This window comes from Budorcas taxicolor, chromosome 13 (genome assembly GCF_023091745.1).
Source record: "Budorcas taxicolor isolate Tak-1 chromosome 13, Takin1.1, whole genome shotgun sequence".
NCBI lineage: Eukaryota > Metazoa > Chordata > Mammalia > Artiodactyla > Bovidae > Budorcas > Budorcas taxicolor.
The window spans coordinates 54104424-54171753 of NC_068922.1; the positions used below are offsets into that span (position 1 = coordinate 54104424).

Consider the following 67330-nt stretch of genomic DNA (forward strand, 5'->3'; position numbering starts at 1 on the left):
GGTCCAGAACCTCCAGTGGCCCCAGGTGCCCAGGGTCAGGAGGTGTCAGGAAAACGAAGGTCCAGCTGGCCACCTGCTGGCTGCCCCATGTCTAACCAGGACAGGAGGGAGCAGTGCCAGTCTGTCCTTACAAAGCTGCTCTCCCAGACAGACACCCACTGGGGACCTTTTTCCCCTTCGCTGGTGAGGGTGATTGCCCAGACCACCCTGTGTGTCCAGGTGCTTTGCTGTGACATCAAAGCCCCAAGGGGGCAGGGGAGCTGGATGCTCAGGCCCTTGCTGCCAAGCCAGCCAGGAGGATAGGGCTGGCAACCACCTGGGCCCAGCGCTCCCATGGGAGCCCAGTGGTTTGGACTGGGGCCAGGCAAGCTGCCACAGGTGAGCATTAGTGTAGACAGGAATGGGAAGAGGAGGTGGAGGCAGTGCCCAAACCTCAGGCAATTTCTTGCAAAGAAAAAAGAGAGCAAAGTTAAAGTCGCTTCAAGGAAAATCAGGCCTCGAGCACGTGTGGCCGCGTGCAACACCGAGAGCGTTTATTACCGAGCTCTCTGGGGAGGGGCTGGGTGTGCTGGCCCTGCAGCAGCAGGGAGCCCTGCCTGCGACAGCACCTGGCTTGGGTCCCCTGAAAAGCGAGCACAGGGGCACAGAAGTGCCCCTACTCCCACAGGCACGTGGCTCTTGGGTCTCGGCTGAGGCTGTCTTCTTGCACGTCTGGCGATTCTCGGGTGGAATGGTAAGAGGGAGCAGGCGGAGCGGCCGCTGCACCGGCCTTGGGGCCCTACCAGTCCTGGTTGTCCCAGCCATCGTCCACCGTGGGTGGCGGCGTGGCCTTCTTGGCGACCTTGGCCCGGCCCTCCCCACCACCACCCCAGGCCTCCCCACCGTCGCTGTTGTCGCTGATCCTATTGTTGGACGCGGACGCAGAGCCCGAGCCCCACACATCCCAGCTGTCCGAGCTCCTCTTGTCGGCCGAGGCGTCCGCGCATGTCCAGCTGTCACTACTTGGGGACCGGTGGGCCCTGGCAGGGTCGGCGCTCCCGAAGGCCTCCCAGAAGCTCTGGTCGAGGGTATTCTGGGAGTTGTCCCCACCACTGTTCTGGTAGCTCGGGCCCTCCGGGGGTCTGGGACAGACAGGGCTCTCTGAGCTTCCAGAACCAGGTCACCACGGGGGCCCCAAGCCACCTGGCCTCCCCTCAGCCTCTCCCTAGCTAAGTCTGAGCTCCAACCCAGAGTCCCGGCCCACACCTCTCAGAGTCCTAGAGCCGTTGTTCTCAAGGGCAGAGGACACCCAGCCTCGGGGTGACTCCACCACGGAGTTGAGGCCGTGGAACCTGATGCAAGGACTCAGGCCACTCGCCATCAGAGCCCACCCTCCATCAGTCCCACCCACATGGAGGATGTTTCAGAGGAAAATGTAAAATACTACTTTCCTGCAACAAATAAGGGGAAGAAAACTCAAGAGACTTGACCCTTCTCTGCACTGTGGAACCAGCTCAGGACGAGGCTTCCTCACCCAACCGCAACCTCACCACTGAACACGTCCAACAGCGCCGGGAGGAAGCAGCTGGTCCACGAGGAGGCAGACCGACAGCACCCACCTTGGCAGAGTGGCTGCCACTCTGGGCCGGGCATAAGCTCATCCATCAGAGCCCCAGGGTCCCATCCGAGTCAGAGGAGGAGAAAGCTGGCCCACCTGGCTCCCAGCAGGAAGGCCTGGGCAGAGCCCTGAGCGCTGGAGACCCTGAGGAGGTGGGTCAAAGCCCAGCGGTCCTTCCTGTCCCTCAGCCTGTCCCACAAGGGCAACGCTGAGACCACCCCCACCACCTGGGCAGCAGTAGCTCCCGAGGCAGAAGGCAGGGCTTCAGAGTAAGAGGCTGAGGGACCGACATGCCTCCCTGCACCTCCAGGGCTCCAGGGGCTTTTGACTGTCACCCAAGGCCCTGGGGGAGACGCCCTGCCTCTGAGATCTGGGGGAGATCTCAGAAGGAAGCCCACTTCAGGAATGGACACAGTATACCTGTCTGATGAATCCTCTGCTCTCCCAGAAAAAAACGTAGTGACGTCCCTCCAGCCCCGGCTGCCAACTCCCTGGACCTGGAAGTGAGCAGAAGACAGTTCAGCTGGGCTCTGCTGGGAGCGCACAGTGTCCAAAGGCCAGGGTGAAGATTAGAAATGCCGTGACACCACAAAACTCAGGCCAGTTTACTGGACAGGATCGGACGGGGACGGCGGGATGCCTGCGGTGTGGGCACAAGAGGCTACGGCCGGGAGAGCCTGCAGAGAGGCTCTGGGCCGGGAAGCAGGATGAATGCGCCCCCACCCATAGCACTAGGCAGAGAGGCAGGCCACCCACAGCACACTCACCAGGAAGGTTGGCCGCAGCAAGAAAAGAATGAAAGAAAATAGCAACAGGTTAGTGGCTGGGACCAGCGCTCGTCCAGGAGTTTCCATGTTCCTCAGGCTGTCGGCACCGGAGCGTCTGCCTGACCCTCCTTGGTCCTACAGGCCCTTTGGGCCATGAAGAGATGCGCATGAAGCGCTGGCCCTCCCCGCTCACGGTTCCAGGTGCCTTGGAACATGGAGACGTGTCCAGCCGAGCCCGCATGTCAGACGGGGCTGCCCTACCTTGGACGCCAGCTCAGAGAACCCACTGGACACATCATCAAAAATCTTCCCCTCCTTCACCTGGCAGATGGGAACAGCGTCGTCACAGCCCAGCAGACGCCCACTGCCTGCACTGAAGGCTGCCGCCCACCAGCACCGGCTCCAGGGGCTCTGTCTCTGCGCTGTCCCCTCCCCAGAAGCAAAAGGGAGGGCCAGCCGACCACTCTGCAGCCCAGGTGTCTCACTGGACCCCCACCCCTGGTATTCTCTGGGTCGCCCTCTACCTCCCACACAGGCTGGCACTGCCCTGCCCTGCCCACCCCATGTTCCTCTTGCCTGTCTGGGCCTCCAGGGCAAGCAGCAGGACGCACGCCCAGCCAAGCAGGAGCAGGTGCAAGGCCAGGCCTCACTGAGCCCAGGAGAAGGGCCCACAGGCAACAGGCCCCCAGGGACACCAGGGAGTCTGAGGACCCAAACAGAGCCCCCAGGAGCAACTGCCCCTCGAACGAGGGCCCGGGGAACTGAACGCAGCTGAACACCAGGAGTTCTCTCCATGTTACCTTCTCCTGGGCGGGTTTAAGAACGCTCTCATTCAGACTGTGGCCCAACTCCGATGCCTGTTATAAGGAAAGACACAATGAAGGAAAGTTGTGTGCTTGTTGTGGCATGTTCACTTCAGGATGGCGAACTCTGCCTGTGGAGGGAAGGTAGCTGACAATGCCTAGCTGCTAGCACACAATGCTCCTGGCTGTCGTGGAGGCTAGGCACTGGCGTCCTTGGCCTTTGGGCTCCTGAAGAGCCCCTGTTGTCCCTCAGACAGACAGGTGTACCCCCAGTCCCATCTGCCCTCCAGGGGGCCCCAAGGGAGCTCAGACAGAAGGGATGGAGCTGGGGGTTGGGGGAGGCCAGGCCAGGCCAGCGGCTCAGGTTGGGGGCAGGCAGGACAATGGGGAGACGACCACAGTGCGGGGCATTGTGGGACCGGACTCTTTCAGGTTATTCAGCTGAAGATAATTAAACCACACCACGAAAAATTCCCTGCAGACCTCAGGGTACCCCGGCCCACTGGTACCTTATGGCAGCCCTGAGCTCTGGATCCCATGCCTCCTGCCTGTGACAGATACTCAAATGGGAGCCCATCAAGTTGGGGAGCAGCTCTGAGTGTGAGCACATAGAAGCACCAACATGCAGGCTGCAGTCCAGGCGTGTGCCGGATACATGGGGAGTGGGGGTCAGGGGGCATGCACAAGCACAGACGGGGCCTTACCAGCTCTGGCTGCTGCTTGGGACCCCAGAACTTTACCCAGACAGCGTGGGGAGACAGGGGTGGGGGAAGAGAGAGAGCAAGGCGGCAGGCGCCATGGTTGTGACAACCAGGATGGGGTTCCACAGGCACCGCACCATCTCTAGACCCAGCCCCTCCCACCTGACCCTCCCAGGATGACAGGAGCAGGCGGGGTGGAAGTCAAGTGAAATGGGGGCTTAGAGATGTCCCTGAGTGGGGCTGGAGGAGCTCAGCCCTCAGGGTGGGAGGGGCCCGCATGGCTCCGAGGCTCCTCTGCCGGCCCCCAAAGCCATTATCCCAAGTCCGGAACCCAGCCCAGGGCCAGACACCACGCAGGAGACCACCAGGACTGCGAGCCAAGGTTTGAAAACAAGATAAACACCGGGCCCCGACGCAACCACAGGAAGGGAGGGCACTAACAGAGACAAGGAACGCTGTATCACTGGGACAAAACTCCCATCCCCAGGGGGTGCTGGGTCTCCCACCCGCGGCTGCCCAGACCCGGCACAGGGCCTCCTTCCCCACAAGGCCAAAGGCACAGTGGCCTCCACCTCCCAAACCCACAGGCGCCTAAAGTGACATGGAGACGTGGGAGCCTGAGAGACAATCCCGTGCGGGCCTGCAGGCGCCTGACTGCTGGTGTAAAAAACTCCTCCCCTGACACAAGGCACGCGGAGGCCACCCAGCCTAGAAGTCCCCACAGTGCCAACGCAAAGGCTTCCTCTGGTACCTTCTGACTTGCTTGGGACCCGAACTTTGTCGCCTGGAAGGAAGCACAAAGAAGGTCTTCTGGTCAGCTGCCCGACACTGGCTGCCGGAGCTGCGCATCTGCAGGACCTGAGTACCCAGGCCCGTTTCCTGATGGCCACGAGGACTGGCACTTACCCCACAGTGGCTCTCAGGCCCTGCAAAGCTGCCCTCCACACCTGCTCCCCCAGGAGCTAGACCATCAGGGTCGGGTAAGGGCACCCAGGGCAAGGAAGCAGGCCCGACGCCGACCTTTAAGCTCTGGACATGGGGCCCCCAGGCAGGGTGGGGCCTTGTCCAGTGGGCTCTGCTGTTCACTGCTGAGCACAGCTAGTCAGACTTCTCACCTCTCCCCAGCACCCTGGGTGCTCTCAGAGTCTCTGGCAGAGGGGCCACTCACAAAAACCCCCATAGAGCAGACGAACTTGTGGCTGGAGCCCCGTCAGGACCCCTGGTTGCCTGGCCTGTGATGTCGCAGGACGGCCTGGTACTTACGCCCTCCTTGGCCGCTGAGGCGAACCTGCTGGCTCCGGTAGCAAAGCTGCTCCAGCCCTGCAAGGAAGCCACACACGAGCCATGTGGCAGCTCCACGCGCAGACACATGCGAAGGGCATCCTTCGCACCCATGCTCCGTGGGAAAAGACACAGCCAGGGGCCCCAAAAGCAGCTCAGGTCCAGTCCCTGGAGACAGGCCTTCCCACCAGGCTGCAGGGGTCATGAAACCTGTTCTGCTTTCTGAGTCCAAGGTCATTTCCCCTGAGCCTCCACAACAGAAGCCAGTCATTTGGATTAAATTCCCACTGAGCCTGTGCCTCCTGGGGAGATGTGGAGGGACCCTCATGAGGAGCTGACAAAAGACGCTCAGCTTCAGGGGGGTAGGATGGAAGGGACAAGGGGACACAAACTTCATACCCTGGGAGGTGCTTCTGAAAAACAGGCCAGGCTGACGGCCCCTTCTCCCCTGGAGCAGACTCAGCCCAGAACCCATGCAACAGGGCAGCCCTGCCAGGAGGGGCAGCCAGGTAGGCTCCACTCAGAGCCCGAGGTCTCCGGGGAAAACGCGCCTTGTAAACCTGGGGCATGTGTGTTATACGTTGTAGCCAAAGTAAATGAAAGACAAAACACAAGAGGGATTAAACCCTGTAAGCCCAGCTTTAAGGTGTGAAGTCAGTGAAGGAAAGGGGAATGGGCCACTGCAATCCTAGGATGGCTGGTCTTCAGGAGGCCCTGGGGCATCGGGGTTGGGGGGACTGGGACGGCATCCTCACCGAGTAGAGGGACGACATGGCGCTGTTGAGGAAATCGTCTTCCCTCTTTGGAGGCGGCACCGTGTTCCCAAACCCCACATAACGGTTCTCCTGGGCCCTGGGGGACACAGGCAACAGGGCTGCTGCTCCTGACAGCCACAGGGGGCAGAGGCACCCAGACCCAGACACCGAGTCACTGCCGGACACACCTGTCCACAGGTCAGGCAGGCTCCAGGAAGGAATCACATCCTTTCTCTCAGTGGTTTTCTCTCACTCAAGCACCCTCCTGAAGCTGCCACTCAGGACTCCACAGGGCCTGCCAATCTTGCACCCACTGCACACGTGGGCAGCAGCCCCAGCCACTCTCACAGTGGCCCCTACTCTCAGCCTCCCCTGAGCCCGCCTGAAACCCTACCCTTGATAGGAGCCAAGGTCATCATTCAACCAGTCTTCGAAAGCCTTGTCCCCAGAGGCGGTGGAGTTCTGCACCTGGCCGGAGGCTCTGCAATGGTGGGTCAAAAGTTAGAGGCCAACAGAGGGGGGGTACATGCCCGCAAGGGTCTCTGGGAGGTGCAGTCACGCCCACCTGCTCACGCCTGGCTCTTCTGAAAACTAAGCTCTGAGCAGAAGGCAGCTCAAGCTTAGGCTCAGTGGCTGAAACTGGTGAGAAGCAGGGGAGGCGCGGCTCTGGGGGGGACGGGAGCCACAGTGGCTTCATGCCGGCCTGAGCCTGTGGGGTGGGGCGGGGCACAGGGAAACCAGGGGAACCAAGGCCACAGCAAGCACTGGCCCACGGTCTGGAGCCCTTCTGACCAGAATCTCACTACTGAAGAGGGAGGAGGAAGGGGCTGGGCTGAACCCAGCACGGAGCTGGCCAGAAGGCTGGATGAATAGCTACCGGTGGGCAGAGGACAGCAGTGTCCTGGGCTGAGGTGGAGTCCAGCTCTGGGCGGGTGATGACTCCAGAGACCATTCTTTGCCTTCAGCCAGAGCGGCCACCTGCCAAGGGAACCTGGGTCAGAGAGCAGGGGCCCATCAAGGCGGCCTAAATGCCCCTGACCGCAGTGCACTCCCTGGCCCCCACACAGCCCCTCCAGCTTAACACCACGGGCTGGGGGCTCTGCTGGGTGTGGACGCCAAACGGGCAAGCTGTTGGTCTCTGAGGTCCCCTTTCTACAACCCAAATGATGGGCCTCCCCCAGCAGGCACTGAAGTTCTCAGGGAAGCTTTAGCTGTATGCACGGAGGTGTCTGGACACAGCGCTTCCTGGAGGGTGGGAGGAAAGCCCATCCTCAGCCCAGTAAACCACAGGGCCCCCAAGTCCTCCAGGAGGGAAGAGCCAAGGCCAAGCATGCTGTCTCCATGTGGATGGCACGCGGCCTCCATGCTGTGGTCAGAACCGCAGAGGAGCTCAGTGCCCGCGGCCGGAGCAGCCTCCACGTGGCGGGCAGCCTGCCTCACCCGGTCCCTGAAGAGGGCAGCAGCCCTGCTGTTGTACTTCTCCTGCAGCGACCAGCAGGGGTCGTAGTCCTCCTGAGACTCCAGGAACTCTCGGAACCGAGCGTTCCCGCCCGCCTTCATCTTCTCCAGCTCCATGTCCTTCCACTTGTCCATCGTGACGGAGCGGACGAAGCTGCACAGCAGAGGGCTGGCCTCGTCACCGATATCGCCCCCTGATTCAGAGCCCGGGGGTGAAAGGGGCCGACCTACATGGGGCCCACTCCTCCCCACCCCTGGGCACTGACCTGAGGTGAACCCCAAGCCCACGGTGCTTCCCCGAGCACTCCAGGCAGATCCAGATGCCATAGGTCACGCTCACCCACTGTGGGTTGAAGGCGCCGCACTCGAAACACACCTGCGAAGGGTGTCCAGGGGCTTGTCCAGAGGCTGAGGCAGGACCCAGGGACCCCCAAGACCCAATGGTGGCCCCAACAGCAAGAACAGGGAGGCTGGTTATGAGGCCAATGGTGACAGGGAGACCACACACTACCCCGAGAGGTTCCTGAAACCTGAACTGGGTGTCGAGGAAAAGCGGATGCTTACATTGTTTTCATCTTGCGCCCGAACTTCCTTAAGAACTTTCCTGGTTCTTGGGCTGGCCATGGTGCTGAGAAAAACAAGATTTTCACAAGAAAATCAACCGCCAGTGCAAACACACTACACGATATAACCTCAAGGAACCCCAAGAAGCTGCTCAGAAGCTGTTAGGGAACAGGACAGCTCACTGCAGGCAGCGCGGGGGCCCTTCACCGCGGGAACTTGCTCTCCAAGTGCAAGGAAAAGCCCAAAGCAGTGTGGATGCTGCCAGGCCAATAAAGTGATCATGAGGAGCAACATGCAGTTACTAGAGGGCCCTTACCACGTTGCATCAAGACTGTAATTTATGGAATGTCAGTTTCTGGTGAAGCTCCTAGCAAAGGGCTGGGCTTTATAAAATGTGCTCAGAACTGGCTGCTAAATCTCTTTTCCTGCCTTCAGGGCAACATACTGAACTCAGGCTGATGGTACCTGAAGTCAGGGAGCCCCACATTTTTGGTCCCGGCAACGCCCCACCTGCCTCAAGCCAACGCAGGGAGGCTCCAGGCCTGGGGCAGAAGCGGTGGTCCTGACTGACATGGGACAAGGCTGGCCTCCCAGGGGCCATCTGAAGGACGGAGGTGACAGAGTGCATGGCCACAGCAGGGCATGGGCAGGGCCTATGGACCTGCAGATCTGTCACAGTGCCTCATGGGGACGCTGTGGCAAATAGCAGCCACATAGCCTGGGCTGAAGAGAAAAGCCATCTCTTCACAGATCTCCTAGCCTCGGCCAAGTTCACGTTCAATGGTGGCCTGTTTAATTCATGACCAGGAAAGTTGATACAGTAAGAATCAAGCCAGGGAGGGAAAGGGTGCCCAGCACAGTGCTGGATGTAAACTAACCCTAACCTGGCCGGGGTCCTGGGACCAGAGTGTGCACACTGTCCCTCCAGCTTCCCTGGCAGGACGTGTCTTGTTGCGGACACAGGCCATTGTCAAGAGACAGAGCCACACGCCTGGGTTGCCAGCAGTGTTTGTAACCTCCGACCTTGCGCCCACTGTCTGAGAGGGACCTGTTCCCGCCAGCTTCCCTGCCAATGCAACAGCATGAAAACCCAGGAGCATCTTGGTCTGCATCTGCCTGTTACCTTCAGTTACTTCTCAAGGGGACCCGGCTTGTCCCCACAACCATGCTTTCTGAATCTAGAATGCCAAACACTCACAGGATACAGGCGAACAGCAGTCAGAACTAGGATGAGCCTGCCCTGAATTTGTAATTGTGTAAAAGAAGGCAGAGTGAGGACTGGCAGAATGACAGCGGGGAAAACATGTAAAAGTGAACTCACATGAAAGTGAATGATGTGGGCTGGATTTAAGAGCAACTTTTTCTTCGCATAAGAAGACCCTTTAATTCTGTGAAATACTAACTTCAATACATGAGAAACAAATACCTTCTTTCAAAACCATAGTTTATCTTGAAAAAGAATCCAAGAACTCCTGCTTTAATACTTGAAATCAAGATGGTAACACACAGCTCTCTGCAAGAGGACGAGGCTTCAGTAAACTGTGAACCAAGACACTTTTTCTCAGCTCATGAGAGAAGTCACTTGTCAGACTCTAGAACACTGTTCCCTGAGTGGGAACTTCATCAACACCTGAGATTAAAAGGGATGACTTAAGCCCACCGTTGGGGCTGTTACCAGCGACAGGGACAAATCATGCTGATCTTTCTCTGAAACCACCTGAGCACTCAAAGCACCTGTGTGGAAGGACAACTGTTTCTCATCCTAAAGCTCTGTTACTTGTGCACTTCTGCAGAGTGAGGAAGGGATGCCAAGGCCAACTTCAACACTAGTTATCCCCTGGGCCGTCATGACAGCCCCATTTGGCACAGAAACCCATGGGGACTGGACCCTTAAGCCTGCACCAAATGAGCACAATTATCTCTCACATCTGTGGCGGGCGAGAAGCTGTTTAACAGGGCAGATGAGAAACACAGCCCTTCTACTAGAAGTACATAAACTGAGGGAGGATTCCAAAGTCCTCTCTCGGTTTCCTCTCCCTCCCGCAACACGGTCACCCAAGGCCAAGGGGTGGCTGCCACTCCCGATGAGACCCACCTCTTCAACACCGAGAGGAGGATTCTTCCCTCTGAAAAGTGGAAGACCTTTCAGAACTCAGAAAGAGGCCTGACCGGACCCTGAGTCTGGACCACGTCTTGGATCCGAAGGAGGGGACGGGGCAGGGCCGGCTAGCCCTACGGAAGGGGTGCAAGTGAACAAGGGCCTGTGACAGTCTCAGCGGAAAGAAGGCTGGGGATCTGGGGCGCCCTGCAGGGTGGGTGGGGGTCTGGGCAGGGACGGCCGGAGGAGGGGTGCTACGTGGGTGGGTGGGGGGCTTGAAGGGGGACCGTGGACCAGCCCCGGAAAGACTTGGGGAGGGCGAGGTGGGCGCTTCCAAATCCTGTGGATGGCTGCCTCGAGGTGGCTGGGGGTCTGGCGGGGGCGGCCACCGGGAGGGGCCGTGGATCAGCCCCAGAGGGAACCAGGACCTCTAGGTCTCGGTAGCGCGCTTACCGGGCAGGGCGCTAGATCCTTTGCGCCGGGTCGGACTGGGGTCAGGGCAGGGTCTCGGCGGCGGTCGGGCCAGGGTCTGCCGTGCCGCGAACTGCACAGAGGACACGCGCCGGCCGCCCACCCGGTCGCCACCCGCTTCCGGCTACGTCGCGCTTCGCAGGGTCTCACGGGAAGCCGGGGGCGGGCCGGCGAGGCGGGACTTCCGCCCTGCCAGCTGGGCCGGAAGCGCGACCCTGCTCCGTCGCTATAGGGACGCGTCCTCCTCCTGCTGTGCCAGAGCTGTTAGTCCAGCGGGGACCGCGGTGTCCTGGAGACCGACAGTCACGCTCACCGGCGCTGCCCCGTCAGGATTCGGACGGGATAAAGATGGCCTGCTCAAATTAGGATGATTCACGGGGGTTTACTTACAAGGGGGCTGATTAGGAGGGTGTGAGCAGGTTTAGGGCACCGCAGGAATTCTGCGGGAAGCCAGTGCTGGACCGGCAGAGCTGTGACGTCAACAGGTTCCAAGGGGATGGGAGAGGTTCCGATTCTGGAAGGACAGTGTCCTCGGCGCCGCGGCTCCAAAGGCTCTGTCATCTCTGGTTGTGGGCATGGGGAGCCCAAGGTGATCCAGTAGGAAAAGATACAGGAGTGAATACCAGCTTCTCTGGTCTCTTGCCCTCTGGTCTTCCGATTTTGCCTCCCACTGGCCAAGCCTACAGGTGTAATCTGAGGTAGAGAAGGATGGGGGTGGATGTGGAGAGCAGCTAGAGATGTTGCAAGCAGGCTGCAAAGCAGTGTGAATAGTAGGGTCCCAAGTATGGGAACTATGACTGTAGGAAGAGTAACTGTCCAGACTGGTGATCTCTCTCTGGGGAGTGTAACTGCAAGTGATGTTTGGTTTTGTTTTTACTTTGTGCTTTTCTGTATATCCACACACTCTGGATTGATCTGTGTAACTTTTGGAGTGATCCAGTTGCCTGGTCGCTCAGCTGGTAAAGAATCTGCCTGCAATGCAGGAGATCCCGTTTCGATTCCTGGGTCAGGAAGATCCCCTGGAGAAGGGACAGGCTACCCACTCCAGTATTCTTGAGCTTCCCTGGTGGCTCAGATGGTAAAGAATCTTCCTGCAATGCAAGAGACCTGGGTTCCATCCCTGGGTTGGGAAGATCCCCTGGAATAGGGCATGGCAACCCACTCCAGTATTCTTGCCTGGAGAATCCCCATAGACAGAGGAGCCTGCCAGGCTACAGACTCGCAGAGTCTGATAAGACCAAGCGACTAAGCACAGTATGAACATCTTTACTGAGGTATAATTTACATTCAGTGATTTACACTCAATAGGTTTTGAGAAACGCATACCCCAGTGTAACCTACACCATAGGACATTTCCATTACAGGCAGCTACTGTTCTTATTTTTATCCCCATTTCTTAGTTTGCCTGTCCTAGGACTTTACATAAACAGAATCATTCAATAAGTACTCTTTCAAATGGTTTCTTTCACTTAATATTTCAGCTTTTCATTCCTTTTATTGCTGAATACTATTCCATTCAATGAATATATCTCACTTATCCATTCACATATTGGACAATGGAGTCATTTCTGAGTCTTGACTATTGTGGATAAAGCTGCCCTGAAATTCACACACAAGTCTTTTGGTGGGTGTATCTTAACATTTCGTTTGCACAGTTACCTAAGCATAAAGTTGTTGGGTGATGGGAGAGGTGTGTATTGAATTTCATAAGAAATTGTGAATCAGTCTTCTAAAATGGGGGCACCATCTCATGCCCCAGCAGTAGTGTGAGGGCTCCAGTGTCTGCAGGTACTCTGAATTATATCCCACTTGTAATTCCCTCCACTGCTGGTTGAAAGTTGCCCTGGAGGTTTACCTTGGCTTCCTGGCCAGTCCAGCCTGCCCTGTGCCCAGCTTAGCATGAGCACATCTTGCAGGCAGGGGAAGCCCTCAGGAAGGAGCCAGCAGGTCTCACAGGGAGAAGCCGCTGGCATGCACAGAAACAAGAGGGCCAAGGTGATGTGGACAAGGCACCCATAGAGTCTACATAGGGGCAATGTGAGGCAGTGTAGATTTCAGCACAAGACCCCGGGCTTCAGAGAGCAAGAGCCCTGTGCTGTATTCCTTACATGAGCTTCCTGGAGGAGGAGGTGTGAAGGATGTTGAAAGGTAGGAGAGGAAAAGGGAAAGTGGTCCTGGAAAGGGCACAGCTGAAGAATTGATGCTTTCAAATTGGGTGTTAGAGAAGACTCTCAAGAGTCCCTTGGGCAGCCAGGAGATCAAACCAGTCAATTGTAAGGGAATCAGCCCTGAATATTCATTGGAAGGACTGATGCTGAAGCTCCAATCCTTTGGCCACCTGACGTGAAGACCCGACTGAGTGGAAAAGATCCTGATGCTGGGAAAGATTGAGGGCAGGAGGAGAAGCGGGCAACAAAGGATGAGATGGTTGGATGGCATCACTGACTCAATGGACATGAGTTTGAGCACACTCTAAGAGGTAGTGAAGGACAGGGAAGCCTGGCATGCTGCAGTCCATGGGGTCACAAGAGCTGGACACAACTGAGCAACTGAGCAACAAGAGTCAACACCGAGCAGAGGCTAGATGTTCAGTTTTCTGACTGTAAAGCTAAAAGTCAATCCCCACTCCACCACTGGAGAGCCTGGGGCCACGGTCTTCCCCAGAGCCAAGAGCAGAGGGAGGGCCCTCCAAGGACAGGGAAGCCTGCCACCTTGCAGCAGCTGTGGCGCCCCTGCCTCTCTCTGCCGTCTCAAGGCTGGCACAATGACCAAGTGACAGAGGATAAGTCTGGGTATGACATGGTGAATGGTGCAGAACATGGAACTGAAGGTGTTTTATTGCCCCATCTAAAACACATACGTAATTAGTTTTTCTCTCGGAACCACCAGCAGTCGATTAACTTCCAGTCAGAGTAACATGATCATCTTAGTGGTTTCCTCCCCAGGGCTCCTGAAATTCTCGATGTGAATAAATTGAAGGGAACACAAGAGCAGCAAAATGAAAGCCTCAGAGTAAATGGCTCCATGAGGAAAGGGCCAGCCCAAGCCACACAGTCCATCTGCAAATTCACCGTTGGCCCCCTTGGGTGTGGGCCTGTGGATGTACTTTGCAATGCCCACGTGGTGTCGACTTTCACTGTGTGAGTGCTGGGTCAGCTCTGGTGGATTCGACCAGATTGTTCACAGAGCCGTTGTACCAAATGCCCTGATGCCGGTGCACCCGTTTCTTAGGTACAATACCTCCCGGCTGAGTGTCATCGGCAGCTCATCTTTGCCACACTGTGAACATACGTGTTGTCACTACTGCTTTGATTTCCATTTTCATAATGGTGGTGGAGCTGGACACATGCTCACTGGCCAGTGGACACCTGCCTGGTTTCTGCGCTCTCTCTGTTTCTATCCTCCATTGACTACCTTCCACAGCCAGTGCCTCCCTGAAGTGGCTCCATCCTTCATCTGAGAGACAGGCATGGAGCTGGCTCAGACTAGGACTGTCTCGCTCCTGGCCTCCGGCCTGCTGCATGGATGGACTTGGCTCCACATGAAGAAAGGCCTGGTTGACCTGTCCTATCTGACCCCTGCCACTGGCTCTGAAAGATGCACAGGGAAGAACTGTTCCCTGGGGTAAAGGAGGTGGAAGGAAGTTGGATTGTGGCCCTGTTGACTCTCGAGACCATGCATCACTACAGAGCACAGCTGTTTCTGAACCTGAGTTGTCTTCATCCTAAAATACCCAGGAACTTGCAGTTGTGCCAGAGGACACTTGGTTCCTCAGGCTAAGCAGTCATAGCCAAGAATGTGTTGAGACAGGGCCAGCTTCTCAGATTGAAGACCTGAGGGCTCAGATCCCAGGGCTATGACAGGAAGACCCACTTACCCCCTGCCTTAGCCCCTCCCATGCCTATCTTAGTCAAGAATCTGTCCAAATTCTAGTTAGATACAGAAAACCCAACCCCACATGGCTTAAACAACAAAAGGATGCTATTGGCTTATGTGGTGAAAAGCCCAGTGGTAATCTGGCTTTTGGATGAGGTTTGATCCAGCAGCTCAACAGCATCACTAAGAACTAGGTTTCTCTCTATGTTTGCTCTGCTGTTCCATTTTCATCTGAAGGTCCCCAATATGTAGCTCCTAATGCTGTAAGCTCTGTGGTTCACATCCCAGCCAAAAGCCCAAGATTCAGTCTCTTGGGTCACATGTCCACTTCTGAACCAACAACAGGCCAAAGGGATGGAATGTGCTGACCGGCGGCATCTAAGACCCAAGCTTCAGCCCTGAAGCCCCAGAGGGAGGCAGGTTCCCAGGACGGCAAGGGCTCAACAGAAGTCTGAGGGGTGGGGGAGCAAGCAGTCTACACCTGCCTCACAGCCCATCATGTTCCCTGGGGGTCAGGTGAGCTCTCCCTGTGGCCAAAGTTGAGGTGGGGATTTCGTGGCTCCCTTCTGTGTCCCCGGAGCCCAGCCTGAGCCCAGCTAGCTTGGCACGAATGCTGGAGATGCCTGGGTGGGGCTCTGTCCATCTCCTCTTCTCTTTGGGGCGGGGTAGGAGGGATGGGGGTGGGGAACTGCTGCTGGAAGGAAGGAGGAAACCAGTGTAGGGTTAAGGGCAACTTATCTGTCTGGAGAGGCAGGAACTCAGCCTGAAGGCGGGAGGGAAGAAGGTTTTCAGGTGGACTGAAGTGGCACTGCTGAGCTGCCCCCCACCCATACGGCCACTCTATTCGGGTCCTGCTCCTCCCTGGGGTCTAACCAGGGCCTCACGCCCCCTCCCGGCATGAGGCACACTTGAGCATGGCCCACACTAATAGAGAACCCAGAGGCTCCCTATGACCAGGAGAGAAGACCCAACCTAGCTGTGCCCACACCCCTGGCCCCGACCTTAACTGCCTCCCTCCCACCATCTGCCTTCCCTCTTGTTCAGTCCCACCTCCACACCTGTGACCTGGGGGTCCTCGTCTAGTCCTCCCTCCAGTTAGCACAGGAACCCGCCTTCAACCCAGGGTCTCCCTCCCCCTCCAGCCTGATCCTGGCCTAGCCTGCAGGTCCCCCACGGTGCCTGGGCAGGTGAACTCCGATAGGCTGGCCACCCGCTCCTCCCTCCTGGGCCCTCAACCCCAGGAGGGGGATCTCTGAGCACTTGACCTGGTCCAGGAAGCCTCAGCAATTGAGTTCGCCTGGGGCCCCATTAGGAAGGAGGCTGGTTGGTTGGGTCCTGCGAGGGCCTGGGGGCAAGTGCAGGAGGTGTGGGGTGGGGGCGGGATATCCTGGACACTATGGGGTGGGTTGGCAGCAGTGCCAGGTCTGCCCTGGAGCCACCACAGGGCACCTCCAACTCCAGGCCTCCTGAGAAGCAGCGCCATCGTCCCTTTAAGAAGGGGATCCCACGCCCTGTCCCTAGCTGGTGAGAAACCCCCAGAGTCCGAGTTAGAGAAGGAGAGAGACTTGGCACAGCTGTTATTCGGAGAGACGGGGCTGGGCTGGAGGACCCCGGCTGCCTGGCGGAGCTGGGCAGAGGACTGGTGGGGACTTCGGGGCGGGACCTGGCCTGCGAAGGTCTGCAGTCTGCGGGGAGGGGTCGGGGATTGGAGGGAGGGGCCAGGGGAGGGCCCATGGGCGGGGCTGAGGTGGGAAGGTGAGGAGCTGCAGGGCGTGGGCGGCGGACTGAGGGTCGGAAGTCCAGCGCGCGCCGGGTGGTCCCTGGTGCAGACTTTTAGAGGGGGCGCCCAAAGGCAGGGCCGGTACCACGGGCCGCTGCTCTGGCCGCTTCACTCTCATTTTTCTCTGTACTTTCCAGCTGGCAGTCCCAGAGCACAGGGGATCCGGACGCCGCCCCCGGCTCTCAGCTCTGCCCACTCTGTGGGCTCCTGAATTGGCACAGCTCAGACCCACGCCCTTCTGCTGTCTTAGGTCCCTGCCGCCCGGGGGCGGGGAGTGGGAAGCCGGAGCCCTGTGCGCGACCCCGAAGGCCCCTCCGTGAGACCCGGCGCGTAGTGTGTACCCTCCGGGGCCGGCTGGGGGCGCGGTGCGGGGCGGCCGTGGGGTGCCAAGAAGGGTCCCAAGCTGCCTCACAGGTGCTGGGGGAGCTTCTGAAAGTTGCTGGAGCAGAACAAAAGCCGCCAGGTCGGAGCGCCCGGCCGAGATGTCCGAGTCCTGAGCTGGGAAGTGGCGCCCCTGTGCTCCCGTCCACGGGTGTCCGAAATTGTGTGTGGCCCCAAGTGTGCGCACAAGGAGTGTATGCAAGGGTATGTGTGTATGTGAAACCAACACTAGGCAATGAGTGACCTCCGGAGTCCCTGTTCTGAGATCTGACACCCCTGGGGGCCAGGATTCAGGTGAGTTTGGGAGTGTGTATCTATCCGTGTGTTGGCCTGTCTGTGGAGGGTGTGTGTGAGCCCCTCTCTGACCAACCTTGGCACCTCCAAGCTGGAGGAGGGCACCCCTGTCCTTTATCCTGGCCTGAAGAGTCAGGGAGTGGAGAAGAGGGTTGGAGCCCCCTTGCAGGGCTGCGCTTCCCTGTCTTTTGTGTCTGGGATTAGCCAGGCCCCTTTGAATTCCAAGCTTTGTCAGAGGACTTGGGCAGTCCTCCTTCCAAGTTTCTCCTCCTTCAGTTCTGCCTTTGGAGCTTCCAGGAGCTCCTGCTGCCCAGGAGCAGGGGCCTAAAGGAAGGTGAAGTCCACTGGGCTGGGGAGGAGATGAAGGTGGGCCTCTGGATCTCTGGTCTTACAAGGGAAACGCTGCTTTGTTGAGGTCTTTGGGTGTGCTCTCTCGAGCTGGAGGGCTGCGGAGAAGGAAGGGATTTGCTTCAAAGAGGCTGTGGATAGGAAGTCCTCCCCACCTTGCAGAGATGGGAAGACCCATCACAGTTTGGAGATGGGGATCCAGTCTTTTGCCTGGGGGCATGGCTGGCAGGAGGCCGAGATACACAGGTCTGCCTGGGGGCAGGAAGGGATTCCTGGAGTTTCCTCCAGGGCAGGCTCTGTGCTGGGGCGGTTGGGGAAGAAGTAGGTGGGCAATCTGCGGAGCTTTTTCTGGGCACAGAATGCCAGGAGAGAACTCAGGCCTGCAGAAGGCGTGAGGCCCAGGGACTGTTCCGCCAGCAGCAGGGAGCCACCTCAGGCCTTGGAACAACCATGGCACAGATGGGCACCCCGCAGGCCTCTGGAGATGTGGCTGCAGCTGGGTGGGGTGTGGGGGAAGGCTATCTAGGCTTGAGGGTAACAGGGTATCCCTGGACAGGCCTTCCTGCGGATTCTTTAGCCTCAGCCAGGCAAGTCCTAGTGCCAGGACAGAGCTGCGTCCCCACCTGGCCAGTGGCCACAGCTAAGGGCAGTGGACAGCTGCAGAAGGCCTTTTGTCCTGGCCATGCCCCTGTCCCTGCTCTGCTGGGTGGAGGGGGGCAGCAGAGTAGGAAGAGGTTTGACAAGGCCCACCGCTCAGGTCTCTGTGTTGGGGGAGGAGGAGCAGAGGGGGAAGCCGTGGACTGAGTCCTTGGCTTTCTTTTCTCTCTTTTTCTTTTCTCTTTTTGACAAGCGTGGGAGTTTTCTTGTTACCCAACTTCAGGACAAAGGCCTGAGCATCTCAGAACCTTCTCCCTGGAGAATAGCATGACCTTTGCGGGCTCTGAGCCCGCGGAGCACCCTGGGGCCTTTTTCCAGGCTGTGCCCCAGGCTTTGTGGGAGGCAGGGCCCAGGGAGGGGTTTGGGACAGGTGAGCAGGCTGCTGGGGCACCGTGGAAGGCAGAGCCTTCCAGTACCTTGGCTTGGAAACAAACGACAGCCCCACCAGCCCCGCCTGTGCTGGCCACCTTGCCAGCTGTGGGGTCTCTCTTTGGTGAGCAGACCCTGGGGACCACCCCTCAGACTTAGAGAGCCCTCAGCAGGGCTGCGCAGCCAGTCCAGCCTTGGGCCTGGGTCGGGAGTGGGATGGAAAGGGGATTTGGGGCATCCTCACTTTGCCTCCCTGCTCCATGCATGGTACCTGTGGGAGCTCAAGCAGGGTGGGTGTTCTGCCCATTGGTCAGGGCTTCTGGACACCAAGGGGAGGCCTGTGCTCAGACGGGGGCTCATTCTGTGTCTAGAACAGGTGCTGTTGGCCAGCTCTGCCCTGTGTGTGCTCATGTGTGCTTGTGTGTGTGTACTCACATGTGCACGTGTGTGCTCGTGTGTGCATGTGGGTGTGTGTTTCTTTTTCCTGCCCCAAGGAACCTCCCACCAGTGTAGGCCGTCCTTGCTTGGGCTCCCTCTTCTCCCTGCTCCTTTTTCACCACCTCTGATATTTGCCCCCTCATGGCAGTCCTTCCACCCACCCCTCCCTGCCCTCATCTTTGTTGGAGAGTCCATGTGGCCATCCCCCTTGGAGGCTGCCAGCTTGGGGTTCAAGTCCACCTGGTCACAGCTGCCCAGTCAGGCTGGGTCAGGGAGGCAGGACCTCTGCCCTTAGATGCTCGTCTCTCTTTCCACCAAATCTGTGTAACTGGGGAGCTTCTATATGCGGGCCTCCTCTGGGTACTGGGGGCCATACCTGGGGCAGCTGAGCCCTGATGGTACCAATGAGGCTCATTTAGGGCCCAGCAGTGGCCTAGCTCCAGGCAGCAACTGCAGACAGATGGACAGACAGATCCTCTTGCTGCCCAGGTCAGCTCTGCGCTTTTGCTGAGAGAACTGGGTGGTGAGACATGACCACGGCTTTGAGAGTTGAGAGATGCAGGGCCTCAGGATGCAGCAGTGAAGTGAGGGTGGGGCTGGGTGGCAGGGCCGGACTGCCCCACCTACACGAGGGGCTAGGGCTTTGTCTTAAGGGCATGAGTGTTCTTGCATCAGGGTGCCCCAAAGGCCTGGGGGCTGCTGCGCCCACCTTGCAGGGAACAGGCTTCCCTGGACAGCACCCAGCAGACTGAGGAGAAGGCTTAACATCTGCTCAATCAGACCCAGAAATGTACCCTGAAACTGGCCCAGACCACTGCCAAGGTCTCCACTCTGTGCCATGGTTCATGGCCCTACTGCCTGCTTCCTCCTGCCAGGGAAGAACATTCTGGAGCCTCTCCCTGGAAGTCCTGCCCAGCCACTCTGCTGGGGGACTCCATCCCCCTGGAAATCACCTGATGTGATTCCCTGCTTGTGGCCTGCTTCCACCTCCCTGCTCCCCACCCCAGCTGTCTCCTAGGGCAGAACCCAGCCTCCTACAAGACACACTTGGAATACCCCCTCTCTGAGACCCCTTGGAAATAGCTGTCACCGCTCCGGCCAGTGCCCAGGATGCACCCATAGCAGCTGTGTCCTGGGGGCTGGCTGGGATTCCATGAGGGCTCCAGGACACAGGCTGAGAGCAGCGGAGAAGAGCGGGGGTGTTGGGGGAGGGCCGAGCATCCTGGCTGCAGTAGGGGCTTCTGTGACCAGCAGGCTTGGTGACCACAGAGCCAATCCATGCAGGCCTACCTGACTGGGCTCCATCCATTAGTGCTGGGGCCATGTGTGAGGGAGATCGCCCCTCGCCACCCTGTCTCTCTCACTCCCCTCTGTCCCAGCTCCGCTGCTCTTACCTCAACCCATCCAGGTCCAGTCCATCCCGGCTGTGAGAGGACTGACTTCTCCCTCTAACACCTGAGGCTGCCTGCTGGGAAGGGTTCCTCTCCCTCCTCCACCCTTCAGAGTCAGCCCCCGTGCCAGGGCTCCAGCCGGCAGCCCCCACCACACTCACTCTGGGTGGGGCTGGCGTACTCACCTCCGCAGCCCTCCTGGTGACAGTGAGTGCTGGGTGCACAGGGGACACATGGGGAAACTGAAGGGTGCAGTGGATTCAGTCGTACTTTCTCCTGGTAATGAACTCAGCCTATAGACTAGGTGAGTGAATGAATGAATGAGTGAGGAAATGCTTTCTGAAGTCATTTCCAGAGTTGGAGCTGGTCCGTCTCCCCTGCATATAAAAGGGCAGGTTTCTTAGGCGTCTCTGATTCCCTGGCGTTGGTCCTCCATCGCCGAGCTTGCAAGGCTGGCATCCACAGTGCTGGGGTGTGGGAACACCCTGGAAGGTGAGGGCACCCCCAAGCTGTGAAAGAACCCTGCAGACAGGGAGGGTGCTGATCTGGGGGCCCAAGGAGCACAGTGTCCCACTTGAACTTGACCTTTCTGCCCCACGTTCACTGTTTGGCCTGACAGCCTCCTGAGTTAGAGAAGCCCCTGTGTTCTCATTATGCAGCTGAGGAAACTGAGGCCTGGGACTTGCTCAAGGAAGAACACCCCAGTGGTGATGCTTCTGGGTCCATTTGACTCATCGGGAGATTTTTGTTGAAGAGCTGAGACCACAGTGGGCGCTGGATGATGGTGATCAGGCAGGAGGGGGGTCCGGGGCCGCCAGGGGTTTGCTGCCTCTCATGCAACTGCCCTGCTCCTAGGTCACTACCCTGGAGCTGCAGGTGTTCAACCTCCTGGGCTACCAGTGGGCACCCATCTTGGCCACCTTCACCCGCATTGTCGTGGTTATCCTGGGGTCTTCAGCACCATCCAGTGCCGGCCTTGCTACATTGTGGTGGTGAGTCGGCTCTGCTCCAGCCCTTCTCCTGCAGGCAGGTGGCCTGGGATGACCAGCATGGGGGACTTCAGTGACAGTATTGTCCTAGAAGCCACTAGAAAACGTGGAAAGGCCATGATTTCAGCTGCACAGACCCGCAGGCCCAAACCTTCCAGAAGCCTGGACTTCTGAGTTCTGACATGGAAATTGTGGCTTCAGGAAAGCTTCTGGGAAACTGAGCTGCAGGGCACCAGGGTGGGATTGAAACCCGGAATGTTCCAGCACCACTTTCCCTGCCCTGCCACCTTCCTGTACCCACCTCCCCCCACCCCCACCCCGTTGTGGAAGAAGCTCCAAGGATGTGCAGGAGGTTTTGCTGCAAGCAGAGCAGCATTTTCCTCCAGTGTAGATCAGCATTGTTGGTCTGGGCCAGGATGTGCAGCAAACACTGCTGTAAAGGCCCAGGTGCAGGCTTCCAGGCTTCATGACCACAGTCCTTGTGGCAGGTATTCAGCTCGGCGCCATGGCACAGACCAGCCTGAGCAGTACAGCAGAGAGGGCCAGGGCTGGGTCTCAGTAAAACTGGGTGCCAACTGGCAGCCCTCCCCCTGTAGGCAGCTCTTCGTGGTGATCTTTGGGGTGGTTTTTGGAGGTGCTCTAGAATTCAGACCCACATGCTCTTGCTGATTATTGGTCTATGTGGGATGGGCCACGGGCACCCCTGGGCCAGGACACTGATCTCAGAAACTGTGCTCCATGTTGGCTCCCCCAACCAGCTATTCCCATCTCCTGGGTGCACTCCCTACCCCCAGGGGAGCAGGAGCTCTGTCACCCCATCAGGACAGTGTGGGACCTGCCCCTGGCGGGCCGGAGGAGGCCTCCCTCCAAATGGAGCACCCTGGTCTTCAGACTCGGGGAGCAGAGCCCCCCAGCCTGCAGAGGCTTTGTTCTCCAAGGGCATGGTGCAAAATCAAGCTCCCGCCCCGAAGAGCTGGGCTCACCCCACCCCTGTCCTCCCCTGTCTCAGTAGTAGGTAGTGTGGGCAGCCACCTGGATGGCCTGGAATGTCTTGATTATCTGCATCTACTTGGATGTGGGGACCTCTCAAAGGTGAGTGAAGTTGTAGGAAACTCGTGTGAATGGAGGGGTCTTGGCTGGCCCCAGGGACACTGGGCATGTTTGCTTGTTTATCGCCCATTTCCCCCATAGAGGTAGCGGCAGGGTCTGTTTATGGTTGTGTCCCCTGCACCCTGAGCAGTCCTGGCTCACACCAGCGACTCAGTAAAGGTTTGGAGAAAGACCAGTGATCTGATGGATGGATGAGGGGATGTGGGTATTGGTGGGCAGATGGTCTCCAGCTGGGAGGAGGTGCGCCAGGGAAGGCTTTCTGGAGGAGGGGGCCTGGGAGCCTGGGCAGCACCTGGAAGGAGAGTCTAGGCTGGGGAGCAGGAGGAGAGAGACTAGCCTTTGCAGAGGGATGCAGGTGGGAACACCACCCGGGTAGTCAGACAGACAGGATGCTGTCCTCCTGCCCACCCTCTGGACTGCTCCTTCAAGTGCTTATAAAGCCCCTGATCCCTCTACGGGTTGGGGGACAACTCATCTAAGCTGCGTTCTGCTGGGAGTATCCATGTGAGCGAATCCTGCCTATGCAGCTCATTGGAGCACGTCACATGAAGTGCTGTGTTTCATCCTTGCCCGAAGCTCAGAGGGGAGTCCAAGAGCCAGGAATGGGGCGGGCAGCATGGTAGGCAGTGGGGTAGATGGCCCCTGCTTTGTGGGACCACACCTAGACAGCAGTGGGGGGACAGATGTTAGTTCCAACATACCTGAAATGGCAGCATTAGCCAGAGATGCGAAGGAGGGGCCCAGGGCACAGAAAGAGTGTGTCCTGGGCAGTGAGGTCTTCCTGCAGGAGAGGATATGAGCTGGAGTCCATGGCAAGCACAGTAAGGCCTTCCCTGCAGGGAAAGGCTGGGAGGGCCTTGGTGCCCCTGTCCCCAACAGCACACCCCTTGCTCTGCTCAGGGAGCCCAACTGGACTGCTGTGGGGGGAGCAGGTTGGTAGTGTCCCTGGCACTCACCCGGTCGGTCCCACCTCCTTTTCTCAGGAGGTCAGTGAATTCCTGACCTCAACCTCTCCCAGCAGCGTTCCTGGTGGTATGAGCATGGCCTGGGCTGTGTGCCCGAGGAACCGGCAGCTGGCTTGGGTTCTCTGGACAGACAGCCATCCTGGAGTATGGCCACATGGAGGCTCTGCACAGCGCCCTGCAGACCATGCTGATGGTGAGCATGGGGGAGGGAAGGCGGGGGGAGGGGTGCACTGTGGCCTCTGCCAGGGCAGGAAGCCCCTCCTCACCCCATCCCTGCTGAGAGGCTAAGGAACCACACCACCACCCCCTCCTCTGTGGCCTGGGGTACCTGCTCTGTGACGTGGTCTCAGAACCAACTCTGACCCCAGAGTCGGCGTGAGGATGAGCCAAGGAGACAGAACCTGAAGTTTCTGAGGATGCTGTGGGGCCGGGCAGGCATGCGGGACCCTCCATGAGGGGCATTGAGACAAAGGCTCCTGCAGCCCTCTCCCTGCCCCATAGGCAGCATGGCAGGCGAGGAGCCTGAGAGCGTCCCAGTGGCCTCCTCCAAGTCAGAGACTCTGTTTCCGCATCTGATGGTTGGTCCTGGAGCCAGGGGTAGCAGGGGAGCCCTAGCCTGGCCTGCATGCTGGCTGCTTTCTCCTCCTGCAGTGTTGAGAGCAGAAGTGTAGATTCTCCAATGAAAAATACATAATGCCCAGTTAAAGTTGAATTTTAGATAAACAGCAAGTTTTAGTGTAAGTGTGTTCCATGCTATGTTTGGGATATACTTATACTAAAAACAGTTTTACTGTGTATCTGAAGATCAAAGGTAATTGAGCATGGGGTATTTTGTCTGCAGCCCCAGGGAAGCGATTTGATGGGAAGGGCTGAGAGCAGGCTGGGCCAATGATAGGCAACTTGGGCTGACTCCAGGGCTCGAGGCAGGACAGGTGTGGCCACCAGAGGTCACTAGTCAGACCTGGTGGCTCCTGACTCCCTGGTGCACACAGTGGGTCAACAGCAGAGGGTCTGGGTGGACACTGGGTTTACAACATGGATGCTCTGCAACAGCAGCTGACATTGGAAACTGAATTCCAAGTCTAAGACCTTCCCTGACAAAGAAAACAGGACAGTTTGGGTGCCTCATGAGCATCCGGGGCTTCCTCTCCTCCTGCTCTCACAGGACCTGCAGGGAATCAACCTTTGGCACACCTGGGTGCTGCCCCAAGGACACGGAGTTGCCCCTCCGTCAGGGGCTGGGACCCTCTCTCCCCACCACCATCCCTCACTGAGGCAAAAAGAAAGCCCTGGTGACCCAAAATCTGTGGGAACCCGGGCGCACCCCTTGAAAAGGGAGAGAACCCCTTGACAAGGATACACTTGGATAAAGTTATAGTTTTCAGAGCTTCTGAAGTCACATACATAAACTGTGAACAGGAAGCAGGAGGGAAGCTGGAAGAGAAGGAGGGAAGATTCTCCCAGGCGTTTCTGATTGCACAAGAGAGCAGAGACGGAGCCTCCTCACTTTTATCCTTCATCCCTAGGGATGGGGTTTCCTTCTTAATATTCTTTTTTAAATGATTTTATTTGTTTTGTTTGTGGCTGTGCTGGGCCTCTGGTGCTGTGCACGGGCTCCTCTGTAGCTGCAGTGCGCAAGGTTCTCATTGCTGTGGCTTCTTTGTTGCAGAGCACAGGCTCTAGGGTGCACGGGCTTCGGTAGTTGTGCTTCCCTGGCTCTAGAGCACAGACTCAATAGTTGTGGTGAACAGGTTTACTTGCTCCGTGGCATGTGGGATCTTCCCAGACCAGGAATCAAGCTCATGTCTCCTGCATTGGCAGGCGAATTCTTTACCACTGAGTCACCAGGGAAGCCTCCTTTTTAAAATTTAATTTTATATTGAAGTATAGCCTGGAGAATCCCATGGACAGAGGAGCCTGGTGGGTTACAGTCCATAGTGTCGCAAAGGGTCAGACATGGCTGAAATGAGTTAGCATCACACACATAGCTGATGTACAATGTTGCATTGGTTTACGGTGTACAGCAAAATGGTTCAGTTATACACATGGGTATGTCCTTTCTTTTTCAGATTCTTTTCCTGAGTAGGTTGTTACACAATGTTGAGTAGAGTTCCCTGTGCTGTAGTAGGTCTTTAGTGAAAAATACCTCTAAATGCCACTTAGTGCTCTGCTGTTTGCTTTTGAGGACCCAGGAGACACAGACCCTTGACTGCACAGTCAGCCGGGGCTGGGGGGCGAGGATGGCAGGTCCAAGAGCCCCACGGAGGAGCTGGACAGGATTTTGAAGTGGGACAGGAGGGGCATTGGGAGGGCAGAGGTGTGACAGACAGGGTGGCCTCCCCCAGCGCCCCGCCTGCCCCCCAGGAGGAGCAGGGCTGCATTGATGAGCACCTTGGCCAGCTCTTGGGCGAGGCTGTTGGGAATGGCAGCTAGGTTTGGCTTTCCATGGCAAGCAGATAGACACAGCAGAAGCCTCTGGCCTGCTGTCTGGGAGGATGGGCTTCTGAGCCCTTTGAGCTCCAGCTCCTCCTTCAAGGCACATCGGGCATCGAGGAAAGCTGTTGGGCTATACTGCACGAAGAGATAAGACACAAAGGTTAAGCAACCCGCTGAGGTCTCACCACTGATGATGAAAGGCACCCTCTCCTTCCTGTGGCCTTTGCTCCTGAAACCATACTGCCGGCTGCTTTCATGTCCCCCCCCACCTCCTGCTGTGGTTGCCCCACAAAGAGACCCCACTACCCTCTCTGAAACCTTTCTGCTTGTTCCCCTGATCAGTCAAGGTCCCAGCAAGACAGAGATGATACACTCAGCTGAGATTAATTTCTGGGGGCTGGTGAAGGGGCTGTTCCAAGGGCAGGTGCCATGTCAGGGACCCCATGGGATAGCCTCCTCCCCTGGGACTCGTGGCTGACCTGCCGCAGCCCTGGCCTGAAGGGATGGAGAGGAGTTGTGCAGACGGAGAAGGGGCTGGGGGATACAAGCCATGCTTCTCCCCTCCCCCTCCCTCCAGTTTCCTGCTGGACCCCCCCCAGGGGCCACCCCAAGCTAGAGGGCGGGGGGTGGACTTTGTCCATAGCATGCAGGATGGGGAACATAGAGGGAGCCTCTGTGGGAAGATTGGGGCACCTGATTGAGGTTCTGACCTCACTCTGTGCTGTGTCTTCTGGGTCGAGACCACTGCTTGCTGTGGGGGTGACCAAAGATGACGGTGATGCCCCGGAAATGTAGGGCTGACCTCCAGGGCAGGTAGCAGCCTGGGCCACCTCTCAGATTCCTAGCTTCTGTAGAAGAAGCTTCTCCTGGTATCCTGCGAGCGCATGGGGCTGTGGAGCTTCCACAGGACCCTGTAGCCTCAAGATGCATTTTGTTGCCTGCTGCTCAGGTGGCGCTAGTGGTAAAGAAGAACCTTCCTGCCAATGTGGGAGACATAAGATACGGGGGTTCGATCCCTGAGTTGGGAAGATCCCCTGGAAGAGGGCATGACAACCCACTCCAGTGTTCTTGCCTGGAGAATCCCATGGACAGAGGACCCTGGAGGGCTACAGTCTACGGGGTCGCAAAGAGCTGGACACGACAAGTGGCTTAGCATGCATACACGCCAGGTTGCCCTGTGTGTCACCTGTCAGCCCTGGCTGAGGGTCAGAGCTGGGCCCCCTCATTCTCACTAGAAAGGATGCAGTAAGCGCCAGGCGTGGGGGAACACCTCCCCTCCCTACCCCATGCCTACCATTGCCCAGGCTCGGGTGGCACTGGCCTTGTCCCATCTTAGCTGGAGCCCTGTCTCCTGCGGTGGCCCTGGTGCCCGGGGGTCTGTGGGGGTTGAACACCGGTCTGCCCTCTTTTCCCTGAAGTCTGAGCATCCTTTGAGGAGCCCAGCTGATGAACTTGTGTTCTGCCAAGCCCTCACCACCTGCAGGGCAGCAGCCTGCCCCACCCACTCTGCCCAGAATTGCCTGCTGCACCAAGTCCTCAGTCTGTCTCCCGTGTGCTGTTGTGCAGACTTTGAACTTGGGTGACTTGAAGCTTCTCTACTGTGGCTTCCCAGGGGGAAGAAATCCAGTGGTTGTCTGCTTACAGTGAGAGGCCCCAGGGAGGATTGCCTGGCTGTAACAGGCAGTCAGCCCAGGGGACATCCTGGCTGTGGCCATGTGCCTCCCAGGTCATCTCTCTGCATCTTACTCCTCGTTCAAGCAGGGGGTTGATCACCTTCCTGCCTCACCCATCTACTGACTGCCCTCGCCCCTTTCAGCCCTCACCCACAGGGATGCATGTGCTGGCTCCCCTGGGGAATGAACACCATCTGGAACTCCAGAGTTGAGGAGGCCGGCAGATCACCCTGCTTGTTCTGAGTTACAGACGAGGAGGCCAGTGGGCAGTGGCCACGTGGTTAGGACGCACTGAGGTCCATGTCCCACGAAGATGTGAATGCATCTCCAGGGCTTCAGTCTGAGGGACCTCCCCATGTCTTTCAGCTCTTGGGCTTCATCTGTGCCTGCCACATGGTCAGTGTGATCACCAAGGAGGAGGACAGCTATAAGTGTGTGACCACTAGCCTCCTGCAGAATCCCATTACTAACCTGCCAGCCCTGCTAGGAAGTGAAGGAGGAGAAGAGAGGCTGCAGGCTGGCCACAGAGGCCTGAGAGCTGGCCTCTTAAAGGAATCCCTGAGCCCTGAAGGTTCTGGCCTACGCAGAGATGGGAAGGTCCGGAGATGAGGGCACCAGGGGTCAGCACACCCCAAGCCCTCCTGGTCTGAGGGTTTCTGTGCTGCAGGGCTGGCCCTGCAATCCCTACAGCTGTTGCAGGCAGAAGTCTGAGTCCTGACCAACAGAGGAAAAGCCCTCTTGCTCCCCCTTGCAGTGGGCAGCAGGCCCCACTTCAGGCCCTAGTGCTGGGGGGACACATTTGAGGAGCACAGGCACATCCCCCATCTGAGAATGCTCTCAACTTTCCTCTGATTTGCAACATGAACACTCAGGTGTTCTTGCCGACCTGACCACCCAGGCTCTGACGGGTTCTCACAAGGATGAGAAGGGCTGGGTGCACCCAGGGGGGCCCAGGGCTCCTATGGGCAGAAACTTCTCTGGATCTGAGGCACAATTCAGAGCCTCTGTCCCTAGAGGTCAGAAGGGAGTGGCTGTAAAGTTGGCAGTCTGAGTGTCCTCAGAAACCAGATTTGCTCAGGGACCAGCCTCCAGGTACCCTGCCCCTTGGTGTTGGGTGGCCCAAAACCATCGCTCAGCCTACAGCCAACTGGGAGGAAACAGAAGGAGCTTCCTGTATTGGTTACATTAAAATATTTTAGGTCGGGCGACAGCCCTGGGGTTCAGCTTGGCCCAGCGGGCCCTGGCCGTCCACACGCAGTGCAGTCCCAGCTTTGAGGCACCAGGACTAGGGGAGCAGCAGGGCAAGGGCCAGCCCCCTGCTGAGAGGCCAGTGTCCTGTGAAACCCTTTACCAAGTGGGAACCCCACCCTCCAGTCTGGGCCTCTCCTGCTGCTGTGTCATCACCTGAGTGTTTGCACTTGGAAACTTCTCTGCTCTGCCATCCTGTCCATCATTTGGGTTGTTTTATTTGGGTCTTGGTTTCTTTCAGTTGATTTCATTGGTGGATTTGACCCATTTCCTCCCTACCATGTCAATGAAAAGCCTTCCAACCTCTAGTGCGAGCAGGCATCCTGTAAGGACAGCTGCGGAGACTGCCCACTGGCCTGGCCACCCCAGAGCTCACAGCCACCAGGCTCCTCTCCTGGGGGAGACCTCACCAGCCAGCTGTCTGTCTGTCCATTCATCATCTGTCTGTTTGTCCATCCCCCACTTTCCTGAGATCTGCTCCAGGCTGACTCTGGGCAGAGTGTAGGGTACAGAGGCTGAGGGGACACTGAGAGGCCTCCGCCCAGGAGAATGACCTGCTGACTTTCCTGGGTTTCTCTGTGGCAGGAAATTTATGCATTTGGCAGCGTGGGGTCTGAGTTGCAGCACGAGGGGTCTTCATTTCCTCATGCAGGATCATCCGTGCACGGGCTCAGCAGTTGTGGTGCACAGCTTAATTGCTCCACGGCACGTGGCATATTAGTTCTCCCACCAGGGATTGAACCCGTGTCCCCTGTGTTGCAAGGTGGATTCTTAACCTCTGGACCACCGGGGAAGTCTCCTGTGGCAGGAAATATGTAGTGTTGGCTCCTTTCAGAGGATCAGACTTCTTCCCTCTTGTAAAGCAATGTCCACAGCCCTGCAGCCCCCAGGCCTCTAGTGGGGGTGCCTGTACTGTTGGCCTCCCTCCTCTGAAATGCCCTTTGCCACAGGCCTTGTCCCACATGGAATCCTGAAAGTAGGGTCAGAAGAGGTGGTTGATAGTCCTCCTAGTAAAGCTGCACTTCCTCCATCCCCACCAGGCCCATGGAGACAAGCTTCCCCTTCAGGGCCATATGTGCAACCGTCCCCTGGGGACCCTGACCCTCTTGGCAGCCCCCAGCCCTTCTACCCTGTAAGTAAGGCCCCATGTCAGCCAAGGGCCATCAGAGGTAGCAGACGTTCAGCTCCCATCATGGGGTAGAGACCCAGTTCAGGCCCTCAGGCCAGCGCAGGGTGTGTGGGAGTCGATGACCCAGGGCACACAGCCTAGAAGAGCTGGCCGGGATGGACAAGCTTCTGGTGGAGCTGGGGTGGCCAGGAGAACCCAGGGTGAGCCTCTCACCTCACTCCCAGTCCCCTGGCTCAAACCTGAATGAGGTGTCTGCAGCCAAAGTCAGCTCTGCAGGGACAAGGCCCTCCGCTGCCTGCATGGGGAGCCCCGTCCAGTCCAGGGCGGGCCTGGCTAAAGTCCAGTCCCTCCCCCACCCCACCCAAGGCCAGGACACCCTCCCCTTCTTGGGTTTTGTCCACATGGCAGCACTTTTCTTCCTCATCTCTGACCTTGCCCACCCTTCACCTCACCCCCACAGGCCCACATAAATAAAGAGCAGCCATCCCGCCCCTGTGATCTCCAGCCTGTGACCTGTCATGGATGACAGGAGGCTCCCGGCAGCGGACCCTCCCACCCCCACGGCCCTGCAGGTGCCCCAGGGTCTAGTAACTGTACATGACCAGGGCGGCAAGGCCAGTGCCAGGCCGAGGATGGCTGCAACCTCTGAAGAGTTGCTTCCTTTTTCTAAAGAAGAAAAAAAAAAATGGCACAAGAGAAAACCTCATTGCTGGCCTCAGTAGCAGAGTTGCAATCCATCCATGGCACGCCTGGGGTGGCTGTTCAAGAAGCCCCCTCCCTCAGGTGCCCTCCCCAGGGTAGCCAGACCCCCAAAGGCTGCACACACCCATGCTGGGGGGAGGGGCTGGCCAAGGGGACCGCAAGATGGAGCAAGTGTGACCCCAGCACGAGGGTCAGTGTGAGCACACGGTGACCCCACCGAGCTCTGTGGGAGTTAGGGTTAGGGCTACAGGTGCTGCGGCCAGTGGGACCCCCGAGGTGGGGGCTGGGCTTGCCCAGGAGCCCACAGGGCAGGGGCTGCCTGGTGACAAGTGGAAGACACTGTCCAAGCCCCCAGGGTGCAATCGTCCTAGCACGTCACAAGGTGCCCACCAGTGGAGGAGAGAGGAACCTGCCTCCAGATCACCTGCCCTGCCGGACTTGGCGGACAACTGCAATTTCAATTTCAGAAGCAGCCCAGGCCAGTCCATTCTAAAAGTCCTAAAACATTGAAAAGATAGCAAGAGAAACGGGGAGGGGAAAGAGGGGGAGGGGATGGCCTGGAATGGACCTGACTGGCTGTGCTCCCCTGCTGGTGAGGCGAGGTGAGGGGGCAGGGTGGAGGGGAGGGGGCTGGGTGGAGGGGAGGGGGCTGGGTGGAGGGGAAGGCGCTGGCGGTTCTGGAACAGAGGCTGCTGGGCACTGTCCAGGGAAAACCGATGCTTTATTTTGACTTTCTGAAGCATCCATGCTTGGGTTAAACAACCCCCACCTCCCCACGCCAAGCCGCCTGCAGCTCCATCTTCCACACAGGACTGGTCAGTGGTGGACGCCAGCTCAGGGCGCCTCAGCTCACAGCTCCTGGCAGGGAGAAGGGCCGAGTCCACAGCTCCAGGTGCTTCTCCATGCAGCTGGGGTCTCTCAGCCCCCAGGGAGTTCCCTTCCCTGCCACTTCTCCCCCATCGGAAGATTCTTGGAAAGATTCTTGGGGCTCAGTGGCCTTTGGGAACCCTGGAGGGGTTCTGACCCCCATGAACATCGGAGGGTCATAGACCCCTCGCCCACCCACTGTGCATTTCCATCAGGCCTTGGCTCCCAGCTTGAGATCCCCATCGGGGTCTCATGCTCAGGAAGACCCCAGCCCTTCCTCCTGACAAGGGCATCCTGCTTTTCTCCACGTGCCTCCAACGCGGTCCTCCCCTTGGCTTGGCTGCCACCCTGTATGCCCAGCTGGACAGGAGGCTTTATCCCCTTGACCACTAGGAAAACCAAGGCAGAGAGGGGCCCAAGCAGAGTGGTCGTGGCTCCCAGGGTGGTGTGTTGAGAAGGACTCAAAGCAAGTCTCTGAGCATAAGGAGAAGGCATGAGGTTGACCTGCGATATCTGCCGGGGTCAGGGAGGGGCTAAGGAGGGGGGAAAGAGGTGCTGCCTCCTGCTGCCCCCATCCCCGCAGGCGACCCCAAGTCAGGACCACAGGAGCTGCACGCTCACCTGGCCTAGGACAGGAAGGTGCGCACGCAGCTGCAGACGGGGGCCCTGCAGATGGGGCACTGCTGCAGGTTGGGTGCGCACTCGGCACAGGCCAGGTGGCCGCAGGGCACGAAGACGACGCCCACTGTGCGGTCCAGGCACACCCTGCATGTCCGCTCCTCTCGAAGGCGCCGCAGCTGCTCCTCTGCATCCTGCACGCCTCCTGGTTCTCCGCCCGGGGGACCTGTGACACCGTGCCCACACCTTGACCTCTGCCCTCTGTACTGGCTGAGGGGCAAGGCAGGCCAAACAGGGAGTGCCCATCCCCACTGTGGAATGCAGGAGGGCCAGCCCCGCCCAACCCCAGATGGCTCTCACCCTCACCTGACTCCAGGGCACTCTCCACCTGAGCCTCTATTCTGGGTGTGAGCAGCTCAGGCCCTGGCGGGGCAGGAGCTGTGGGCAGTTAGAACAGACGTGAGGTTCCCAGGGGACCTGAGGCCCAGCCCTCAGCCAACAGGCCACAGGCAGTGTCTAGCCCCAGCTCCCCTGCCCGCAGCACACCAGTGTCCCAGAGTCCACTTTCCACCAGAACTCTGCCTGTTCATCCCATTGTGCAGTGGTGATGGATGCTCTGTGCCCGGCACCATGGGGGCAGCGGGGGCATCTGTGCCCAGAGGGAATAAGGAAGGAGAGGTGGGCTGTGCCCAGAGACAGGAACATACCTCTGGCCGCCACCACCTGGCCCCCGTCCTCTTCCTGGAGCAGGTCGGCTACCAGTTGCGACGTGGACATGCCGGTCAGCGCCATCTGGTGGTACTTGCGCTGCAGCAGCCCTTGCACTTGGCCTGGCCTGAAGCCCATGCGAAGCACGGCCTGGACTGCTGGGCACTGGCTCCATGCTGGCCACCCCTGGCCGCCCCCCACATCTGCAAGGCAGAACGAGGGGTGCTGGGCCAAGGGCAGGCAGGGGCTATGGCCTCAGGGTCCCAGCAGAGGCAGCGGCCGGCCACTGTGGCCCATCAGCAGGGCCACATCGTCATTACAAGGGGCCCTGGCGCCATCACGGCCACTGCCTCTGTGTCCAGAGTTGTGTTCCCAGGGCCTTTATCAGAGGTGCCACGCACAGGAAAGACGTAAACCTGATCACAGAAGCTGACTAAGAGCCGGGTACTGCTCCCAGGGTGGCACACAGACTCTTGTTTGATCCCAGGTGAGGTTGGCACCAGGCCCACTTCACAGCTCAGGGCACTGAAGCTCAGGTAGCACAGTATGGACCCAAGCCTGGAGCCCCTCAGACCCTGGGCACCGACAGAGGGCAGAGGGCCGGACTCTGTGTGATGGGGACAGTGACCGGTCAGCTCTCAGGCATGGTTGGCTGATGGCAGCCTTTCCCGCTATGCCCCTCTGCCCTTCCCAGGGCTGGCCATGCCCACGGCAGCCAGTTCAGGGGTAGCAGGGGCCTCTCCAGAGCCCGGGACACATGCGCAGTGCCTGTGTGAAGCCCCCCAGGGAAGCAAGCCCAAGCAGCACACCCGCAGGCCCGGCCAAGCAACCTTCACTCTCCTGCTGTCCTGCAGGCAGCACACCCAGTGGAGCCAGCCGTGGTGCGAGCCAAGGTGCCTAAGGGAGCCAGCATAGGCCGTGCATCCCGGCTCACCTGAGGGGGTGGCAGGACCCACATCTTCTGGTTCCTCCGACCGGTCCTGGAAGGAGTCAGAGAACCCCTGTGCCCCGAGCAGGTGGAGGAACAGGGCTGGGGCAGGCCCCTCACCACCACCACCTGAAGCCCTAAGGGCAGGAAGGACTCACCCAGGAGCCCGGTGGGCAGCAACAGGACTCCTGAACCCTGCAGACAAAGTCCCTTCCTTTTGTCCGGAGCAGGAACTCACACCTGAGGAAAGCGGATTCAGACATGACAGCCTAAAGGCTTGGGCTGTTGGAGGACCCCGCACTGTCCAGGTTGAGCCAGGGGACCCCTGCTTCCCCCCGCGTGGTGGGCTTTCTGGGAAGCTGTTTTGGAGATAGAGTCTTGAACATCAAGGGAGAAATAGAAGTGCTGTCCCCAGAGAGTCCCCCCATCCTGGTTCCCCGAGACACCCTGGGACTGGGGAGGGGAGGTGGTACCTGGGGAACCACCTGGCATGCTCGGTCCAGGGGTCGTCGCCTCGCTCCCAGCTCTGCAGACCCCCGTAGCAGAAGAAGCACCTCACCTTGTCCTGCTGGCCTGGGGTGGAGCCGAGACACTGGTCTTGACCACACTGGGTCCGTTGTATGGCTAGGGGCTTCCCCCCTGGGCTGGGGTCAGGGCTCCCAGGTGGCCTTTCCTTCTAGGGCAGGGCTCTCTGGGGTTATTTGTGAGCCTTGGGGGCTCCCACTGGCCTTTGCCATCACTTTGCCTGGCATTCTCCTTGGAATTCACATGCACTCCATTTCTCAAAGGTGGGATGGGGGGTACCATGCTTGGGGCACTTGCCAGGATTCAGGTGCGTGTTAGGGAAGGGGAGGTGGGGGAAGCCCTGGTGTCCCCACCCTGCACTTCTGCCCCAGGTGCCCCCTCTTAGGATGGATTCCCAGTGATGGAAAGAAGGGGGGCTGTGTGCTTCCAGGCTTGGTTTTAGAAGCTCACAACTCCCTAAACGGGAACGGGGACCTCATCTCTCTACCCCTGTGGCTGTCACCCCTGCCTCACCCCCTACAATCAACAGATCTGGAGCAGAGACCTCAGATCAGGGGCTGCTACAGCCATCCCACACCACCAGCCCTCTGAGAGCTCTCCCTGGACCCTGGGGCCAGTGGATACCCCACACCTCCCGTTCCTCCTCCTGGCACCTCCGACACCAACACTGTCCCCCCAGCACAGGTCTAACTGCTCCATGCTGTTCTGGCGTCTCCCCAGGTCTGAAGCACAAGAGAGACTGTAGGGCAGGGAGCAGGTGTAGAAGGGCCGTGGGGACCCCCGGGACTCACCAGTGTGGAAGAAGCCCGCAGCGGCCAGCAACTCCGGCGGTACCACGGCACTCAGCGGCCAGTCGTAGAAGGAGGCCAGCCGCAGCTCCTCTGAGCCCATCCCGGGGAAGGCAGGCCTCGGGGCCAGAGCAGCACCATCTTCCTCCTCCTCCTCTGCCAGGGGGCGCAGCTGGCCCAGGATCTGCCCATCCATGTGGTCCTGGCCTCCCCAGGACAAGGCGCTGTCAGTGCCCTGGCCCCGGGGGTTGCAGAGAGAGTGGGGTCCATGTTGCCCCCGAGGGGGACGGCCGCCAGCTGCCCAGTGGCTTGGCTCTGGGCCATAGCACCAGCACTTGTTCCTGTCCTCAAGCCCCATAACGAAGACAGCAGCCCCGACGAGTTGTGACAAGTGATGGCCCTGGGCGGTCAGTTCTGGAATGTGCCCAGCCAGCCAGCCCCAGCCTCCTGACCCCTGTGTCTTGCTGGGGGACAGCAGTGACCTTTACTCCAATAGTAGGGCAGTAACAGTCCTGCCCCCTCAGATGCCCTGGGTGGGGGAGCAGCCAGGGGCCGCTGGGGCCCACCACTTTCTGGAAGGGGCCAGTGTGGCAGCCCGTGTCACATGCTCACTGCAGCGGGACTGTGTCATGGGGCCCCTGGCGGGGGCCTCAGCAACAAGGCCACCACAGTGGGGGCAGTGGTTCTCACTATCTTCTGCAGGACAGGGTGGGGTCTCTTGGCACAAAGGGAGGGACTAGAGCAGAAGGAACCCTCCCAAGGCAGCAGAGGGCTGGTTCTGGCTCTAGGACCTTAGTGGGGGAGGGGCAGAGGTGGGTTATGCTCCCTGTTATGCTTGGGTTATGCTCCTGGTTCCTGGGCTGGGAGCCAGGGGGGCCTCTGAAAGCAGAAGGTTCCAGATGACAGTCAGTGCTGCCTGGGGAGGGGAGGGCAGCACCCACTACAGGGACATGGGGCAGCCACGGACCCAGGGGCGCCTAGTGAAGGGCTGGACCTGGGTTCTGGAGTGGATTACCTGGATGTTCTCAGAACCCTGGAGCCCAAATGGGCCCAGACCATCCCTGTGCCTGGTCCAGCTGGGCAGGAGGCCCTCAGCAGGCCATGCAGCGGCTCCTGCCCTTGGGCCTTGAAGGTTCTGTCTCCTCCCTCAGCCTTAGCCTCCAAGAGATCCGGAGGGGAAGCCACACACAGTAGGGTCAGTCTTCCCATTTGAACTGCATCCCCGAGGCACTGTGGCCCAGTCACCAGAGTCCACAAGTAGTCATCAGGGATGACCAAATCACCCTTCTCTGAGCTTGGCATCCTGTCTTCCTCCTCCCTGCTAGGTGTGTGCCCAGCTAGCCCAGGGAGCCCCAGTGCCTGGTCTGGGGGCCCCCGGGTGGCTCCAGGCTCAAGTAAAAGCCATTGGCCACATGGGGGTCCTCCTTCTCTGGATGGGCTGCCCTCAAACCTGGTCAGAGCCCAGGCTCAAGGGCCCCAGTGTCCCCAAACCCACCAGTGAGGGAAGATGGGGAGGACTGTAACCCTGGTGGGCAGAGCAGGGTCCCAAGGACAGAAAGGCTCCAAGGTGGAAGGGACAAAAAGGAAGACCAGATAGGGTGCGGGCCCTGCCCCGCACAGCCCCCTCCCTGGAGCACAAACCTCCTCCTTGCTCCCTAGAGCAGGGCAAAGGGGAACAGGTTCTGTGGGACCCTGATAAGGGCTGGGGAGGAGGGGCTCACCGGCCTCCATGCCGGACTGGCAGGGTGGGCCAGGCACAGTGAGGGTCACAAAGAGGGTGGATGGAGGGGTGTTCTCACCCAGGCCTGCAGCCCTGCCATGTCCCCCGAGCAACCCTCAAACCATCACCACCCCACTGGGCATGGAGCCGCATGAACCCAGCACAGACGAAGGAGCCCAGGCCTGCATCCTATTCCTGGGTGGGGGGGGGGGGTGCTGCAGTCTCACCCTCAAGGGGATCCCATAGGCATCCTGGCTGCACCAGCCGCTCAGCCCCATGTGGCCAGGGTCCCATGGAGTCCTGGGAATCCTCTCCTAGCAGCAGCCTGAGCCAGCTGGCTCCCTGCAGCTGCCCAGTGACTTGGCCCTGGGCTCCGGGTTTACCTGCAGGAAACCCTAATGAAGTATGTGGCTGGGTGCCTGTACCCCTCCCAGGCTCCTGAGCCTGGGCTGCCCATCCTGGTTGGTGGACCATGGGATGAAGGGTGAGCAGGCAACTGGAAAATGTGGGCTGAGTCTCCCAGGACACATGGGCCCCAGCCTCGGGATCCTGGTCCTCGCCCTCTCTACTCCAGTTCCCCAGGCTGTGTGGAAACATTGCCACCTCTAGTCACTCCAGCAAAACTCAGGAGTGCCACATTGGGACAGCCCTCTGCCCTGCCCACCCCAACCCTTTGGTGGATGGGAAGGAGCACCAGAGTTCCCAGGTGCTGCCTCTCCAACCACTCCTATCTCAGCAGGGAAATCACAGCCCCCAGGTTTGCTCTGAACCCTCTGGAGGTGGGGACTGGCCAGTCCGAGAACCCTCTGAGATGGACTAGCAGCAGGGGCAGCGACCCCCAGAGGCATGTCTACAGTCTGTTCCCTCAGATCCTGAAGTTTGGGGGCTGGGAGAGGAGAAACAAGCTCCCATACTTCTGAAAATTCCAAACATGCATTCTCCAGGCGCCACCCACCCCATGGTGGGCTCTCCCCAAGAAGGGGGGGCCAAAGTACCTGAGCTGAGGGAACCCCCCGATACTGTACACACACCAGAAAGCAGGTATTTCTGCAAGCACATCCAAGTGTGGGGCTGCACAGATGAGGGGCTGAGAGGGTCACCAGCAGAGCCGTGGGCATCTCAGAAGAGGACCAGCCTTGGCCTCTTTGCCTGTTTGCATCTATGGTTGAAATTCTCAATACAAGGAGTTATTCAAGTCTTATTTATTCAATTAAATAGAAAGAAATCAGGAGCTAAAAATAACAATCATACCCTTGTTCTGGAAATTTCGAAAATACTGAAAGCATGAAGAAAATAGAAGTCACCATCTGAACCAGCTCTGGCACCACCAGGGCTGGTTTCCAGAACCGACCTTATCTGACAGCTGCTTGGGCCGGAGTTCCCTGGAGCCCCTCATGTTTCTCTGCAACTCTCTGGGAATTTAAAATTATTTCAAAGGAAGCAATAGAAAAAGCTGTCAGCCTCCCCTCCACTGGGAGGGTTCTGCTGTTACTGTTTTGCTGTTTTCTTTCAGACATGCTCTGTGTGTTTGCCCCTTTTCCTGAAGTAATGCTGTATGCTAGCTTTTTTTTTTTTAATGGGCACATACTGAGGTGTTTTTTTTTTTTTTATGGGGGCAGCTTCCCTGGTGGATCAGGTGATAAAGAATCTGCCTGCAATGCAGAAGACCTAGGTTCAATCCCCGGGTTGGGAAAAATCCCTGGAGAAGGGAATGGCTACCTATTCCAGTAGTCTTGCCTGGGGAATCCCATGGACAGAGGAGCCTGGTAGGCTACAGTCCATGGGGTCACAAAGAGTTGGACATGATTGAGCGGCTAACACTTTCACTTTCACTGGGGTGTTTTTGGTTTTAGCTTCTTTTTTTCTTTTTGTAAGTCAGTTTTTAAACATGAACGAGTATTGGCCAATGCCTCAGATGGCTCCCCTGACAGTCTTGGGGGGGGGGGCGGCATTTCACTTCTTTACAGTGAAATCTCCCCAAGCAGGATGATACCAGAAAGGAGAGGCCGGGTAGGTCATCCCAACATGTTTAGAGACAGGAGCTCAGAGATGATCCAATACCCCATACAATTTGCTCCCAGAGTCAGACCACACCCCTACTCTCCTCAAAAGATTCAGAACCAGCTGGGGTTGGAGAGGAATATCCCCAGTTTAGGGGTCCCCCCAGCTTGATGGGGCCTGGCTTGGGAAGGCCAGGCAAGAATGGTGGCAACCAGACCAGCATCATCACAGCACTTGTCTCCCTGAGAGCCACACGCCCACCTGAGAAAACTTACATGGAAAAGTCCATGCAGCTATTCGAACGTGCTCTGGCTTTCCTTCGAGACGGTGGAGACCACGTGGGTGGTGGGTAGACCTACTGGACTTATTCCCTTGGAATGAGGCTTCCGAGACCCGGATCTGAGTCAGCACCAAGCAAGGGAGGGTGCTCATCAAGCTCGGTCAGGTCCAGGCCTCGGGCCTCCTTCCAGGCTCCTGAGTTTCCAGGAGACAGTGCTGGGACGCGGGGCCTGCTGACCCAGCTAGGGGCACCACAGACTCCTCTGGGAAAGGGAAGTGGGGGCCCATCTCTGTACCCCCACCCCACCTCTCTCCTGGCTGAGAAAAGACTCCATGAGTTCCTGACTCGAAGGTCTGGGAACCCGGCTGGCCCAGGCACCACCTGACCTGTGGCCACAGAGCCAGAACTCCAGGTGACCACAGGGTACCAGGCAAGCACGGCAGAGCAGGCATGGGCTGGGGGCCTGGGGCTGGGACCCCTACCTTCCCCACCTACACTCAGCCTCAGAGTCTCTGTAGACAGACCCCACATGGCGGGGCATGCCCCACCTGGGACCCCACTCCTTGTGGAGGACAGGGTGGGGGAAGAGGGGAGAGCGGAGGGAGGGGGAGGGAGAGGGTGGAGGACGGCTTTTTAAACTCACCTTTAGGAAAGGGTGCTATGCACTAACCCACCTAACACCTGAGGCTGGGGTGGATCCCCCCAGAGCAGACCCTGAACCAAGACTGCGGTGGAAAAGCTTTATTTGGGGGTCAATGCAGAAAGCAGCCAGAGGGGGTGGGCAAGGCACAGATGTTGGGCGTGCTTCTGCGGGGTCCTGGCCCGGGCACCCCTGCTCTGGGGCCTTGGAGCTTGTGCAACCTCAGCAGCAGCCCAGCCAGGCGCGGTGACTCCAGGCCTGCGGCGAGAGTCGCGGGCAGAGCCGCAAGCCACCAGCAGGGGGCGCTCGGAGAAAGCGAGCGCCAGGGCCGCCAGCCTAGACCCGCGCACCTCCCTCTGGCTGAGGTGGGCCCCGCCCACGAGCGGCTGTCTGGACCACAGCTTCAAGGCTGCCTAGGCGCCCCAGTCCGCATCGCCTGGGCTTGTGGAAACAGACGGTTTCCTGGGCGCGCGCGGCCCCAGGCCTGGGCAGGATGGCCGGCTTGTCTCTGAAGAGGACCCAGCACAGCTGAGCCTGACTCGTTCCTGCCCCTTCCGCAAGCCCAGGTGACCCTGAACCTGAGCTGGGAGGCCCGGCGCGGGGTAGGGGCGGGGAGGGCGTGGACTGAGGCGCCGCCCAGGGGAGGGAAAGGCGGGAAGGCGGAGTCCGGAACGTTCAGTGAGTGACCGCCGACAGCTCCTGCGCTCACAGCTCAGCCGCCAGAGAGGCATCTCATGTCAGGGGGCCCAGCCGCTATACTGGGCTGGCGATGGGACCAGGTGAGGTGCCCACCCTCAAACACAAGGAGGGAGGTGGGGCACTCCCCAGAATTTTAGCAGGATGTGCCGCTAGACAGAAGAGGGTGATAAGACGTCTGGAGAGCTGTGCAGAGGGCCTTCTCTGTCCCAGGACAATTGCTGCAGGCTGCGGGCCTCCTTTCTCACACAAGAGGGCTGTCTGTCCAGCGCGATTCTGCTCCCCTGCCCCTAGGACCCCTCCTGGTGCCAGTCCCTTCCCCCGAGCTGGCCCCTCACTCCTGTCCCAGCTGCCTGCCCTCCCCAGGCGCCGAGCCCACCCGCAGCCCTTGATGTGTCTCGCAAGGTCTTGTCACACCGGCCCTCGGCTTCTCCTGGCGCTGCCCTGCCCCTCGTTTTGTGGCCACACGACTCCCACGGTCCCCGATCTCCGTGGACCTCTAGTAGAGTCCCTGTGGTGTCTTGGGGCCTCAAGCATTTGGCCCACACTGAGATGAGCTGGCACTTGGGGGTTAAAGCTCTGTGGTCACCATCTTGACAGTCTTAATACTTCTGTCTTTTAATGTATGCTTTGTAAAGTGCCATCTGATTGATGCTTTTGAACTGTGGTGCTGGAGAAAACTCTTGAGAGTCCCGTGGAAGGCAAGGAAATCAAACTAGTCAAATGAAATCAACCCTGAATACTCTTTGGAAGGACTGATGCTGAAGCTGAAGCTCCAATCCTTTGGACACCTGATGCAAAGAGCTGGTTCACTGGAGAAACCGTAATGCTGGGAAAGATTAAAGGCAGAAAGAGAAGAGGGCAACAGAGGATGAGATGGTTGGATGGCATCACCGATTCATTGGACATCAACTTGGGCAAACTCTAGAAGATGGTGAAGGATGGGGAAGCCTGGCGTGCTGCAGTCCATGGGGTCCTGAAGAGTCAGACACAGCTTAGCAACTGAACAACAACAAAGTGCCATCCACTGGGACTCAGGGCCACATTGGGGTCTCCCAACAGCCCTTCCTCTAGGACCAGTTCTTGGCTGCCCACTCCCCTGTCTCCCCACCAGTGACCATCACTTCCCCTTGCCTCTGGGGGGGGGGGCGTCTAATGGGGTGAACACAGAGGGACACTGATTAACAGGGATGGGCCCCAGGTGTCTACCAGGGTCTGTGTCCCCTCTGTGAGCCCCCAACATTAAACAGCAGATAATTAATAATAAACACTACTGTGGGTCACAGAGAGATGGCAGAGGGAAGGGAAGGCTCTTCTGGCTTTTGAAACAAGGGCCCAGGTTTCGCCCAGCACTATGGCAGCCCCGCAGGACTGGAAGCTTGCCTGCATCACCTCACTGCCAAGGTTGATGCCTCCTGAGTTGGAATGATGCTGCAGAGCAACATATTCCCTGCTGTTCTATCAACCACCCCATAGGGTAAGTCCTGCTCTCACACCTGAGAGACTTCTGGGCCCCACACCACCTGGTACTGTCTCTGGGGACAGATGATGGTTTGCTGCTAAGGCCCTTGACCATGTGGAGCTCATCCACCACCCAGGGGAAGAGCCCAGGGCTGCCTCCAGCCAGCCACAGATTAGCTGCATGGCCTAGGCAAGCTTTAGCTTCTGGGAGGCTTAGCGGCTCCAGGAAGCCAGAACCGCCTCTATCTCACTCATTTGCTCTCTACCTGTTAGATTGTGCATCTCTCCTACGCCAAGCTGTCTTCCCAGCACTCAGCAGTGGACAGGGGCATGACCCAGACTGTGGGAGCTCGTCTTCCAGTGGGTGGGCAGCCAGTTCTGTGCCCTGGCTCCCAGTCCTGGCGGGTGAGTGTCTGGCTGTCCTGAGTCCATTCAGGGACCAACCCCAGGCAGTCACCCCTCCTGGCTCCATCTCAGCTCTGGTCCAAGGTACTCTGTTCACCCCCATCTCTCTCTCCTCTGGGTCACGGGGCAGCATCTCTGCTCTCGAGCCTTCCCCTCAATGAATAGTCAACCAATCAGCACTTTGCAGGCTGTAAGGCATCCCCCACGAGGGGGTGGGGTGGCAAGGAGGAAAGACTGCTTCTATCCCCAGAGCCGCACAGATGCAGAGCACGTAGTCATGCTCAGTTAACACTCAGGGGATTAGTGACCCAATGAGACATTTGAAGAGAGGCGGTTTCAAAGATGTTCTGTAGATCACAGGAGGCCCGTTAAGTTTCCTCTGGAGCCAGGAGCAGGAAGAGCAGGTTTAGGAGGTATGCAGCAGCCCCAGAGAAAGTACCAAGGAGGAGGTTTCTGGAAGGAGGCAATGAGCCCCAAGTTTAGGTGAGAAGGGGACCGGGGAGTGGCCGATGCCAGCACAGGCACCTCCATCACCCTCTGGTGAACGGGTATCTTTGTTTGCAGGCCCCAGGAGGCCAGCTGTTGGGTGAGTTCTGTCCAACCCCAGTGGGGCTGTTTGCTGCAGCAAACAGGGCCTATACCCTTAAGGCCCCACCCCCAGTTGGGGGAAGGTCTACCTGCCAGTGAATCCACAGGCCTCTTCTGGGAGTGACCTGCCAGTTCTAACACCATGCAGGTGGCCAATATGCGTGCCCTTTGACCCAGTGATCCTGCCTGCAGGAGCCTCCTTCTAGGTGTCCCTGCACAGGTGTGCATGTGTGTCAGGGTCAGCGAGGCTAGAAAGGCCTGCCTCCCACCTTGTTCCTCTGAGTACACAGATAAGGTGTGTTTGTTTTTGGCAGTGTCATGCATCTTGTGGGATCTTAGTTCCCCCCATCAGGGATAGAAACCGGGGCTACAGCAGTGAAAGAACTGAGTCCTAACTGCTGGACCGCTGAGGAAGTTCTAGGTGAGGTTTTTAACCATGGGCTTATGTGCCTTTGAAATAAATAGAAAATCAATCCTTTTTAAATCATTTGTAGAAACATTTAGACAATCCCATCCAAGCTGGATATGGCAGGGAGGGGGTACCTGGGGGTGCCCAGTATACGGTGGGTTCTCTCTGCTGGACCTCTTGGCAGGAAACCCCTGAGTCACGTGCCTGCGTGGACGTGGCTCCTCCCCAAAGCTGAAGGGTGACCAGGGGTCAGGTGGGGGAGGGCAGGAGCAGAGTGTTCTGGGCAGTGGGGAGAGCTGGCTGGTCCCAGCACAGATCCTGGGGTCAGGCCATCCTCTCCCCAGAGGTCCCGGTCTGCTCTAAAGTCTGAGCTGGTCACCACCACTTGAGGCTCCCACATCCCCTCCCTGTGCCAGGAGCTGGGACAGTTTCTCCTACTCCGTTCACGGCCTGACCAGGAACAGGAAGCCCAGCTCCAGACTCTGTGACTCCATCCTTCCTGTGTCCCCTGGTTTGCCAGAGGAAAAGGCTTCCCCTCAGGGCTGGTCTAGGGGGCCTCAGGCCCTATGCTGGGCCCACAGAATCTCTACATTGGGCCTCTGAGGACCCTCTGCTCCCTGCTCTGGGCGATCCTCGCGCTACCCCACCCCCCAACATCAGTGAGGACCACTGCCGGATTTCCCAGCTGGCTGGGTGGCAGTCTGGGGTAGGTCCAATGGTGGCTCTCAGATCCTGCCTGCCTCTTCCCTGGCCAGCAGCCTGATGTGGCTGCACCACCTGAGGCCTTTATTTCAGAGGCCAGTCCTTCCACGGCTCAGCCCCTGTTGAGCACCTCAAATGTTTCAGTTGACATCATTTGTGATCCCTGTCCTGGCTGAACAGTGAACCCCCAGACTCCTGTCCATTGGGTACCTGTGAGTATGGCCTTATTTGAAAATAGGGTCTGTGTAAATACGATGAAGCTTAGATGAGGTCACACTGGATTAGGGTGGCCCTAAATCCAATGACAGTGTCCTCATTGGAAGAGGAAGTTTCAGAGACACAACACAGGGAGAAGCTCCTGTGAGACACAGGCAGAGAGCCAGGGACACTTGGGGCCACCAGAAGGTGGGAGAGCCAGCATTCCAGGCCTTTCACCTTCAGCAGATCTAGGCCTTGGGAAGATGTTACCAATGCCAGAGCTGGAAAAGAAGAGACCCATCTGGAAGCCATGTTGGAGGAGGGCCACAGGAGTTGGGAGGCCCGCTAGGTGTCTAGGCTGGGGGCCTGGTGTGGGATAGGGTGGGAGTGAGTGATGAGTGGGGAAGTGATGTCCCTTCAGGAAGGAGGGCAAGAACGGTCTCTCCATTCCCCGAAGAGACTCTAATGTCCTGAGCAGGTCCTGGACTAAGGCAAAGTGCAGCGCTGAACTGTTTTCTTCCCTGTGGTGAAATTTGAGGTCAAGAATCTAAATGCAAAATGGTTATAAGCTGGGGAGCCCCAAGGAGACCCAAGAGAGCACTCGCTAGGCGGCAGTCTCAGGATGCCCGAGCCTAGGGCGCAATGGGAACAGAGCTTGCAGAAGTCCAGGAGCAGCCACCGGAGGACCGCTAACCTCAGAGCCTGGGCTCCCCTCCGAGGGTTGGCGGGGCGTTTGGGGCGAGGTGTGGGGTAGAGCGGACTGCAGCCCGCTGAAAGTGGCTTTCAGCGGATGTTCGCACTCGCGGGTTGCTCTTCTTCACACCTGAGGGACAAGCGCGGAGGGTGCCACCGGGCTCACAATCTGCGCCAACCTGTGCCGGCACGCGCCGTGCAGCCGCAGCATCATTGCCACCGCTGTGGCTGCGGTAGCGAGGCCAGACAGGTGCACACCTGCGGGGCTGGACCCGCGGCACTTTAGGACATGCCCACGTTATTGCCGGGGCTAGCCCCATCCCGCCGCGCAAGACTGGGACCAGGGCGCGAGATCCGTCCCGCCGGGGGGCAGCGCGCAGGCGCGGCGCGTGGCTACCGTCGACCTCCCGGCCTGCCCCGCGCTCGCTGACGTCGCGCCGCCTGGTCCCCGCCGCTGCCGCTGCCGCTGCCGCTGCCGTCGCCGTCGCCGCCGCTGCCCCTGCCGCCGCCGCCATTGGAGTCGGCGCCGAGTCAGTGCGTCCCGTCCCGCTAGCCGCCTCGCGCCTGCCCACAAGCGGCCCGCGCGCCCGGCCGCCGCCGCCGCCGCCGCCGCCCGGCCGGCCGGCGCCCGGGGAGGAGGCGGCGGGCTCGGGGCCGCGAGAGCTCGGGTGACAGGCCCGGCCTCGCGGGGAGGCCCGAGCCGGCGGGCGCCCTGGCCCCGCGCCGCGCCGGCTGTTAATGAAGCATGTCGGCCACCAGCGTGGACCCCCAGGTAGTGGCGGGACCGCGGTCGCGGGGCCGGGCGGCGGGGTCGCCGGGGGCCGCTCGCGGGGCCGGGGTCTGGGTTGCGGGTTAGGGCTGGGGTCACGGGACCAGAGCGCCGTCGTCTGGGGCCACGGACCGGTTCGGGCCGGAGCGCGCCGCCCGCCGGGAGGGGTTCTCGTGGATAAGTTGTGTTTCTTCTCCCCGGGTGCTGTCCGTTCGCATGTCCGGCCTGCGGCGAATCAGAGAACAAAAGGACAAGATAATAAAGGTGAGCGAAGTCGGGACGACAGCCAGGGACCGGGGCGGAGGGGCCTGGGAGCGGAGGGGGCGGCGCTCGCCGAGACCCCGGTGCACGTGTATGGGGGAGAGCGAGGTCTCCGAAGCGGCGGCCAGGACCGCGGAGTTTTCCTTTCTCAGCTTCAGGGAGAGAAAACTTCTGCTTTTGATATTGGGGGAGATATTGGGGGAGACGAAACAGGTCAAAAACAGGGACTTTTCAAGAAGTAAGTAAATCGACCGGGAGAGTAATTCCGTAGTTCCCTCTTTCCGCAGGGTAGTGGGGGGGAAGAGAAGGAGGCCAGGGGCTGAGCGACCCTCCTGTCCGTGACCCCAGGCATGGGGCTGGCCCCTTGGCCCTGTACTCTGGTGCCTTACCCCAGTAGTTCAAGCCTCTGTCTTTTAAGTGTCTTATAATCTCTTGGAATAGTCTGGCTTGGGGTCCACCCCCAGAACTCACTCCTGGGAAAACTGGTGACGCTTCATGTTTACTCCATAGACTATTTTGAAACGGGGTGTGTGTGCCTCGGGTGTAACCAAATAGGGTTATCACGTTTGGAGATTGGAGAAGGTCCAGCACTTCTTTACCTTCCCCTCCTTTCCTGGCTGAGTGTGGTGACAGTGGAAAGTAAGAGTGCAGCCAGATAATAGTTCAGAGACGTCCAGTTACAGCTTCCCAGCCTCACTCCTCACTGGGCATACAAAGACCTTTGAATGCATCACCTTTACCAAAACCGGGTTATGAGTTCCTGGCATTATCTCATCTGCACCTCTATTTTGTTAGTGTCTACCAAATTCCAAATAATTTTCGTAAAAATCGTAACCTAAGTTATTGAAAGTTTTGTATCACTTTTCTGATTAGCTGTGTATCAATTCTGAATCTCTGTCCATTTTTAAAGTAAAAGCAATTTCTAGAAGTTGATGGACATAAACTTGACTTTTTCCTATTTCCATGATTAAAAGCAAGGTTTTAAGAATTCGAAGGTAATATGTTGCAAATTCTCTTGCAGTACAAAATGGTTCTTTGCATCAGAAGGATACCGTTCATGACAATGACTTTGAGCCCTACCTTTCTGGACAGTCAAACCAGGTGAGTTTATCTTTTTATAACATGTTTGCATTTATTTCAACTGAGCTTTGAAAAAAGTAAATACACCTTTACTACTGTATTTCTTACTTTATCATCCTAAACAACAGAGATGCAGACCATAAAGTACTAAAGGTAAAGTAAGAAGCTGACAAAGGCTTGTTTTGAAGAGCAGCATCACATGGAAGGTGGGGCATGAGCGCAGTGAAGCTGGTCTTCTCTCTGGAGGAGATGACATCCCACTGGGGCTGGCAGGCATGCAGCATTCTAGTTGGTTGGTCTCAGCATCGCCGGGTCAACGATGGCATTGCGTTTGACAAAGTGGAGCTGCACTTATTTCTCTGAAGCTTTCCAGAGACTTTGTTTTTTTGTTTTTTTTTTAGCTCTGAGCAATTGGAATTTTGGTCTAGGAGCAGCTAGAGCAGGACTCTAGAGTGAGGCTCCATCTTTGGGTTCTTCAGGCCACTGCTGACTGTGACACGTTCTTGATGGCTTGCCCTCCCTGTGCTCGGTTACTTTTCTCTAGAAGTTGAAGAGGTGACTCCTGAAAGAGTTGTGGGCAGGGTGAGACTACAGGGTGCCCTTAGAGCCCAAGGCAGTACCTAATGGGTTGTAGTCATCCATTCTCTTAAGTGTTGTTTTCTTAGCCATGGCAGTAAGGGGATTGTGAATTGAAGTGCTTTCTGTTTGGGGGGCCATCTTGCACACTAGAATGTTTAGGAGCCTCCTGGGCCTGCATCCATGAAATGTTATCCATGCCATCCCGTGTGACAACCAGAAATGTCACAGGTATCTCCTGGGGGGCTGTGTTGTCCTGTCTAAAACCACAAGGTCAGTTTGAGTTCAAGTTTAAACACAAAGTCTGTTACTTTTAAAGTGCATGGTGTATGTTTGCTTTAGAATCAAATGAGGCTCTGCCTCTTTCCTGTGGAATGAAGCTGGGCTGCCTGTTTCCTTGCTTGTCTGCTCTTCTCTGGAGTGTCTTAGGGCTTTTCTCCATTCTCCTTTTTCCTCCTCCACTTGGCAGGACAGAGGCTGAGAGCCACACACACCCCACCCCACCCCACCCCACCCCACCCCACCCCACTCCACTCCACCCCACTCCACTCCATCCCCGAGAACCCACACCTCCTCTCGGCAGCACAAGAGACTGCTCAGTGATGGCCTTTCAGCCAGAGGCGTGGCAGGCAGTTGAGCAGACTTAAACTTATTTCTCTTGCGTGATTTGCTCCAGCAGCGTTATGTATTAAATTTTAACCAAAAATATCGGGAGAGGAGGTTGCTTCACTTAAAACAAATTTTCATAAGGTAGGATGTTTTAAAAAGGAGTAGATGGCTTTTTTTTAAGTTTATTTTTGACTGCTCTGGGTCATCTTCATTGCTCCCTGTGGGCTTTTCTCCAGTTGCAGCAAGCGGGGGCTACTCTTTGTTGTGGTGTGTGGGCTTCTCATTGTGGTGGTTTCTCTTATTACGGAGCACGGGCTCTAGGGTGTGCGGACTTCAGTAGTTGTTGCACATGGGGTCAGTAGTTGTGGCCCACGGGCTCTAGAGCACAGGCTCAGTAGTTGTGGTGCACGGGCTTTGTTGCTCTGTGGCATGTGGGATCTTCCCAGGGCAGGGATTGAACACATCCCTGCATTGGCAGGCGGATTCCTAATCACTGGACCACCAGGGATGTTTGAGTAGGTGACTGTCCGATGTCAGTGGAGTACTCTCAGCTGTCTTACTCTGGGGAGGCCATTTGGAAAGACTGGGTTAGGTTGGTGCTGTCAGTGGACACTTAAAAAATAGCCCCTTCATTCTGCATGTTAAGATGTGCGGTTCTCAGCAAGATGACTAGACAGCACATCACTTAAGAGGGACTCTGTTGAAAAAACTCTTGATTGAAAGTAGACTGTCCAGAAATGCCCAATTGTGTAGGAAGCGTGCCACTCAGGAGGGCTCTTAGATCCTAGTCTTCCTGGCCTTTTCATATTAGGAACACAGACTGTGAGAGCCAGAGAGGTTCTGCTGTGCCCAGTGGCAGAGCCAGGCTGTGGACTGAGGGGCGGGACTTCTGTCACAGCGTGCAGCAGGGTCCATGGGTCCTGTGTGTCCCACTCCTTTCTTCACCAGGGCTGTGATGCCATCAAGAGTCCCTCCTCTAGATGTGGGCTCTGCTGCTATATCCCTCCAGGCTGCTAGTGAGGAGGCCTGAGTGGTGATCGGTGTGGCCAGGAGCAGTGAGGGCCCACTTCCCATCTGTGCGCTCAGTCTTTACTGAGGTGGTGTTGACACAAGATGAGCTGTATGTGTTTAAAGCTGTATGTGTACGCATGTGTACCTGTGGAGCTGTTGCTAAGATGGAGGTTGTGGGCATATCCATCAGCCCTGTGATGCTTTCTTACCTTTTTTTAACCCAGACGTGGTGTGCAGTAGCCAGTTGGAGACACTGTTTTTCTGGTTTGTGAAGCCTTAAGGCTTCAAATGATTCGGAAAACGTTTAAAAGCACACCTGTCAGTTGAGTTGGGTGACTTGTACCCGTGCTCTGGTAGGTCTGCCTTCCTCAGAAAGGCCGGGGTCCCTGCTTCTGGTATGTTTTTCTTCCTAGTGGCCTCAAGGAGCATCCTTATGTAGCAGCTCTGGATCTGCTTCTGTGACTTGAAATACTCATCAGTCAGTATTTTGGAAATGATGAGGGTAGAGAAAGCATGGGGGAGGACAGCGGGGCTGGGGTAGGGGGCCCAGGGGCGAGGGTGAGAGGCTTTGGGTGAGGCCCTGGGGATTCCGTGGTACCTCAGCTGGTAAAGAGTCTGCCTGTAATGCAGGAGACCCTGGTTCAGTTCCTGGGTCAGGAAGATTCGCTGGAGAAGGGATGGGCTATCCACTCCAGTATACTTTGGCTTCCCTGGTGGCTAAGCTGGTAAAGAATCTGCCTGCAATGCAGGAGACCTGGGTTCAGTCCCTGGGTTAGGCAGATCCCCTGGAGAAAGGAACAGCTACCCACTCCAGTATTCTGACCTGGAGAAGGCCATGGACCGTATTGTCCATGGGGTCACAAAGAGTTGGACACGACTGAGCAACTTTCACTTTCACTCTCTGGGGCTACCAGATTGTCCTGACTTTGCTCTCCTGAGGGCCTTCCTGCTTTCCGGTTCTCTGTGTTTACCTCTGAAAGGTAAGGAAAGACTGAAAGGACCCAGAAAATTCCTGCTCAGAGTTTTGGAGACAGTGCCTCCGAGTTTGGTGTGAGTGTTACTGGCTGACAGAGGGCCGAGTATGTGGACGAAGGGGGCCCCGGGGCTCAGCATCTTCCCTCAAGCATCTGGTTGTTGGCAGACTCCGCAGCATCCCTGCTTGTGTTGATGCTGACAGAAAGGGGGAAAGTCACCTTTTTCACTTTTCCTCTTGAATAATTCAGTTGTTCTGGGTGTAATGAGAAACATTCACCTCCTAAGAAAAGAATGTTGCGTAAATTTACTCGTTTCAAGTTCTAGTGCTGATTCATTGGTAGTCAGTTTAAACCCATTTGGGAACCTTTTCGAAAGCTTTGCTGTTGGTCGTGTCCTCTGATGAGATGTGGGCAGAGCCCCTCAAGTGCTGGGGGGTGTTCCTCCACCTGTGGAATCAGCATGGCATCACCTCGAGACCTCATGTCTGCTGTTTCTCACATGCCATCCTGCGAGGTCCAGCTGGCTTGTCCCTGTGTGAATGCTCCTCAACGTGCTCCACAGGTGTTGTGTGTGTCTTGGGCTTCTGGAGGCTCTTTTCTGTTTCCCCTCCAGTCCCGTCTTTTGGTCACTGTAATGGTTGAGTCATTGTATCGTTTGTGAAACTTAAAGCATTTGAGTAATTTCAGAATTTCTTTCTTCTCAGCAAAATGAATATAGGGATCAAACATTTCAACTTTTATAAAGGTGATTCTGGTCATTGAGAATGAGAGACTCTTTTTCCTAACGTGGTTAAGTTTTAAGTATAAAATAACTTAATTGTAGAATTAATTTATGGGTTTATTGTGTTTTACTGTTTGGGTTTTGAAGAAAGGTCGCCTGGGCTGACCGTCAGCAACTATGAGTTTTTACTGTTTGGAGTGTCCGTTTTGTTTATCACTTTAGATTTGGTCACGAGGGGGTGCCCCAAGAGTCCAACACTTGGGGATGGTTTTTCTCCCATCACTGGACTAATTATACCTTGAGGCCCTGAATTATACAGAGGCTATAATTAGACGTCTCATGTGTGAAAGCAGTCGTCAGGGTGGTTTTACCTGAGTCTTCCTTAAGAGTTTGTTCTGTACTGCTCCTTTGACTAAACCCGTGATATAGCTGTTGTATCACAGAGGTGTTGGTGTGCTCAGAGGAAGTGGGCAGTTTGTTGTATCCCTTTGGTCTCTGTACCCATGTCCCTGGCGGGTAAGCTTGAGCCTCCTGACCTGGGTTACATGGCTGACTAAGCAGACAGCGTGTTTGCTGTCTCAGGAGCCCAGCTGGGGAGCATGTCTGTAGAGCCTGAGGCCGCAGTCAGGCGGGCTTCTGAGGGGCTGAGGTGATCACGAGCAGCCTGAACCCTGGTCGGCCCCACAGCCTGGCTAACAAAGTGAGCACAGCTCAGTTGCCCTGTGACCTGGAGCCTGGACATTTGGCCTAAGCACCATGTACGGAAGGTCTCGAGCCCCGTCTTTGTGGGGAGGGGATGCAGACCACCGCGAGGAGGGCACCGCAGGTTCCCTGCTGGTCCCAGCAGCTTCACCTGTTACTCTGCTGCTTCGCTCTCAGAGTTTGGAGGGAGATCTGGCTGATGTGGGATTGGGCAGCCAGTAAGATGGGAATCCAAATATATGCGGTTCCCAGTGCTGGAGGTCACTGTACGCAGCCTGCTTGTGCCCCGTGGTCCTATGGGGACAGACAGTGTCAGGAGGGGTCAGGCAGGGCTGGTTCGGAGCCCAGCTCTCCCAGTAAAGGGGACCCTGGTATGTGGAGACGCTATGGAGACTTGCCCATCCCCCATAGCTGGGTCCCCTCTGAGAGCCTGCCCAGGAAACAGTGGAGACTGAGGGGGCCAGACCTCTTTGGGCTCGGGGTTGGGGGTCCAGGAAAATGTCAAGAAAAGCCTGTGGAGGGGTCTCTGGAGCGGCCCTTGACAGGGGCAGGAGTCCTGAGGGTTGAGAGTGAGAAAGGTATCCACCCAGGCGCGTCATTAGCGAGCATCCTGGCTGCTGTTAGAAGCGCCTGCTGCCTCTCAAGCGCTTTGTCACTCTGCCTATGCTGCCCATGTCCTGCTCAGCGTTACTGCTGTAGGACAGAGACCTGCTCCTTAGGCTGCTTCCTGTGAGTGGTCTTAAAAATAGAGTGGCGGGGTGGGGGCTGTCTTGAGTCACAATCGTGACAAGTGGTCCTGAGTGTTTGGGTGGCCCCGTGGGTCGTCTGGGGGTTTGCCCTCTGTGTACTGCTCGGGCTCCCGTTGCGCAGAGTCAGTGCTGCTCACACCTGCGCTGAAGTGCACATGCTCGGCGCAGCAGCGTCTCTGCCATGTCACGGCCTAACTCTTCCCGTGCTTGTTTCCGCAGAGTAACAGTTACCCCTCCATGGCCGACCCCTACCTGTCCAGCTATTACCCGCCATCCATCGGATTCCCCTATTCCCTCAACGAGGCACCGTGGTCTACTGGAGGGGACCCTCCAATCCCCTACCTCACCACCTACGGACAGCTCAGTAACGGAGACCACCACTTCGTGCACGATGCCGTTTTCGGGCAGCCTGGGGGGTTGGGGAGCAACATCTACCAGCACAGGTTTAATTTCTTTCCTGAAAACCCTGCCTTCTCGGCCTGGGGGACGAGTGGGTCTCAGGGTCAGCAGGCTCAGAGCTCAGCCTACGGGAACAGCTACACCTACCCGCCAAGCTCCTTGGGTGGCACGATTGTGGACGGACAGACAGGCTTTCATGGTGATACTCTCAACAAGGCACCAGGAATGAACAGCCTGGAGCAGGGCATGGTGGGCCTGAAGATTGGGGACGTCACCACCTCTGCGGTCAAGACGGTAGGGTCGGTCGTCAGCAGTGTGGCCATGACGGGCATCCTTTCTGGCAACGGTGGGACGAATGTGCCCCTGCCAGTGTCAAAGCCGACCTCGTGGGCTGCCATTGCCAGCAAACCTGCTAAACCACAGCCGAAAATGAAGGCCAAGAGCGGGCCTGCCATCGGGGGGGCGCTGCCCCCACCACCTATTAAACATAACATGGACATTGGTACTTGGGACAACAAGGGGCCTGTGCCCAAAGCCCCGGCCCCCCAGCAGGTGCCAGCCTCCTCGGCGGCCCCCCAGCCGGCCATGCAGCCTCTGCCCGCCCAACCTCCCCTTCTGGCCCCAGCACAGCACACGGGCCCCCAGCAGCTGCCCCAGACCCGCTGGGTTGCCCCTCGCAGCAGAAATGCGGCGTTCGGGCAGACCGGGGCCCCTGGCAGCGACAGTAACTCCCCCGGGAGCGCCCAACCCAGCACAACCCCGAGCACAGAGTCCCACCCCATCCTAGAAAAACTGAAAGCCGCCCACAGCTACAACCCCAAGGAGTTTGACTGGAACCTGAAGAGCGGGCGCGTGTTCATCATCAAGAGCTACTCGGAGGATGACGTGCACCGCTCTATCAAGTACTCGCTCTGGTGTAGCACAGAGCATGGCAACCGGCGCCTGGACAGTGCCTTCCGCGCCCTGGGCAGCAAGGGACCTGTCTACCTGCTCTTCAGTGTCAATGGCAGTGGCCATTTTTGCGGGGTGGCCGAGATGAAGTCACCTGTGGACTATGGCACCAGCGCCGGGGTCTGGTCCCAGGACAAGTGGAAGGGCAAGTTTGACGTGAAGTGGATCTTCGTCAAGGATGTGCCCAACAGCCAGCTGCGGCACATCCGGCTGGAAAACAACGACAACAAGCCGGTCACCAACTCGCGCGACACCCAGGAGGTTCCCCTGGAGAAGGCACGGCAGGTGCTGCGGATCATCGCCTCCTACAGGCACAGCACCTCCATCTTCGATGACTTCTCACACTATGAGAGGCGCCAGGAGGAGGAGGAGGTGGTGCGCAAGGTGAGCCTGGCCGGGCGGGGTCCCTGGCCCAATATGGACATTGAGCAGCTGTTGGCACAGCACCTGTGTCCTTGCCAATTGTTCAGAAACACTGGGTTGCAGACTTTGTTGTAGCGGACTTGGGTGACTCGTTAGAACAGGGCTTCCCAGTCTTGGTCCAGCCCGGAACACTTAGAAATAGAGTTCTGTGGCCCCGGGGTGGACAGGCAAGGCTGCTGGGCCAGATGCTCCCACCAAGGCCCAACTGGGCATGGCCCTCAGCAGTGGGGACACTCCAGTCTAGAAGTGGCTGCTTATTTATTCTGTCTTAAAAACCCAGTATAGTGAATCTGCTCCATCTAATAAGCAGTGGGCAGGGGAGATTGGGATGCAGACAGTTCATAACTGGAGTGCGTATGTCTGGAAGCACAACAGAAGACCCTTGAACTGGTCTCTGAGCAGGTCCCCACCTCCTGTGACAGCGCACGGGGAGGAGACCGGCCCAGAAATGGGGAGGAAAGGGACACTGAGACACACTGGTAGAGCCATTTTGTTAAGAGTTGAGCCTGAGATTCTTCCTGCTGCTTTGGTATTAAAATGTCTTTTCTTTCATGAAATATCAGTTGATAACAGGTGGGTTTTCAATCCTTTACAGTCATCCATGTTTTTGTTTTTGTTTTTTTTTTTAAAGAAAAATGCTTTGCCCCTCTGGGAATTCAGTGTCCTGAGTGTTTTCTGACAGAAAGGCTTGTAAATGGGACATAAAGAGAGCACAGTGCTGGTAGTAGTTTGGAAGTTACACAGACTGACCACCCACAAAGCTTTGGAAACAGGTTGATCTGGAAAAGAGATGTCTTATTTACTTTCAGTTAGTGTGAAATGGGTATGAAATGAAATGTGGAGATGCTGAATTTGCCTGGATAGGACGTAGGTCTTGCTCACGAGACTTGAGGCATCTGGTGACCAGATGCTGGCTCTTCGTGTGTCTCACGCACTGTGGCCCTTGGTTCTGATGGTTGTAATGAGCTGAGGGGTAGACTTCTGCCCTGCTCTGGTGGGTGTGTGAAGTACCTCTTCCTGGAACTTGCCTCATGGTGATGCGCTTGCACGTTGGGAACAGGTAGATGGAGGAGCCACCCAAGCCCAGACCCTTGGGGCTCGTGGCTTCCAGCTGTTCCTCTGGGAGCCTCCTTAGCAGGACTGTCCTCTGGCTTTGCTGGGAGGCTTCCCTGGGCTGTCCCTCCCCCTGGGGCAGGGGTACTGCAGAAGCAGGCACCATGAGCCAGCCACGTTTGTCCACAGGGGTCAGTGCTAGGTTAATTCACGTCTTGGAACCCCAACTTGTTGCTGTCCTAGAGAGATCTCGGGCCTCTCTCAGGCTCGGTGGCCTGTGGAAGAGTGTGGATGGGTCTTGTCTCGGCCCCACAAACGTCTACCAGGACACTTGTCCCTGTGGCTCCTCCTGGAGTTGGCAGCTGGCACTGATTTCCTGGCAGGAATTGGGTGTGTCCTTAAAAAAGACGTGACCGAGATGAGGCTGGAAGCAGCTCCCTCATAACCTCTGAGCTTGCTGGTGGGGCCACCACCACCAGGAAGCCCACCCTGGAGATTCTTGGGTAGTCTTTTTATCAGCTGGTGTTTGAAATGACTGTGATGCTTAGAGACCTGCTGTGTTGAAAGGTAAGATGCACTTGCCTTTTGGCAGGCGTGCCGCTGTCCTTCACCTCAGCTATCCATCTGAAAGCGGGCTGGCTTTGTTGGGAAGCACCTGGTCTCGTGGCAGCTGGATCAGACCCAGGCGTGCAAGCCTCTGGGCTTTAAATCTAGAGATGGCTACTCCCTAGGGTGCTTAAAATAGTGCAGGTTTTAAGTGATAGAATCAAGCTGGAGAGTTCCTCATACGACCAAACTGGCTGTGGCCCACGCTCAGCTCTGCAGACATAGCAACTCCATGGAAAACTGGGCAGAGATGGAGGGTCAGGATTGAGCCTCTGCTGAGGAGGCAGCGATCGGCCTCTGTTGGGCTTGGTCTGAGAAGGGTCTGTTTCAGTCTCAAGGTGTGATGGTCATTGTCATGGTTAGAGGGAGTCAGGGCTGTGGGAGGAGCCCGCCCTTGTCAGCATCACTTCAGCCGCAGCCACTTTGAACTCGGAAGAGAGTCCGGCCTTGCTGTCCAGGAGGGGCAGGAACTGGTCTCTTTCTAGGAGGGTGCAGGACACACAACTCCTAGCGTCTCCAGGTCAGAGTTCAGGGTGGGGAGGCAGCTAATTCCTGGAGTCGTAGCTGTCCACCAGTCTGCCTGCTCACGCACATACTTGGGGGCTTTTTCAGGACAAGGGGACAGTATGAAAAGTATGACAGGTGCTCCTGCGGTTGACCCGCCCTGGGTGACGACATGGGGGACCAGGGAATTGGGGTCTTGTTAACCTGAAGGTATGTGAGGTCGGTTTTAGCAAAAGAGAGTGTTTTTACTGCATTACACTGTACATGTGTGGTGACTCTTGATTGTTTGAGTGTTGTGTCATCGACCAGCCTCTGCCCAGCAGGGTCCTTTCCCAGCTTCATCCTATCGAGATGGGCAGTGGCGGGGAGGGGAACGTTGCCACATTTGCAGTCGAGTCAAGTGGCATATCGTAAGGAGAGGCTGGGATGGCTTTCAGCAGGTGGGCGGACGTGGGGACGTGGAGGGCTGGAACTGTGTTCACAGGCTGCTCACACACCCGCCCTGGGAAAGGTAGTCTTGTGGGCAGTAGGAAGCAAAGTGGCCAGAGGAGCCTTCCCTGCCCAGGTTTCACTGCATGTTGGCAGTTATCAGGTGCCCAGCCCACGTGGCCAGGACCCCAAAGCTTGGAGCTGCTGTGGGTGGTGGCCAAGCGGGGAGCAGAGTCCAGATGTGGCCACAGCACCTGGACTTGGAGGCAGGTTGTCTGTGTGCGCGGTGGCCCGTGTATCACACTCTCCCCTTTCCTTCCAGGAACGGCAGAGTCGAAGCAAGCAGTGAGGGTTCAGCAAGCAGGCTCTCGTGCCGTCTGACGTGGGGCTGCGCGGCTGGAGGGCGTGTGCCTGGTGCTGTCTCCCGGCGGCGGCTCTGCTGGCCTCTTGCAGTGCTCGCCTGCTCACATCTTTATGTCCTTTGTAGTTTATGTTCGCCCAGATGAATCTGCATTCATTTGTATTTTTTCTATGTATCATATAGTATTGTAGAACTCACTAATAAAGGACTATGTTTTTGTCAGCTTATCAATCACACTGACCTAACGTGAAATGTAAGTACCCTTAAAAACAAAAACTTAATTCATCCCAAAGATTTATTATTTTGGGGGAACATTATATTCTTATATTCACAGTCATTTAACATCTTTATGTGGGACCTTTTGTCTCTCACCCTTTTTGCTTTAATACTGAACATAAGACACCATGAGTTGTCTGCCATTTTGCGTGCTGTGTTTTAAATTTGCTTCCCTTCAGGATGCTGAAGTCCCCAGGCTGATGACCGACTTGTTCAGCTGCTTTGCCATTTCTTCTGTTATCTGTCTGAGATGCTCATCTGCCCATTTGACATCTACTAGGCAGAAGGATAAATTTCAGTTTTTCAAAAAGTTTGGTGAACCTGCTCTCTCCTTGGAGCACCTGCCTCCTGCCTCCATGTGCGTCTGGGGTCTGCTGCGTTCCTGGTCGGAAGTGACCACAGGCCGGGCGCGGAGGGGTTCCTTCTGTGTGCAGACCGTCTTACTTCCCCCTTTTCTTCACTGGAGAGTCCTCGAGCTGTTCCACGTTTTTGTACCAATAATACTGAGCTTTAAACGTGAGATCTGGTAGTCCAGAGGGGTGTGATGGATGATGCTGCTGGTTGCAAAGTTCAGTGTGTGGGGTCTATAGTTTCTTTTATCCTGTTGAATGGGTAAAACAAAAAATCTTTTAGAAACTCAATTTGCTGTCATGTTTTGTGGAATGAGGGTCACTGAAGAACTCGCTATGGGAGTTAGAGCAGGAATGTGGTGTGCACGCCTGCCTCACGCTCATTGCACATGATTCGAGCAAAGGGCCTCCCATGCAGAGTGCAGGTGCTTCTGAAAACTGTGCTCGACAGGCCCTCCGAGTCACAGTGCAAACTGTTTTATTTAGACTTGTATTTAGAACGTGTCACTTTCTTTGAACCGTTACCGCCTGTGCGGAGCCTCAGACGACGTCGGATAACTTTCTCTAGAAGAATACAAGCATTATTAAACAGTGCCCGTTTAGCAAGTCTTCTGTCACTTCAGTCTTCACCCCACCTCTACCAATTAATGCTTCAACTGCAGAGCCGGCTAACTCGGCTTTCCAGAGGCCCGTGTGTCCCCCACGTCTGCTGCCATGCCTCACGTGTGCTCCGTCGTCAGGCAGTCTCGGAGAGCATGTGGTTCCTGGCTCAGCACACGGTCGGTGAGCAGCGTGCCGACGGCTGCACTGTGCCAGGGTGTCCGCCTGCTCCTGCACTCGGTGGCAGAGGCCAGGGCAGGGTTGGCTGCTGACTGGCTCTGAGGGTGTCCCCCTGACCCTGCTGGCTTTGCGGACACTTGGGACTGAATGTGCCAAGGAGGGCAACACATGCAGGTGTGGGAGGGGTTGCGGGGATGTGCATAATCGCCATGTCCCATCCTGCTTTCAGAGGGTTGCTGCTTGTCAGCTCTCCCCTCACACCCAGCTCGCCAGCCTGCCTTGTCCCCCCTCTGTCCACCCAGAAGCCTACCATGCGGGAGTTCCATGATGGGTTTCATCTGCCCGGTGTGCTCCACGCAGTCCCTCTGGCTCCAGAGGTTTCCTTGGAGGGTCTGACTGCTGACCCCGTCTTCACGGGCTGGTCTGCAGAGAGCTCAGCCTGCCGGTGGCTTCTCCCTTGGCGGGGTCCTGCCCCTCTGGCCCCTTGCTGTCCAAGATCTTCAGGATTGGGGGCAAGAGCTGAGCTGAAGCAAGAGCTCAACTGAGATGAGAGCCGGAGCCCAGGCCCATGCGTGGGTCCTCATGTCATGCCAGCAGCCAGCAGAGCCCCTTGGGCTCCTGGGCCCTGTGTGCAAATTGCCCTTCCACACATACACCTGCTGGTTCCTCCCCCTACACACACACAGCATGCCGGTTCCTCCCCCTACACACGCACATACACATACATGCTGGTTCCTCCCATATCCTAGAGTCACTTGAGATTTGCATGATCAACTTTTTTCCTGAAACCAGCGTGTTGTAAAGGAATTGGAGCAGCTGCCCCACCTGTCTTCACTCCAGCAACTGGATGGATCCTGTGGGGAACGTTTTTCAGCTGAGCCATCACTGGTGGACGGTGTTCTTATTTCTGGAAAGGCCCCTAGAGGAAGGTGTGGGGAAGGTGGAGGGGATCCCTCTTCGTCGGGCAGCAGGTGCAGGGTTAGTGCTGCCTGGACACAGTGTCAGCCTCAGACCCACCGCTGGTGGGGGTCTTCCTGAGGGCAACTCGGAGCAACCAGGTGCTTGACAAGCTGTCCCTGTGGTGACATGGGGTGAGGGTCCTGGCGGGTGTGGAGCTGGGAGGGTGCAGGAGCAGGATGGCTGGGCCTCCAGCATGGACCACTCTGTGCTTTTGCAGGCTGCCAGTCTGGTGACGGTTTCTCATGTGACCAGGCGGTGTACCCTTGGGGGTCTGGGAGGGGAAGGGAGATGAGGGGCTGGTGGGTGGCCCCTGCTGTGAGCATAGGGCCATGTCATCTCAGCCCTGCTTAACTGGCTCAGAAATCAGGGACTTCTGTAGGTGGAGGGGACAAGGGAGACCCTCCCTGGCAGGAGCCTGACAGGCTAGGGACCCAAGGTACAGTGCTGTGGCCCAGAGGTGGAGTCCAGCCCAGGCAGTGCCCCTCTCTGCCACATGTCGGCTCTGCTGCCAGCTCCACCAGGGAGGAGGACACCCTCAGCTGGCCCTCTGTCTTGGGACGGTTTGCCTGGATTGGGATAATGGTGGCCTCGGCTATCGCCAGGGCAGATGTGGCCAGCCCACCCCTGGCTTGGTGGGAGAGACTGAGGGGGAGCAAGTACTATTTCTCAGTTTAGGCAGAACGGTCAGGAGGGTGGGCTTGATGAGCCCCCAGACATCTGGGTCCCTGGGCAGAGCTGCTCCATGGGGCAGGGGAGGGCCTTACTCCCCTTTGCTATTGAGGGGGACTTGCCAGCCCTCAGGACGGGGCTCAGGCACCTGGAGATGGGGAGGTACCAGGTGCTGTGAGAGGAGCCCTGGTTTCCGGTTGAGAAGGCTGCTCAGAAAGGCACATTCCTGGGGGCTGGGACCTGTGTGGGGCTGGCGAGGAAGCCACATTCTTAGCTCTCAAACTTTTAATTTGGAAATAATCTCCAACTTTTAATTTGGAAATAATGTCAAGTTTACAGAGAATCTGTGAGAAGAGAACAGAGGACACCTTTTACCCAGATTTGCTTGTTGGTAGTGTTTTGCCCCACTTCCTTGGTCATTTGCTTGCTGTGTTTGCACGGATGTGTCATACACATGTGTTTTGTAGACAGGTGTGCCCGTCTTGTGTGTGTTGTGTATGTGCATGTGTGTGTGGAAGGTTGTGTGTATGTACATAGGTATGTATATGTGTGTGTGTAGGCATGTGTGTGTGGAAGGTTGTGTGTATGTACATAGGTATGTATGTGTGTGTGTGTAGGTATGTGTTGTGTGTATATGTCATATGTATATGTAGGGTTGGGCTCAGGCGTAAAGAACTTAACCTGCAATGCAGGAGATGGGGGATCGATCCCTGGGGAAGATCCCCTGGAGGAGGGCATGGCAATCCACTCCAATATTCTTGCCTGGAGAATCTCCATGGACAGAGGAGCCTGGAGGGCTACAGTCCATGGGGTTGCAAAGAGTTGGACATGACTGAAGTGACTCAGCACATATACACACACGTAGGGCTGAGTGTGTGTTTATGGTGTATATGTGTGTTTGTAGGTATGTGCTGGCTGTGTGTGTGTGTACAGGTAGACTGTGTTGTATGTGTGTGTAGGTGTGTGATGCATGTATCTGTGTGTAGATATGTGCATTAGATGCATGCATGTGTATGTACAGGTAGGTATTGCTGTATATGTGTGTTGCATGTGTGCACAGGTTGTGTGTGTGTTCTCACCCCGTGGGAGGTCTGTGAGGAGCTCTCAGCAGATGCCCTCGTGCGTTGGACTGCAGCACATTGGGCGTCAGTGAGTGGATACAGCTGGGCCCAGTTTGGTTGTCAACACAACAATGTCCTTGGCAGCATCTTGGGGGAGGAGGGGGTACTTCCTGGCCGGGGCTCCCCTCCCCCCTCATTGCTGTGGATAATGACCTCCCACCCCACCCCCAACTCTTACCCCTCTGGCTCATCTCACAGACTTCGCCAGGTGGCCGGCCCCACGGTGGCCGGCCCCACAGTGGCCTCCGCTGGCAATTGCTGTCCCAGGGCCATGCAAAGGGAGGGCCCCCTGCTGGCAGAGGGAGGGACAAGGGTCCAGGGTGGGCCAGCAGGCACTCAGCAGGGCCCATCCCACTGGAGGATGAACTGTGGTGTCCCCTTGCTCATGTGAGACTGCTGCCAGCTCTGTGGGAGGCCCATCATCCAAGGGGTCCTGAGTGATGACTGCCCTCGGTGCCCCACCATGGTAGCAGGCTGGGCAGCCTCTCACCGCCCGCCCCCACTGTGAAGACAGCTGCAACGAAGGTTCCGATGTGGCCCTGGTATATGAGGCCCCATGCTTCATTACTGAGCCCTGGGTCAGTCCCACCAAAAGTACAGTTTCCAGGGAGGGGCCAGGGCCTGTGGCTCACCCGTTTTTGCTGAATGGCACCCTTTGCCCTGGTCACCTCCCCCAGTGACATCTGGGCTCCTTCCTACCCAAGTGTACACCTGGTGCAGACACCTGAATGATGTCACCCTGTGGAGTGGACATGTCCCTTCATGCAGGTCCCCAGGGCCTCCCATTGTCCCCAAGCCCTGCAGTCACTGGAACCTGGAATTCAGCCAGCCTCTGGAGCTCTGGTCACTAGCCTCCTTCAAAGCTTGTTGACACAGTCCCTACCCCTGGGGCCCCCAGGGGTCACAGAGCACATCTGGATGGTGAGCAGATGGCGGAATGCTGGTGGGGTTGACAGGGAGAGCCAGGGGTGGGGCCCAGCCACAGGGGGACTTCCTAGTGCTCCAGGTCCCAGCTGCACAAGAGGTGGGAGTGCTGGCGATGGAGTTGGGGGCACTGGTGGTGGTGGGGGGTGGGGTGTAAATGCAGGTGCTGCCAGAAAACACACGGCTCCATCTGGCCTTCCTGGGACAGTCCCCGCCAGTGCCTTACTCCTGGGCAGTTGAGGGCAGCAAAGCTCAAGGCTGGGCCCATCCAACCCCCTCCCCCTGCCCAAGGCTGGGGGTCCCAGGAGGGGATGGCCTGGAGCTGGCTTCACTCTCGCCTCCAGCCACAGCTTTTCTGCCACAAACTGTGGAAGGCTGTGGCCTGGTGGCACCAGGATGGGGTTGGGGTGGGGCTGCGGGGGAGGCCCTGCCAGGCCTGGAGGGCAGAGCCTGGCTGGAGAGGAAGGTAGACAAACCCCAGCAGCCCTGGACAGGTTCTGATCTGACCTCTCTGGCTGCCAATGAGGGATCCTAGGGTTGGCCAGTTTAGCTTCAGGAGATGGAGGGAATAAGGAAATGACTGCAAACAGCACCTGGACCCTGGGATACCTGCCCCTGGCGCGGTCGGGTCAGAGATGAGGCCTGAGGGCCATTTAGTGGGTGGGGAGGGTGGAAGGGCTTTCCATTTGGAGCACCCGGGAGTCCACAAGGCCCTGCTTCTTTCCGACCCTCAAGCTGCCCTCTGTGCTCTGTACACACACACACTTGCGTGCACACATGTGCACACCACCAGACATACAGACATGGATATGTGCATGAGCAAGTACCTGTGCTCGATTGTGGGCACACATGTAACCCATTACAAACACACACATACAGAGACATGAACACATACAAATCCGCACCCCTGCACAAGCACAGGGGCCCCAGCCGCACCGATGGCTAGTTGTAAAGGTGGCGGTGGTTCAAGATGGGCAGGGCGCCTTGTCAAGGATCCTGCCTGGCCCCCCAGCTGGGCAGGCGCTCTGCGCGAGGGGAAGCGGGGCTTACCTGGGAACGGGCCCTCCGTGGGCTCTGCGACATCATCTGTGACCTTTGGACAGGCAAGCTCTGAGAGGGATAGCCCCTGTGTGTTCTAAACCAGGAGGCAGGCTGGATGCCTGCAGTGGGGTCTGTACTTCTCTGGGAGTGACGGGGTTGGGAAGACGCGATCTGGGTGCCAGGACAGGGGTCTTTCCTGACATTTTGAAGGATGGTGGGGAAAGGACACTGGAGACTGTCCAAGGGCCAGCTGAGCCTGGGGCTGCCTGGGCAGTGAAGGTGGCAGCCTCCGTGGCCTGGTGAGAGCTGTCCTGTGTAAGTGTCACACCCAGCGGCCTGTCTCTGAGAGCCCCACATGGCACCACTCAACTCTCAGCTTTTCGACTCACCGTGTCACCGCCTCCGCTGTGTCCTCAGCATGTGGCCACTCTCCTAGGAGCACGTGGGTCTTTCGGGTGCTATGAATGGCCATGGGTGACCTCTGGGCAGCCACAGTTCCCATGGGTCTGCATCTTCATTACACTCATCCACCCCCACCACTTCAAAGGATGGAAAACAGGATAAGCCAGAGGGTGTCTGAATGACCCCATCCTGTGAGGCCCTGATGGTGATGGTGCTGCCATTGCTGATATTAACGGTGATGATGGTGGAGATGACGGTGGTGGTGATTGTTGAGGTGATGGTGATGATTTACTGAGTGAACGTGTCTGAGCTCACCCTCCAGCCACAGAGGAGGAAATCAAGGCGCAGAGAGGTGAAAGAATTCGGTGAGGCCTGAGACTGGTCCTGGCCGACGACTGAGGGGACGACTTCCTGCCTGCTGTTATCAGGAGGCTCCTGCTCTGTCTGTTCCAGACTCAGCTCCTGTCGGGTTCCCTCTCTATCCATCAGGGTCCCATCCCAGGTCTTGGCGGCACTTGTGGCCTGGTTCCCCACAACGGACTTGGAAATGTTTGTTGAACGAAGAAAGGAAAGCATCTAGGTGTGCCCCTTCGCGGTCACACGCTGCGGCAGAATCCTGCAGCGTCCCAGAGGCGCCCTCATGTGGTAAGTCCCAGCATCTGCAAGGGCCTAGGCGCAGACGGTGTGTATGTGTTTTGTGGAGCAGCCTGTCCTGACCTGCAGAGACAATACTCACTGAGGAGAGCTGGCCCTCTGTGCTTTCTGAGCTGTGACAGGGCACAGCCTGGGGCTGAGAGTGTCCCAAGCCTGGTCTTGTTGGTCATCATTCCTGTGGGGTGCACATTGCTCACAGAGCTGGTCTTCCCCGGGGCAGGTCACAGGTCTTGGTCCCAGCTTGCGGCACTCAGCAGGAGGGTCCAGGGTGGTCCAACCCCAGGATAGCCCAAGTGCCCTCCCTGAGTACCTGGGGCTTCTGGTGAGGCTGGGCTCCAAGGCCAGAGTCGTGTCCCACACCGGGTGGTGACCCTGGGGTGGGGAGTCAGGCGGCCCATGGGCAATTGGGGGCAGCCTGAAAGGACCTGCTGGACAAGGCTGAGGACCTGAGGCGGGGCCTGGAACCGTGTTATTGTTCAGGGAGGCTGTGTGTGTTTCCATCTTCCCCTGGCCCTGGGCTCAGCTGTCATCACCCCCACCAGAGTGTCTTCAGAGTGGCTTCTCAGGGGGCCTTGCCCCGATCACTTCTGGCCCCCATCCTCCAGCACAGCGGGCCTCACCCCGGTCACTTCTGGCTCAAGCTCCCTGGTGGTGAGTGTTGAGGCACCAGCCCACCAGCTGGGGCAGGGAGTGGACCTGGGGAGAGCAGATATGTGCCAGTCTCTGTGTCCATTCTCATCTAGGCTGCTGATGTCCACCAGGGAGCCAGGCGAGTCCCTATGTGGAGGTGGGGACAGCTGCAGGAATGTCAGTGGGACGGGGGTGTAAGGCCATGCCCCCCAAAATAACATGCCCCCAGCTCAGCCAAGGGGTCAGCCGAGCCTTGGTTTCCCCAGAGCCCCCTCTGTCGTCCACCCCAGGAGATGCACTGGTCTTGTTCTCTTTGTGCCAAGAACAGGGATGTGAAGCTGAGGAGGGACATGCTGAGTGCAGGGCCTGCCTGAGTGTGGGGGCCCTGATTCTGTGATCTCTGCTTTGCAGCCCCATAGGGGTTTGGAGGGGACGTGGTGGGGTGTAAGTGTATGAGAAGACCCCACCACCTCTCAGTCCCTCTGGAATGGGGGCCCCACACAGCAGCAGACCCCACCCCCTCCCCTCTCCCTGCTGGCAAGCCAGGGGGAACAGCCTTGCACCACTCCTGCTTCTCAACTGTCACTCATTGCTCTGCACCCCATCTGGCTGCCGGAAGCCCAGGGGTGAAGACTGGACTGTCGACGAGCTGTGCTCTCAGGGTCCCTGCCAGGCCAAGAGGTGACCAGGTAGACAGGTCGGAGAGCTGGGTTCCTGATCTCTGCCTTGCCAGAGGATTGCTGGGTACCTGGACCTGAGGGCACCCTGCCCTGGAGGCAGGGTCAGAACAGGGCAGAGCATGTAGGGAGCATGTAGGAGGTGACTGTCTGGCCTGGGCTGACTGCTGCTTGGCCTCGCATCAGAGTGGGCTATGCTGGAGTGCCTGGGGGCTGGGGGTGCCCCAGGGGTGTCTGGAGGCTGCTGTGGATAGGTGGCATCAGACTTGGTGTTTATTAGGTTTCATTCAAAGCAGAAAAGTCCTTTCCACAGGGCTGGATCCTTGGGCAGACCCATTGTGGGGTTGTTGGGGGGGGGGGGGTCCCTGGCCATCTGCTAGAGTGTCCTGGCCTGGACCCAGGCTGGTACCAGCCCCAGTGCAGGTGTGTTTTGAGCACTCACACAAGCTTGTGGTCCTCAGGGTGACTCCTTGGACCTCCACAGGGAGTGTCCTGTGGGCCAGGCACTGGCCAGGAGCTTGGGGGCCCAGTTCTTCTCCAAGAGTGGGGTCAGGGGTCCATGTGCGGGTGTGTGAGCAGGGAGGCTGAACACAGACCCACAGGGCTCTGTGGGGTGCAGGGCGCAGGCCTGGCTCTGTCCTGCAGCATGTGGCCCTCCCCGCACTGCAGCTGTCACGCAGCGGTAGCCCAGCCCGGCACCGCCAGCCCAGCGGAGGTCCTGAGAACCCCTAGCACCATGGACCTGCTGGGGGATTGGAGCTTAGGCAGACTGTGACCTCAGACCTCCTTTAGGGGAGGGTTCTAGGGGGGCAGAGCCCCACGCTTCTTCCTGAGGCCTCCCACTGGATCCTGGCCAGCCTGGGGAATATGCTGAGGTGTCTCCCACACCTGGTGAACAACTTGGAAGGTCCATTCTGGTCAGGAGCCATGGCCCAAGGAAGGGAGGTAAACAAGCAGAGAGCCCAGCCGATACCTGCTCCAGGCAGCCAGGGACACGGGGCCACTCCTTCAGGAAGAAGGTGCAAGCTGTCCCCTGATACAGCCACAAGAGAAAGCTCAGACAGGACAAGGCCCCTGCCTCCTTCCACATCTAGCGGGGACACCCAGACCTAGGGCTGCCCAGAGTAACCCTGAGGCCCCTGCTGGGCTCCTCCTTTCCCCTCAACCAGAGGCCCTTGGGGATGCTGTCTGCACCCCTCACAGAGGAAGGAAGAAAGGACCAGCCGTGCTGTGCCACTTTTGGGCTGCGGCTCTCTTGGCCTTTCTTGTCCTCCAGGGGGCAGATCAGAGGACCCTGTCCTATAGCTCTGTAGTGACCCTGATGTGGTGCTGTGGGGCAGATGGAGGCCCCTGGCTCCTGCTCCCATGTCTCAGGGCTGGGCTGGAGGGCTGAGCTGCAGGGGAGGGGAGGTGTGTACCCTTGTTTTGCAGCTGCAGGGGGGCGGGGGCGTGGTTCGGCATGGAGGGCCCACAGCTGGAAACCCAAGTTGTTCCTTGTGTGCTGATTTTCTGCTCCCAGCCTAGAGTCTGGGGGCTGGGAGAAGTGAGGGAGACCAGGGCTCCTGACCAAGCTTGGAGCCTGGCTGGAGGGGAGCATCCTCACCCGGTTAAGAGGAAGCAAGCAGCTGCAGAGCCGGGCCTGGCTGCTTGCCGGAGGGCAAACGGGGCACACCGGCCTGGCCGGAGAGGACCGTCTGCCCCAGGGGAGACCCAAGATGCTGTCAGGATGGGGGCGCCTGGCGTTGAGAGGGGCACAGAAGGAGCCCAAGGCGCGCAGGCCAGGGTGCCAGCAGGTGGCGCTGGCTCCGAAGACAGAAAAAAAATGCCTGCAGCAAACCTGAGTGGGTGTCACTGCGGCTGCAGATGGTGGGGGAGGGGTCTGCTTCTCCCCGGGGCTGCGGAGCCTCACGTGCCTCAGTCCCGCACAGTCCAGAGGTTTGGGGCGCCATGCGGTCAGGCACATCCACCTGCCTCCTTTCGACCCTGGCTGGCGCTGGGTGTAAACTGCCGTCCCTCCTCATTTTGACCCGTGTCCTTGAGGTGTGGAGGCCGTTCCAGGAGCTCAGAGAGGGCCACCCCCACACCGTGGCCCAGTGGGCTGAGGAAGGACAGACTTTGCAGTGACCTCAGGCCCTATCTCACCCCTTCCGTCGTAGCCAT

The 67330-nt window shown here is 57.7% G+C and overlaps 4 protein-coding genes across 9 annotated transcripts; 2 read left to right on the forward strand and 2 right to left on the reverse strand.

The window, feature by feature from the left end:
• Positions 1–475: 475 nt before the first annotated feature.
• ARFGAP1 (ADP ribosylation factor GTPase activating protein 1) lies at positions 476–10622 on the reverse strand. 5 transcript variants are annotated; one of them, XM_052650902.1, is made up of 15 exons: positions 10478–10621; positions 10022–10158; positions 7927–7990; positions 7629–7738; positions 7345–7516; positions 6782–6882; positions 6299–6385; positions 5905–6001; positions 5132–5188; positions 4620–4652; positions 3872–3901; positions 3165–3221; positions 2626–2685; positions 2018–2094; positions 476–1121 (listed from the first exon to the last, which is right to left on the reverse strand). In XM_052650902.1, the coding sequence occupies exons 3-15, from the start codon at positions 7984–7986 to the stop codon at positions 779–781; spliced, it is 1284 nt and encodes a 427-aa protein (XP_052506862.1). In that variant the 5' UTR covers positions 7987–7990; positions 10022–10158; positions 10478–10621; the 3' UTR covers positions 476–778. The 5 variants fall into 5 exon arrangements, with proteins under 5 accessions (XP_052506862.1, XP_052506861.1, XP_052506863.1 ...); XM_052650901.1 differs by lacking the exon at positions 10022–10158 and having other exon boundaries at positions 10478–10622; XM_052650903.1 differs by lacking the exons at positions 3872–3901; positions 10022–10158 and having other exon boundaries at positions 10478–10622.
• Positions 10623–18098: 7476 nt separating this feature from the next.
• Positions 18099–29424, forward strand: NKAIN4 (sodium/potassium transporting ATPase interacting 4). Its single transcript, XM_052650439.1, is given in 8 exon segments — positions 18099–18201; positions 20142–20236; positions 20885–21021; positions 23125–23228; positions 23231–23286; positions 27569–27635; positions 28692–28768; positions 29401–29424. Coding segments are annotated over 8 exon segments (663 nt in total).
• Positions 29425–31774: 2350 nt separating this feature from the next.
• BIRC7 (baculoviral IAP repeat containing 7) lies at positions 31775–35073 on the reverse strand. Its single transcript, XM_052651250.1, has 6 exons — positions 34719–35073; positions 33876–33975; positions 33561–33642; positions 33409–33454; positions 32133–32204; positions 31775–31968 (listed from the first exon to the last, which is right to left on the reverse strand). Exons 1-6 carry the CDS (start codon positions 35071–35073, stop codon positions 31775–31777), a joined length of 849 nt encoding a protein of 282 aa, XP_052507210.1.
• A 10097-nt stretch (positions 35074–45170) lies between these two features.
• Positions 45171–56917, forward strand: YTHDF1 (YTH N6-methyladenosine RNA binding protein F1). Of its 2 annotated transcripts, XM_052650507.1 has the most exons (5): positions 45171–45280; positions 45517–45541; positions 46560–46639; positions 52180–53694; positions 56648–56917. In XM_052650507.1, exons 1-5 carry the CDS (start codon positions 45254–45256, stop codon positions 56672–56674), a joined length of 1674 nt encoding a protein of 557 aa, XP_052506467.1. In that variant the 5' UTR covers positions 45171–45253; the 3' UTR covers positions 56675–56917. The 2 variants fall into 2 exon arrangements, with proteins under 2 accessions (XP_052506467.1, XP_052506468.1); XM_052650508.1 differs by lacking the exon at positions 45517–45541 and having other exon boundaries at positions 45184–45280.
• The last annotated feature ends 10413 nt before the right edge of the window (positions 56918–67330 follow it).

What these genes read in the sequence shown, in the direction of transcription:
- BIRC7 (XM_052651250.1), bottom strand. Translation starts at nt 35,073, where the DNA reads ATGGGGCTTGAGGACAGGAACAAGTGCTGGTGCTATGGCCCAGAGCCA. An exon ending in TGCGGGCTTCTTCCACACTG is followed by an intron (nt 33,976 to 34,718) that starts GTGAGTCCCGGG and finishes GCTCCACCCCAG; the next exon opens with GCCAGCAGGACAAGGTGAGG. An exon ending in GGAGAGTGCCCTGGAGTCAG is followed by an intron (nt 31,969 to 32,132) that starts GTGAGGGTGAGA and finishes GAGAACCAGGAG; the next exon opens with GCGTGCAGGATGCAGAGGAG.
- YTHDF1 (XM_052650507.1), top strand. Translation starts at nt 45,254, where the DNA reads ATGTCGGCCACCAGCGTGGACCCCCAG. An exon ending in CCACCAGCGTGGACCCCCAG is followed by an intron (nt 45,281 to 45,516) that starts GTAGTGGCGGGA and finishes GCGGCGAATCAG; the next exon opens with AGAACAAAAGGACAAGATAA. An exon ending in AAAAGGACAAGATAATAAAG is followed by an intron (nt 45,542 to 46,559) that starts GTGAGCGAAGTC and finishes ATTCTCTTGCAG; the next exon opens with TACAAAATGGTTCTTTGCAT.
- ARFGAP1 (XM_052650901.1), bottom strand. Translation starts at nt 7,986, where the DNA reads ATGGCCAGCCCAAGAACCAGGAAAGTTCTTAAGGAAGTTCGGGCGCAA. An exon ending in GGGCTTGGGGTTCACCTCAG is followed by an intron (nt 7,517 to 7,628) that starts GTCAGTGCCCAG and finishes TCTGCTGTGCAG; the next exon opens with CTTCGTCCGCTCCGTCACGA. An exon ending in GCAGAGGATTCATCAGACAG is followed by an intron (nt 1,122 to 2,017) that starts GTATACTGTGTC and finishes TGTCTGTCCCAG; the next exon opens with ACCCCCGGAGGGCCCGAGCT.